Source organism: Triplophysa dalaica, chromosome 3, assembly GCF_015846415.1.
Source record: "Triplophysa dalaica isolate WHDGS20190420 chromosome 3, ASM1584641v1, whole genome shotgun sequence".
NCBI classification, from domain to species: domain Eukaryota; kingdom Metazoa; phylum Chordata; class Actinopteri; order Cypriniformes; family Nemacheilidae; genus Triplophysa; species Triplophysa dalaica.
Genome location: NC_079544.1, coordinates 17,730,088 through 17,801,767, shown reverse-complemented (window position 1 = coordinate 17,801,767; position 71,680 = coordinate 17,730,088). Strand labels below are relative to the sequence as shown.

The 71,680-nt window shown below is 40.2% G+C and overlaps 3 protein-coding genes and 1 long non-coding RNA gene across 12 annotated transcripts; 3 read left to right on the top strand and 1 right to left on the bottom strand.

Moving 5' to 3' along the window:
- The first annotated feature begins 80 nt into the window (after positions 1-80).
- LOC130418313 (uncharacterized) lies at positions 81-7,192 on the top strand. The gene is made up of 3 exons (XR_008906312.1): positions 81-323; positions 634-5,319; positions 5,411-7,192. It is a non-coding gene; the product is annotated as an uncharacterized LOC130418313 (long non-coding RNA).
- An 807-nt stretch (positions 7,193-7,999) lies between these two features.
- si:ch211-122l24.6 (uncharacterized protein LOC557261 homolog) lies at positions 8,000-9,438 on the top strand. 2 transcript variants are annotated; one of them, XM_056744383.1, is made up of 5 exons: positions 8,000-8,252; positions 8,537-8,644; positions 8,728-8,869; positions 9,071-9,185; positions 9,296-9,438. In XM_056744383.1, the coding sequence occupies exons 1-5, from the start codon at positions 8,171-8,173 to the stop codon at positions 9,434-9,436; spliced, it is 588 nt and encodes a 195-aa protein (XP_056600361.1). In that variant the 5' UTR covers positions 8,000-8,170; the 3' UTR covers positions 9,437-9,438. The 2 variants fall into 2 exon arrangements, with proteins under 2 accessions (XP_056600361.1, XP_056600362.1); XM_056744384.1 differs by lacking the exon at positions 8,537-8,644.
- A 90-nt stretch (positions 9,439-9,528) lies between these two features.
- ccl20l (C-C motif chemokine 20-like) lies at positions 9,529-11,973 on the bottom strand. Its single transcript, XM_056744385.1, has 4 exons — positions 10,824-11,973; positions 10,292-10,409; positions 10,010-10,087; positions 9,529-9,810 (listed from the first exon to the last, which is right to left on the bottom strand). Exons 1-4 carry the CDS (start codon positions 10,900-10,902, stop codon positions 9,720-9,722), a joined length of 366 nt encoding a protein of 121 aa, XP_056600363.1. The 5' UTR covers positions 10,903-11,973; the 3' UTR covers positions 9,529-9,719.
- A 12,298-nt stretch (positions 11,974-24,271) lies between these two features.
- On the top strand, positions 24,272-67,947 carry epha4a (eph receptor A4a). 8 transcript variants are annotated; one of them, XM_056741821.1, is made up of 21 exons: positions 24,272-24,396; positions 24,494-24,537; positions 27,119-27,251; positions 29,359-31,766; positions 34,327-34,394; positions 36,287-36,950; positions 50,605-50,760; positions 53,858-54,193; positions 55,506-55,630; positions 56,584-56,743; positions 57,361-57,472; positions 60,091-60,149; positions 60,379-60,492; positions 60,793-60,978; positions 63,702-63,763; positions 63,857-64,066; positions 64,307-64,483; positions 64,556-64,749; positions 65,027-65,185; positions 65,553-66,467; positions 66,833-67,947. In XM_056741821.1, the coding sequence occupies exons 4-20, from the start codon at positions 31,712-31,714 to the stop codon at positions 65,665-65,667; spliced, it is 2,952 nt and encodes a 983-aa protein (XP_056597799.1). In that variant the 5' UTR covers positions 24,272-24,396; positions 24,494-24,537; positions 27,119-27,251; positions 29,359-31,711; the 3' UTR covers positions 65,668-66,467; positions 66,833-67,947. The 8 variants fall into 8 exon arrangements, with proteins under 8 accessions (XP_056597799.1, XP_056597782.1, XP_056597791.1 ...); XM_056741804.1 differs by having other exon boundaries at positions 24,494-27,251; positions 29,359-29,422; positions 31,682-31,766; XM_056741813.1 differs by having other exon boundaries at positions 24,494-27,251; positions 29,359-31,500; positions 31,682-31,766.
- Positions 67,948-71,680: the final 3,733 nt, after the last annotated feature.

Below are 71,680 nucleotides of genomic sequence, written 5' to 3'. Positions count from 1 at the left end.
GCGTCCGGAGCATGTTGCGCAATGCGCATGCGCGACTGAACGAATCACTTCCCAAGATGACTCGTTCTTCCCGAGTCACATTTAAGATTCATCGTTCACGAACGGCCCATCACCACTTTTACGTGGCGTCGATCGGCTGATCGTTTGCTGATCTGCTGAGAGATGTTGCTAACCAGCTTTAAAATAGTACGTTTTATATGTTCGATCAATCAAAAACGAGTAGCTAAACATAGATGTAGTCGAACGTTTTTGTGCAGTTTTGGGTGCCCTAAGCCCGCCAAGTTCAGCTTCTCGGTCACGTGCACCTAGGCCCCCAGTTGACGGTAGGTTTCTGCTAGTTTATGATGCTAACGTTAAATTACAGACTGTGCTACACATTATCTGTAATAAACAATTATGTTGCTCTTAAAGCAAACAATTGCGTTACTACGATCTGTAAATTAACGTAATATACAGAGTTGCCCATAATGTCGCTGTTGTAAGTTACTCAAGCAACGTTGATTTTTACTGTTCTTGCCATTTGATTTTAGCTGATTATAAGACTGTTCGGCCATGGACTTGATCAAATATTGAGCAGCTTAATGACAACTGGTATTCACCGGAAGTATTAATTGAAACGTTAATTTTTTGCAGGTATCGGTGGACTAAGCGCACTAAGTTCAGTTTCTCCATCACATGCACCAGAAGGTACGTTATTAGTAGTGATGGGTCGCACATTAATTTTTAACATGACTCGGGAGTAACGAGCGTCTCAGAGAGTGATTTGTTCATTTTGTGTTGACCGCGCACGTGCAACATTGTATATTGTGCAACAGTATGATGAAGTTTCTCGAGTGATCGGGTCCGAGTCCTTTCGTTCTTTTATACCGGAAAGAGAAATGATAAATTAAGGATTAATTAGGACAAGCTACGCATCAATAAAATAATCTATGCCTTGCATTATCGCATCCATTTTGTTTTCAACAGGATTTAGAGGGAACCGCGGTTAACTGTGCACTAGTGATGGGAAGTTCGGATCATTTTATTGACTCGGACCTTTGAGTCTCGTTCAGCAAAATGAACGAATCTTTTTTTAGAGTCATATCGTTCCTTTCGTTCATTTTAGCAAAGTATAATTAAAATGTTACATGTCACTTTCCTAACAAATCTACTACTTATGCAAACGTTGATCACATTACAACCAATACAAAACTATAATGCTATAATAAACAGAAAAGATGAATTACTTGTTTACCTGGGTATTAAGTCTATGATTAGCTCACATCACCTCTTATCTTGATAAATTTTTGATTTCACTGTCTTTGTCTATCAATAAAGAAACACTAGGGCTAGGCTATGCACCCGTTTGTTAGGAAGGTTGTAAATTAGCTAATTTATCTGTCCAAAGCTGTCACACGTCACATTACAAAAGACCGAACGACTCGAACCCGAAGACTCGGGAGGTGAACTAATCAATTCTCTTTCCGGCTCTGACTGCATGTGTTTAGCGTGCAGGGATGTCACGTGATGAACGAACGACTCGAACCCGAAGACTCGAGAGGTGAACTAATCAATTCTCTTTCCGGCTCTGATTGCATTTGTTAAACGTCCGGAGCATGTTGCGCAATGCGCATTCGCGACTGAACGAACCACGTCCCATGACGACTCGTTCTTCCCGAGTCACATTTAAGATTCGTTCAAAATGAACGAATCGTTCACGAACGACCCATCACTACTGTGCACATGTTTGGGGAACGTAAGACCACTAAAGAACGCATATTGAAAAACAGCCAATATTCCAGTTCCACCTGGCTGCCTTTAATATAAACGATACACAGAAGTCTCTGGGAAAGAAAGCGCAGACATGGGGTGCGTCTCAATCAGCTCCCAAGGTCGTGAATCACAATATCGTGTACACGGGTTCGGGCACTTGTAAGGTCTTACTTCAGCAGAACACTAAAGATGATATTTTGAAGAATGTTGGTAACAGTCATCTATTCACTTGCATTGCTTTTGTGTTCATACAATAGAAGTGAATGGGTGCCACTGCTGTTTGGTTACTTTAAAATATCTTTTTTGTTAAAAGAATGTCAGAAAGGTTTAATAAAAAGAGGGTGAGTACATGACACAATTTAATTTTGGGGTCAACTATCACTTAAAATATAGAAGTATTGAAGCAATTTGTGATCTGTGAACTTATATGCACCGTGGCCGATGATGTAGCTGTGTTCGTAGACTTCTTGAGAAACATTAATTTTAGGCTGTTCTTGCCGCTTCCTTTTAGCTGAGGTTTTAAGACTGTCCGGACCATACACAAACTTGGATGATAAAATTGTGGATTTAGTCCCCACTCTGTGTGCTAAACAGTAGGGGTGAAACAATACAGCTCACCCATAGTCCAATACGGACCTTTGACCATGGCCCACGGTTTTTGGTTCGGTTCGGTTCTGATGGCTTCGGCACATTAAAGTGTTTTTTTTGTTTTTATGTTTGTGACAGGAACAGTAAAAACTTTTTTTTTTACTAAAATTCACTTTATTTTACTTGACTTATTTTATTATTATAAAGCAAAAAACTACTTCTACAAATTACTGGCGTAATTAATAAATTTAAAGATTTACACTTGTAGCTCACAACATTTTGGGTTTACTGTTCATCAACACACCGGTAAAACAAGCTTCTTGAAGAAGTTTTGTGCATCAGAGTAATTAAAATGACGTAATGCAAAACTTGCGATTGCTGTAAAGGTGCGCTCAATGGGAAAGGCTCATTTTTAGTAAAAGCCAAAAATACATTGTATGGGTCAAAATTATAGTTTTTTTTTAATGCCCAAAATCATTAAGTAAATATCATGTTCCATGATGATATTTTGTAAATTGCCTACCGTAAATATATCAAAACTTTATTTTTGTGAGTGGATGACCAGTAACATTGGCTCTTATTACCAACTTCAAAGGCAATTTTCTCTATTTTAATTCCTTTGCACCCTCAGATTCCAGAGATTTAAACGGTTATACTTCCACCAGATAGTATCATATCCTAACAACCAATTACATCAATAGAAATCTTAATTATTCAGCTTTCAAATTATGTAAAAATGTCGATTTCGAAAATTGACCCATAAGACTGGTTTTGTTGTCCAGGGTCACATATATTAACAAGGTGCATCACTGTCATTGAAATAATTAAGAAAAAATGCAACGCTAAATTGCTGCTTGGAGGGGCTTACTAAGAGGTTAATAACTGCCTGAAAGGCCACCGAGTGGCACAACTTTCATTAAACAGACATTGGCATGGGTGCCAGAAGAGACGCTCTTGTTGCATGTGCTGAGAGCAACGCAAACTAGCTGCTTTGGTATGCAGTGTAAAAATTAGGGCTGCAACTAACGATTATTTTAATAATCGATTAATCTATAAATTATTTTTTTCGATTAATCGATGAATCGGATAAAAACAAAACCAAGAAAAGCATTCATTTCCAACCTTTTATTCAAAAACAGAACTTAAATCTTTAGAAACTGCACAAACATGTTGCTCCTTGAACATCCCTGAGCTGTTATAATAATAATAAAATAAAAATGGACTAACAGAAAAAACATACACATGTATGTTTTACATCTGCCAAATATATAGACTTTTTGTAAATAAAGTGCCACCTGAGCTGCCAGAACAATAAATAATTTATAAAAAATAAAAAACAATACAAATCAGAAAATTTAACAGGATTTGTTTGAATGTAAGAACTTGTTCTCTACACTAAACTGCAGACAGACACTCGCAGATGCACACACTCGCAGACGCACACACACTTTTGCAGACGCACACACTCACAATCTCTCACACTGACACACACACACACACACACTCTCTCAAATTCACTTGAAGCTTAGTCATTCAATTATTACCATCATTGTAGTAAGTGCAAGCTTCATTTATACACCACATTTTAACAAAGCTTAAGATGACCGAGTGCTATAAAAGAACTTTAAAATTAAATTAAAAAGTACAACACACACAAATATATTTGTCAATAATAACCTATATGGGACAAAGCACAGAATATACACTGCAAAAATTGCTTTTCTAACTTAGTAGTTTTGTCCTGTTGTCAGTCCAAATATCAAAAAAATCTTAAATCAAGATACATTTACTAGACACATGAAATAGCATAAGAAATTATGTCTTGTTTTCTGAAGAAAAACACCTCAAAATTAAGTGATTGTTTGCTTAAAACAAGCAAAATTATCTGCCAATGGGGTACGAAAAATAATCTTAATGAGATATAATTTCAAACAGAAGTTTTAAGCATCACTTAATTTTCTCATGCCATTTTTCTTGTCTAGTAATCTTGAATTTTTTTGTAGATACTTGGACTGGAAACGAGAAATAAATTACTAAGTAAGAAAAGCTTTTTTTGCAGTGTAGCTATACATGACAACAGATTGATAAATGAATGGTTCAAAAAAGGCTAGTGAATAAAAACGTGTCTTTATTCTTGCAATGCAAAGTGCAAAGTAACTATACCAGCCCTGCTTTACTTCTGTTATTGACGTGCTAATGCTAACTTGTCATGCTTGTCAAGCTGGATAACGAGTAAACATAAGCACCAGGACATTACGTTCTTCACTTCAAAACGGAACAAAAGAAGGATTCTGTAATGACTTAACTCAAGAATCAGCATATTAAAGGTGTGAAGCACTGGGCTTTTTAAATGTTTTATACTGTTGTATGAGGCTTGTTAACGATTTTATACTGTTGTATGAAGTCTACTTATGGCATGTGGTTTTTACGTTCAAAAACATCAAAATCAATAAGTAATAGGCTTTCCACCTGGGTTTTGAGGCCGGCTCAACAAACGTTCGGTTTGAATGGGTGTTCCACCATGAAGACTTGGAAGTAAACGCCCACTGCTATGGCTGGATAGTAGCTTGCGTCTGAGCCTTTTGTGAATTTGGTTGGAGACGTAATGTTAGGTTACACATTCGACCTATTGATTAATGAAACTATGAAGTTGTTTTTAATTGAATGACAACTCAAGCTACTTACGATGTCGAAAAGAATTTTCAGAGCGGTCTGGAGGCCGTCTGCAGGATCTTTTACCTGAAAAGAACAGTAATAAAAGTGGTGTTTTGTGTAAATATATGATATTGACATATACTGACTTGCCAACTTTCAGATTTCAGAATAAACCATTTGTTTGCTAGGAGCTCCGTACCTGAAACCACTTGTGTTCAAAGATCTTTTCCAGACTAATATGTTTATCTGGATCCTCCTGCAGACAGTCTACAATCAAACGGCAACATTCTGTTCATATAGATGGAAGCTTTTATTACCTTAAATGTGAGTTTATCTGAATGTCTCTTAAACTTTACACCTGCTCTAATTCATCAATTATTGTATCAAATCGTTCTTTTTTTTTTCAATCATTCAGAACTTCAGTGGGTCTGATGAAGATCTCACCTTCAGTCAAGCCGTCTTTGTACCAGATCCTTTCATTGATCGAGGACCGCTCATAGCAGTTTGGGAATTTCCCGCACAACATGGCGAATAACAGCACCCCGAGCGAGAACACCATTGCTGGCTTTCAATAGTACTCACCCGTTTGAAAAAATTCAGGGCAGGCGTAGTCTCTCAGGCCTGATGAAAACTGATTCATGACACAGTCTACATTGCCACAGCATTTTGTAGCCACTAAAAGTGAGCCTACCATTGAATCTGAATGCTGTCATCTTATTTATCAAAAGTATTTAGACAAATGGTAATGTGTCTGACATACCTGTAAACGTCTTTTAGGCCAACTTTTGAAGTAGTTCGGCGCACCCAAAGTCAACCAGTTTGAAGTCTAGGGTGTCTGCTGTTATGACGAAGTCTTCCAGCTTAATAGCCCTGTGGAAAACCCCCCGTTTACAGCACATGTAGGCAGCCATGGTTGCCTGCCACGTGATGTCCTTGGCTTACTCCTCATCGAGTTCTCCCCCTTTACTCGCAACAAATTCATTCAAACCCTCGCAGGGAGAAGGGTGCTCCAAGACCATGATGAAGTGGTCTGGATACTCCTGCCTGTCAACGAGCTAGACAATCTCAGGAACGTCATCTCCCTGACAGGCAAGCATGTGAAGAGCCACCTGACGTGGAAGGGGTTCAGGATAACCCGACTAGAAGACAAATTTACATTTAATGTTAAAAGTGATGAAGTCGCATTGACATATTTCACTACCACCTGATCAACAAAACAAAAAAATGATTTTCAGTCAAATCGTGCAGAAAAAATGTCATTCAAAGCATTCATCATAAGCAGACATGTAAGAAATAGATTGAACACTAAATAGTGGACATAAGATACATTGAGAAGGTTTGTAAAGGACAGAGCGAGATTTTAAACAGATGAGCACAAACCAGATGAAAAACTACTTGATGGGTAGTTACTCAAAGTATAAAAACAAACCTTCAAATCATCCTGCACACGGGTCCCTTCATAGATGGCTCCAAAACCGCCTTCCCCCAGTATTTCACCGATCTCATACATGCAGGAGTTTATCTCTATTAAAAGAGATGCAGAAATGTAGTTAACATAAAAACTATTATTACATATGAGCGAAAGTGTGTATGTTGGGATTATGGAAGTTAACTTCCCCTGAATGATCACACTGGGCTTCTCATCATCTTCCAGCTTCTCTTCAGACTGACTAACTGAAGTTTGCTGGATTTCTTCATCCCTGTCTGACTTAATTGCGCCTGGATTTTGAACAGCAACTGTTGGAGTCCAACCCAAAGTGCATGTGGGTGTCAGAAGGGACTGGATTCTGAATACATGCCTGTGAGGATCTCCAGGTCACCGGTGAGAGTTTCCTGATTTTCCAGGAACTCTGGAGTGACACCCTGTCCTGAAGTCTCATCTGTAGAGAGGAACGAGATCATTCACAAAATCAAAAAGAACTGCAAGCAATACCACCAGGGCCAAGCCCACACTTTGCCAACACTTGACCAAGTTTACCCACCACACCCAGCCCACTCTTCCCCCAGTGTACCCACAACATGAAATGAGACAGTAGAGCAAAAGTAGCAGAAATACAGTGTAAAGGTGGAACAGATGTAAGAAGTGACAATGAAAGAATGTCATTTGTACTTACCGTGTTTCTATATATTCACATTAAACACTAAGTTGTAATACATGCATCGCACTTTATTTCATTACTAAAATGACATTACGTTTTGTTTGTTTACATACTTGCAAATCGATATGTATAAATGCACAACCCAAGGTTCGAACCATTAACCATTGTTTACTATAGTTTTTATTAAAAACGTGATTTTCAAATAAAATTTTGTTTTTAAATTTTGACTGTAGTAAAAACATGGTAAATTTTTGTAAGGGAAGTTTCATCATTTTCCTATGTACGCTTCACAGCGCTACCATTGGGGAATAATAATAATACTATAATTATATCAAAGAATAGAGCAGGACATTAAAGAGTGACAGGACAGTCAAACACTACAGATTTAACTCCTTCTCAACAAAAGTATCTGTTTATCCATCATCGTCCTTTCAAACAATACGTTGTAGTCGGACAACATGGCAAACATCATAAATCAAAATAATTCTATACGGTAAAACCTTAACCTTAGCAGTAAATGACAAAAAAAACATTAAAAAAATAAGTCATTTTATCCAGTGAATTAAAAGCATTACATTACATATCAGATCGTTATTTATAAAACATTGAAGTTTGACTCAAATATTTTGAAGCATTTCACGCATATTCATATACCACATATATAACGAACATATTGATTTGTGGTCATAATGCTTCATTACATATTTAGGGTTGTATTATTATTTTGTTAATTCAAACATTATACATCCATATTACATCTCTTATTACAAGTCTTCACATGCCATAGACGGTGTACAATAATAAGATAAATAAAACAATACAAAAATATTTGGTTTGTAGTTTTATAAATTGGCTTATGTCGACGGCAGTGATGTCAGCAATGTGTCACGTGCTTCTGACGTCCGCGCACTTTAAACTACATTATTTTGGCAGGATGTCTCTCGTGGCGCTGCTTCTCGTGTACGCAGCAATTGTCGGTGAATTCCTATTTTGACGGGATCAGACAGAAAATACATCGGATACATTTAAACTAATGAACATTTAACCCCGCGCAATGTCCACACAAATAGCGGAGAATGGGCTTATTTCTGTCTTTTCCGTTGATGACAGCGCCTGACTGTTACGAGCTTCCCTCATATGAAGAGTCGTGTGAGGACGGTTAGTCAATACTACACAATGAACGATTCAAATGGATCTTGTCTATAAAGGTGTAGACTACAACATTTATCAAAGTCGTGTTGTGACAGCCAGTGTCTAGACCCCAAATGTATTTGTTTAGCAGAAGTTTTAACACACTTGATTATTACAGGGGAATAGTATATAAAACAACAGGAAGTGAACATAATATTTGTTCATATATAGTTGTTTTGGTAAATAAGGAGCAGAATATCATGAAGATTAGCTGACGTTCAGGTGAAGTTGTGTTGATTTCTTCGTTACAGAAGATGAAGCAGATCTTCCTTCAGAATTACATAGAGTTAATCAGAGGTTTTGTGAAAGCATTGTCCAGGAGGGGATGCGCTCGAGAAATGAACAGGCCAACTTTGATCGTATGTCCAGAATACCTTGTCAGTAGCCCAGTATGTTTTGATAAAGTTAATGCACATGACGATACATCATACACATGTTTTAGGGTACAGGCATAACTGGAGTGAGGTGGTTGCTGAGATGACAAAGAAATACCCCCAATGGACACCTAGGGACTTTTTTAACCTTAGACATCAGTTTAAAGTTTTTGACAGCAATGATCTCTATCTTCTTCATTTCAATGATTTGTAAGTCATATTCATTTATTTCTCATATTGATACTACAGACAAAAATGCAGACGAATAGTCTCTCTCCATGTCAGATTAATCTCATGCATTTTAGAGTTTGGTCTGTAGGTGGCAGCACTGTCAAATATCATGTCAGTCTTAAATGGGACAGGAGTAATTTATTTTTTAAATGATTTGAAATCCCACAAACTCTGTGACAGCAATAAGGCGCTTGACTACAATAAGGATAACTCTTCTCCTGAGCAGCGCAGAGCGATGTTTGACAGCGTGGACACCCATCACTACAACTCCATCAACTTTGAGGAGTATCTTCAGGTCATTATTTTATAAATTACCTTCTAAATCAACTACTATTTGAATAGGATGATGGTTAGGAGGATATAAATATACTGTAGTACACATGGATGTTCCTTTCTCTCTTTCAGCTGCTGAACAATTTCAACATCTGCACACCAATACTCAGAGCTCCTAAAACTGCGGCTATGAAAGACCCTGTTTGTTTGGATATAATTTCAGACGTAACAAAAGCAGATCCTTTTTTAGGGATGTCCCATAGTTTATTCTGAACTATAATTAATGAATATAATAAGTAATTTAAGTATTGATTGTGCAGTTCTGTTAACTTTCTCTTAGGAGATTTTTAGGTGATTAAGAGAGCTGACTTTAAAGCTATTTTTATTAATTTCAACAACATCTCAAATTACATTACATGATATGCAAAGCTGAAAAATAAAGATAGAAAACAAAGAAGTTTTGCTTAATGTAGTCCGTATTAAGTTATTGAAATTATGACTACAAATGGAGAAAAAATCGGAAATTGAGTGGGCATGCTGTTTAAAACCATAGAAACTATGGGCTGCTGGTGTAAGGCATGTTGTCCATTCTGGCAGTGTTGAGGTGAGGCTGAGATCTGGGATGTGTAATTTTATTTATTCTAGTGCTGTAAAACAATACAAATCCAAGTCAGTAAATGTTATTTGACCACTGTGAAATAACTTCAATAACTTAATATTCATGTCTGTAGTTGTGAACTTTACTGATTTCAGATATTACATTGCTGTGGTTTTAAATGTTTTATTCAAATGTTTTGTTTTTTAATGTAAAATTTTTGAATGTCTTCAAAACACTGTTCACATTACCTGAGACGAGCAAGGGTTGCTCTCACCCACTCGTCTTTAACACTCGCGCACACCTTCTTGTTATGCTTGGTGAAGAAACTTAAAAAATAAGATTGAGTCAAAGCATTGTTTTCTTGTTTTTGTTTGACATTAAAGGCGAATGCCATTTGTACAAATGTGCTTTGTAATAATGCTGTGGGTTTCGTGACAATTATGCGCCTCATATTTAAACATTGGTTTAACCACTTTGTGTGGGAAGATGGGTGAACCCTGACTCACTCCTGTGGTCAGCTGGTTACTCACATAATGGCATCTATACGACACACCTCGCGGGAGCTCTGCTCGATATAGCCTTTGATCAGACCGAAGGGCAAAGGTTTTCGGGTATATTTCACACAGCAGGCATGGTTCAGAGGCCCATCTGATATGACACAAGGAAACACATACACGCAATAAGTTATAATATCAGGCAGAAAATAGCATCAAATATAATTTTTACATGATACAGTACAACTTAATCAGCCCATAAGAAAAAATGACAGATGAGATCTCTTAAATCAATCTGCAATTATTAATCAATACTTTTTAGGAATTCAATATGAAATCAAAAATTTCTTCATATTTATCCAAATCCAGACATATACATTAATACATCCGTTTTACAGTCCAAAACTCTTAATGTATTTCTATGTGTATTGTCTCATTTGTTTCTACTTGGCTATCTACCTAAATCAGAAACGAGAATTCTATCAAATCTATTTGCTATTAAAGAGCAACTCTGAGTAAAAATCTACAGTATTATTCAAAGCAATATTTGTATGCATGATAAACTTACATGCTTGAGTTTGAGGAAGAAAGCTCACAAAAAGGCTGCTGATGAGAGCGACGATGACTACAGACATTATGGTGGACATTTTAGTCAATCAAAAACGTTTCCTTTTACTCGCAGGGCCTTATATACAAGTGAGATACACGGTTATCATAGAACAAATCAGATGCAGGGTCAGAAATGGGGACAGGAAAGCCAAGAATGCATTGCACACGAAGAAAATGCAAACCGCACATTCTGCAGAGTGATATAAGACTTGTTTTGTTTTGAACAAAAAACAATCACACCCCACGTAAGCAGGTCTTTTGCATATTTATAAAAGAGCTTCAGACGCACATTTATTTCTGCATGAAACAGTATGTGTAATGGACTGCATATCATTCTTTTTAGTCTGTTTATGGGGATAGGAAAACATTGATTTAGTCATATATCACACATACAGTATATGAATAACCCATGACCAAGCTTCCAATGATCTTATCAAAGGACAAAACTAAATCCCGTCTTACATTTCTTATCATATAAGAAGCCTCTTTACTCGGATATACGTCACAGTATGGAAATATATGCTAATGCAACTTACATTTCATGACAACTTTAAGCCTGTATTGATTTAGAAAAAGTAAATCACATGTTCATCATCATCTTCTGTAACTCACTGTAGTTTGGTGTTTGAGAATAAAATCTTGGATAGATTACAGATGGTTCAATATGCTCCTGTGAGATTTTTTTTCTGACACTCTAACCACATTCCTCCAATTGTATATTTCCTGCATTGGTAAGCAATACATTTTACAAATTTAAATGGATTTTTAGATTTCAATGTTTTTAAATCTTTTCATGGTACTTGCATACATTGAAAAATTCTCAGAGATCTCTGTGGTCAATTGTGATCATACATTTATCCCATCACTCTAATATCTGATGTACATTTCAAGACTCTTATGCATTTTTATTGTTTTCATTGGTAGTATGACTTCTTTCTACCCTTTTACAGTTTAGGTGCCACTTGGACACGCACGCACGCACACAAACACGGCACAAACAAAAGTAACGATATGACTATGCTGGTTGTCAATGTTTATGCTTATTTGTCATGTTTTTTTGTCCATGTTCGTAATTGTTTGCCTGGAACACTTGTTATTTTGCATTTGCATTATATTAAAAATAAAAATAAACTGTGATCATACATGAGTTATAAAGACTTTAGTATAAGGATTGGTCTAATGAGTATGTCGATGTATTAATTTATAATTTGGGTAACATTAATTTTACACCGCAATTTGATCAAAATTGTTGTTTTAATATGTTTTATGAATAAACTGGAATTGAATTGAAACATTCTTATACCCTTAATGACTAACAACATTTATTTACAATCTATTGTTTAGCTGAGATTTACTATATCAGATCATGTTACACGACAACAAGCATGACTTAAACAATCTGCAATTGATGACATTAATTTACACCTTATCTCATGCCGCCAAATGTGTTTACTGGGGAAGTTGTTTCTTATGCAACGTGAGGATTAGCTCAACCTCTTCTTTACCATGACCCATTTAGTGGTGAGAATGACAATTTTCCCCTCTGAGCAAAAGAACAAATTAACATGCACAGCTTCCATGACCTAGAAAACATTTCAATACTGGAATCTAACTGAGAAGGGAGTTAATGCAAATATCATATATTATATACAGTTAATCTTGTCTCTTTCATATACAGTTAATCTTTGCACATAACACAGTTCATTACAGAGCGTTTCTAATACATGAAAGAGAACAAGTTTGTCCTTCTGTCTAAACACTACGTACCTTTGATGAAGTTGGAGATAAACAATGTATACAATTGGAAAACTTTTCACGCAAGGTGCATGATGTCATCAGTGATTCTGTTACTGTTGATCGATAAATCATTTCTACATGAAAATTGCAACCAGGCTATGTAACGAAGAATTCATTTTTTTCAAGAATTATAGGAGGAGTTGTCTCTTTTTTTTATCAATATTTAAAAAAGTCTGTCACCGACAGTAAGACATAGTTTATTGTGTATGAGCACTGTACAGAAGTGTCCAGACAAAGTCTCTCACTTCCTGTACATAAACTACTTTTGATGTTAATGTAATGAACTTTGACGTGTGCTGCATTAGCAGTAGGGTTGAGTGTTGCTGAGTAAACACATATACAGTATTCACTACCAAATCAGTCTGGCTCCACAGAATAAATGAGCACTGTGACACCTCTCTCGCTTCTCAATATCTCTCTGCTTTGTTTCTTTTTATTGAGACCTTTCTCTGTGCCAGTCTCCTCTCTCCCCCGCACTCTGCTCCGAAACACGTGAATCACATCGTACGCCCCCTCTCGTCTGCGCCAGGCTGAGTGGGACTTCGCTCCATTTCTGTGTGTGCACTTCAGTCTTTTTCACATGTTTGTTCTCAGTCTGAATAATTACCGTATGTGGGTGGATGTAAGCTTCACTCATTTTTATTCCTTTATAATGACCCAGTGGGAGGTTAACAAATTAATACTTCAAATGATGAATCTGCAGGGGGAAGAGAGAGCGAGAGAGACAGACACAAGACTTGTCAGGTCGCCAGGCATCTAATTTATTGCACTCCTGCAATAAATATTTGATTCTGAGATTAACATTCATTGGGTAAATGTTACACCTGGGTCCTAGGAAGGCTGAAGACTGCCTGATATCGCCTGTCAAAGTGATACTCTCAGGCCAGACCTGCATACATCGATTGGAAATGCCTGTTAAATTAGGAGAAGCAATCATTGGCTGACCTTCGCATGTTTTTGACCTGTTTGACCTCGTGGTCAGAGGTGAGACAGCTATATAGAGTGAATGGTCTTAATTTGAGCTATTTATTCTGACTCTGTCGATTTAAAATAGTCGTCCCTCAGCCCTCAGGCCTACAATTGTTTATAAGTGAAAAGCTGACATCAATCACCATTGTAATTCTCTGCACGCACGGGTCTTATTTATATGTTCATGAAACTGAAGAAAGACATTAACTATGACAATAAACATTTTTATTATGCGTACGTTGCAGACGTTTATCATTGGATGCTTGCCCGGATAAGGATATGTATCTCCAAACCATCTTTTTTTACACGCTACAGTAACATACATTTGTTTCTAAGTAGGCTTTGTGCAATCCTGTGATCTTGGCGTTGCTTTCGCCATGCTCTAACCACTGAGCTACAGGGAAAAAAATGATGTTGGTGGCACCGCTGTCTCTATACATTACGACAAACCAAGCATTGCGTCATCATCTATTGTTATATATTTTAATGCAAACAAAACTTGTTTTATGATCCTTACAGGTGACAACAGTGCTCCGACCCGCCCTTTTCTGTTCATCTGCGTACAGAAGAAGGTCCGTAGAGCTTCATGCGCATGCGCAGTGCATTTTCTACCTGTAACGTTCACCTGTTTGCAGGAGCAAAAAATAAAGAACCATTTTTGCTTATTTATTGTCTGCCCGCTCTGGATATTTTATGGCTTCACTTTTTGCATTGTTATTCATTAATATTCATGTCCTCGACGAGGACGTATGAAGGTTGGTGAGGAAAAATAGGTCATTAAAATTAGCTGTAGCCTACTTCAAATCTGTAAACTGACGTTTATTTGTTTGTTTTAATTATAATTAAAATGTTTAAAGTCCTATGTACGGTAGAAACTTTAAAACGAAATGTCACGAGTGAAGAAAGCGCCTTCCATATTAACCGAGAAGGATTTGATTCTTGAACATCCAGATTTGAACACCTGAGGGTGAGTAGTTTTATTGTATTGCGCTGTAGATTGGCTGTAGTTTCTTATTCAATGTGGGATGTTTTGAGATTACTGTTTTAAACTTTATTTAAACTTGAAGTTGACAACAATTGCTCAATATTTTCTGTATTTTGTTTGTGAGTCATTTTTGATATACGTTAATTTGTCAGTTGGATAATATACTCAGAGCATTTTTGAATGATATAAAACGGGACGTTTGTGCGTGGAAATTCATGTATGTTTTGATTCATGTATAATTTTGTGTCGTCGTGCATTTATATATGTTTGCATTTTGTTGCAGGTTGACTTTAGGACAGTGTGTTTGTCCTATTGTTGTGGTAAAAAAAATTGGGGTTGATTTCTGTATCCTAAAGCGAACCCTATAATATTTGCCTGCAGGGGGCGCCAGAGACATGAAGTTTCTTTTTCTTTATGACTACAAATAATTCAAGGGTTGCTAGGCCAAGTAAATCCATCAGTATTCACTTTAAAGTACCACCAGACTGAATAAAACTGTTTTAATCATTTCCTGGTGGCATTTGTTCAGCTTTGTCATCAAAAATGCTTTTAACATTAAAATCACCTCAAAGGCTTTGGCCAAAAGCTTAAGTAGGAGATTTGTTACTGAGAATAGACAGACTGAACGCAGATCCATAAATCTGAGATAGAATATCAAAGCTGGCATTACGTCGTCATGACACCACCAAATCCGCCTCCTTTCTTAAACGTGGGCAATGTACCAACTTTAAAGTAATCAAATATTTCTCATTCCAGAGATGATTTTTTGTAGTTTGTGATAAATTCCGTCCAATAAAGTCTGCTGGATGACAGCTATGAAGGATGTAAAGGACACTAAAAACAATGAATGATTATTTAAGGCCCCAGTTCCTGTAAGAAGGGCCCCGCGCCAGAGTCAGCGCAGTTTTAACTCTATTAAAGTGTCAGTGTAAAAGTTTAGCTTTCAGAGACGTAAGAGACCTGCATTTGCAATGAATAGAGAGATGCACACTGTGTGTGTGTGTGTGTGTGCGCTAGTAGAACTGAAGTAGTAGTGGCAGAAGTACAACTGAAACAAGATCACACAGAATCTCTCTCACTTGCTCTTTTTCCTTTGTTTTAAACTTAATTACTTAATTACTTAATTACTTTAATACTCTGATTAAAAATAAAGTGGCAGTGGTGTGTGTCTTTGTATTGGGGACACTATGCCCCCCCCACACTATGTTGATCAGTTTGACTGGCATTGGATTGATGGTCCTTGTTTGGGAAACAGTGCTGTTTTCGCCTGGAGGCTTACGTATTTGACGGGCTAGCGTGTGAGATTTTATGGAAAAGTGGAAGACTTTCATGCATGAACATTCATGCTGGTCTAAGCTGTTTTTTCAGCAGGGATAGTCTTTCTCTTTTTGTCTCTCTCCCCCTTATTTCTCTCTCTTTTTGTCCCTCTCCCCCTTTCCTCTCCGGCTGTCTTTTCAGAAGCGCATGTCTGTGATAAAGCTAAAGGTGACATGATAAGCTGTGCAATCATCTAGGTCTGAGGTGCCCTAATCCCTGCCTAAACCCTGTCATAAATCCATCTGTTATCTATGTTTCTTATACTCCCAACACCAAAACACAAAGCACCCACACCGCGGAGACTCTTGTCAAGATGCATTCTGCCTGAAGATTCTGTGTCTGTGTGTGTTGGGACTGGCACATTGATTTATGGTGCCACTCTGGCCCGTGCTTCTCTGGGCCAGCGGTGAGTGTTTGTTTTGTGTTGCACAGAGGACAGCGTTGAGCAAATGTTAGCATGCTGCACAGAGCTCTAACGTGTTTGCGTAAGTAAAACTACAGTAGCAGCCACACGCAAAGTGTGTGTGTTGGTGGCCCATTGCCCTTCTCAATGACTCATTGCATATACTTCATTAGAATTCCAAGCGATTAATAATTACATTGCTATATGAGAATTTAATGCACGGATTAAATTGTGTGGTATCTTGTGTGTCTGTGTGGATATTTGGGAGGGTGTGTGTAAGAGCATAACAGTAGATGTTTGTATTTGAGCTTGTCTAATGTTGTGGTTTTTAATGGCCGATGCCGATTTTAAAGGAATATTCCACCCAAAAATGAAAATTTGTTCCAAAACCTGCACAATTTCTTTGTTCTGTTGAACTCAAAAAAACAAGCAAAAAAATTAGCAGCACACCCTATATCAGCGGGCAATCCCATAATTCAATTATTTTACCAAAAATCACTGTATTACTGAGACTGATATATAAGTTACTTGATATCCGCAGATTTGGTTCTGCTTATTTAAAAAGAAGCAGACTCTACAGAGAAGGTTTTTGGATCGGATTTGAAATGATCCAGGCCTGTCTCAAGTAATCAACAGATAAATGATGTTTCCTGAACTCCTCCGCGTTTAGTTTCGTTTTAAACGTTTTATATATTAAATCGTTAGGCCTCAGGCTCAAGAAATCCGTCACAGCAAACAGCGACTTGTAGTAATGCGCTCACGTTGTGTGTGTGTGTGTGTAAACTTGTCAATTACGAACTGGATTGTGCTATTCCACGGCAGTAGGAAACATCTGTAACATGAGTGACCCACGCACTGGCGCGCCGTTAACTATCACTCAAGATAATACAATTTTTCCTACTATGGTAGTCAATGATGTCTCAGAAATGTCAGTTTTATCTTTTTTGTGTTCATCAGAACAGAGACATTTATACAGGTTTGGAACAACTTGAGGGTGAGTAAATGATGACAGATGGGTGGAGTATTCCTTTAAAAAAACATTCAAATGTGTCCGGCAAGAGGTTGACTCAAAGGGCCGGGCCAGGCGCCCACTTCCTCACTAAGAGAGAGTTTTTCCCTGGGTTTTCTTCCTCCACAGCACTCTCAGCTACACGGTGTCTGGGATGGACCGGGCTGCCGATCGCAACCTCCACAGGACGTTGCAGCGGTCAGCACCAAAAAGTAGGTAAGTCACAGATTTGTCAACCTCCCCGGAGTTCCGCCCTGTGCGAGGTGACCGCCCTCAGGGACCTGTGTCAGCTTGTGTAAAAGTATGTGAGATGTTACTGTGACATGTTTGTCCAATCACTCCTATACAGCAGTGTGTATGGCTGTAAACATGCGACGGGTTTGTCCTGTGTAACGTTACTTTCACTTGTCATGTGTACTTTCGCATATAGAAAACGTGACGCAATTGTTTCACGAGTCAGTTCCCTTTAGAAAATAGTGTGTTTTGTGTTCAAAGACGAGACATAGTGTTTCTCATTTGCTTTATGTGACCCTTCTTTCTTGTTTTGTCGTTGGAAGCACAGGCTCACGGACCTGGCAGCGTTTTCTCCTGTAAAGGGGGCAGAGACTAGTAGCTCATTTGCAAATAGCCTGTTAACTCTCACCCGTTCCGTATAAGGGACAAGTTTGTGTCAATATTGTGCATGTAATTTCTAATCGAATCATGACGAACTATATATCATTGGAATGGTCTAAGACTCTAGAATACAAATTTCTTTGGTGTTTTTTTTAAATAATTTATGTAGGGAGAGTAATTGATTGAGAGTGCTTAGATTTTTTCTTATCCTTTTGCCACCCGTATTTTTTTATTGTATTTTTTTATCAAAGAAAACTATAAACTTTTTTATTTATTTTTTACAATAAACCTAAAAACATACCCTTAATTTTTCTTCTTTGTGTGTGTGTGTTTTTTTTTGCAATGATCAGCTACTTTTCTTTTTTTATACGAGACCAACCGTAAATCTATATTCCAAAGAATTCATGAGTTACCACCATTTTAGTTCCAACATGTGTTTTCATGTGTTGGCTCAAAAAGGACTCAGACAAAACAGCACATTTCTCCTCACATGCAAAACTGGGCATTTAGGGCATGGTATAATAAAATATCTCCGGTGTATTTTAGGCTGAAACTTCACAGACATATTCTGTGGACCCCTAAGAGTCATATTATACTTGTGTAGTAAAAGAAGAAACTCTCCCCAAACGCAATTACAGTAAGTGAGCGACATGCAGAAAATTGATGAAACTAAATGATCAATTATTGCACATTACGTGTCTGCTTAGTAGCATGTATCTTTCCAGTTGCTCAGTGGTTAGAGCATGGCGCTAGCCACGCCAAAGTTAAGGGTTCAATCCAAGGGATTGCACATACTCGGATACGAATGTATAATACAATGTATGTCACTTTTGATGAAAAACGTCTACCAAAAGCATAAATTTAATGAAATGTCTTGAAACCGGGAAAAGGTGCACACATGTCATTGGTGTAGTCCCGGGCAGTTCAATGTGGCTAAATATGAATAAACATATAGGGTTTAAATGTTAAAATGTTAAATCTTTATTTGCTTGCCATACAATATTTGTATCTCATCCACCTCACATGACCAATTTTACTGTGGTCATTTTACTACATATAACAGCCGGCGGCCCCTCACGGACGACCGCCTGCGAATAAAACATGAACATAAATATAAATACAAACATAACACAAGTTCGGGCCCGGTCCTCTCTCTTCGACGGTCCGGTCGCTCGTTCCTTTTATATGCTCCCAATCTCCTACGTGATTCGAGCCCGGTGTGCGCACAGCTGGCGCTAATTCACAATTACTCACCGGACTCAAACCACGGTCTCGCCCCGCCTACTCTACTACAGTAACATTTTATAATAACTTTCATTAATAAATCATTAACAAACATTATATGATGCTTAACAAATCATTGGTTAATTATGTTCACATATCTAGAAATATGAGATAATGTGCTTACTAATGGAGTTTTACGAAGCATTATCAAATGATTAAAAAAATCGTTATTTCATGTCAATTGAAATGTTTACAAATATCATAAAACTTTCAATTCATATGATAATGCATATTTAAAAATCTTTAAATGATTTTCACATGGTTTACAATGATTAAAACGTAATTTATAAATGATTAAGAAACAGTATTCTTATATGTGCTATAATGCTTAACAGATCCTTAGTTAATACATATGTCATTAAACTTTCAATTCATATCATGCACTTTAGAAAAATCTTTAACATAAATTATACAATGATTAAGTTTATTTTATATACTTTATATATACTGAAAAAACTTTTACATTCACAAATGTTGTTAAAAACTAGCTTTGTAATTCTAATTTCTTCACAAACTTTTCATTTAACATATTATTCATTAATTCATAATCACAATCCGTAAAGGATTTGTTCATATATTTGTTCGATGTTTGTTGTGTAGACTTCTACTATTTTGACATTTTAGTAAATAATTTAGTATTTATTCGTTCATGTTTTTGCAGTACTCAATCTAAATAGGAAACTATTAATCAATTGTAAATGTTTATAAACATTTACTTATCATAAGTAACTTTATGAGAAGTCATCTTGATTGTAAATATGTTTCCCAAATGACCTGAATTTACCCTATTTACACATCTTTAAAAGTCATCTATTAATAATTTGTTCATGTTATTGCAGTACCCAACCTTAAATGGACAATTCTTAATTTTTGTGAATGTTTATAAAAAATGTGATGCAAAAGGAAGGACTTTCAATTCTTACAGCTGCCATATTGAGTGTTTTGATTTCTCTCTGTGGGAGGAGTGACAGAGGAAGAACATGTTTTATGTAAAGGAGACATCTTGTTCAAATAGCCAAAAAAACAAGCAATAGTTTTGGAGATGGTTAGAGAGGCCAAGCAGCTATGTGATTATACATTATCCTCCTCCGTACGAGTGCAACAGAGGTTAATGTACTTCATCTTTACATCACTCCTCTATCTTCATGGGCAATTATAAAATCCATAAATTAGCCACACTGCCAAGAGGTCGTTCACGTATTTCTCTGCCTGTCTCCGTGTTTTATTACTGGACGCTCTCAGCATACATGTAAAACCACCATAAGTTTATGTTGGATTTAATTTATGGCTGAATTTACAATAACCCACAGAAAACATTGCAAAAAGCTGACCCAGCATGAATCTTAATATTTTTGGTGAGAAATCTGTTTAACATATAATATACTCCTACTGCTAGCTTCAGCGTAATTAAATCATCCAAAATATTTCCTATATGAATACAGGGGTCGGACGAAATGTACAACTTGGTGACTGACGGGCGTGTGAAGTCCACCGAGTTCGGCGGGCTCAGATTCCATGTGGGCTTATTCGTAGAGAGGGTGGGTATACCACATTACAGTGACTTTTTCATTTCCAGCATACATGCTGGAATCTTCTGAGGCTCCTGTCACTCTGTTAGAGTCCACGGGTGTTTGTCATTGTATGTGCATGGCAGAGAAACAAAAAATGCATGCTAAGTGAAAGACACACAGCAGGCATTCCACAGCAAACTGTCACTTCCACCCCCTTTAGCTCACACAGTGTGGGCGGCAGCTTGACATCTGTGTGTATGTGCGGCCGCGAGTGGGTCGCCGTTTGTCTGTATACGTATGTGTGGATGTGTTACTGATGTGTGCAGGAAAGAAGTTTTGTTTGTGTATAAAGGACCATGACAGAATGTATATTCTTTGATGTCACTCTATCATGTGTTTGTGTGTACTGAAGCAGAGAGACAGCGAGACCTGTATAAATGATGTGTGTTAGCAGGCTAAGAATTTCTATAGGCTACAGTATATAAGAGTCATTGAGCTGTGGATGAATGAATGTCACAAAAACATGTCCAGGGGTCCCGGTTTTTCTCCAGAATCAAAAGAACTGTAAGTCATTATATTTAGCATAAAATGGGGGCTGTTTTGGGGGACTAGTAAGAATAAACATCATTGACATTGTTTTCTTAAAAATTTAATCTGCAATTCATAACTTTAGCCTCCATATCTCAACGTGTGTTTGAAACCTAATATTGTAAAAAAATGTGATCGATAAGTGGTCCTTGGCTTGTAATCATAGGGTTACCACCTTAAGTGCTATATAGAACCATATCTTGGTGCTTCAGTATTTCTTCAGAGCTTCTTCATCGGTTCTTCAGAGCTTCTTCCCCGGTTCTTTGGAATGACTGATGTGCTCTATAGAACCACTGAAGAACCATACAGGGGCTTAACAGGATCTTTATACGGAAGCGGTGGTATATAGCCATATAGTCATCTCAAAGAACCGCTGAAGAACCTCTCAAGAACCATTTTTGTGCTGTATAGCACCATTTTGTTTAGAGTGTGTATCTTTATTTGGGATGTCAAATTTCTCTCAAAAATGTACCCGACTTAACGTAAACCATCATCATTATAGGCTTACCGTTGTGAATAGCAGTATAATAATGAAGACATTTATAAAAAGCGTACAACCAAGAATTGAAGGTGCAAGCAGGGGTAAGATATAACCTTTTTCCTGTTTTACCAAGATATGCAAGTGTTTATTAATGTTAACAAATATGTGTGTAAAATTATTAAAATTACAATTTATTATTTGTAATATATTTGTTAAATAACTTTATTTTCTTGTATTCTGGAAATGAGAAATGTGGTAAAACCTGCTAAATTGTCATTACTTTAAATAGACTTCATTTTCTTTAGGCAAAATCTAATTTATATGGTCTTATTGATTTGTGAAATATGACCCAATCCTGTTCTCAGCAGGTTTTGTGAGATTTACCTGACTGTATTTGTCTCCCTTGTGTTGATGGTCAGTAAACACCTTTTATGCACCGACAGGAAATGACATTGAACTGGTGTAGTTGTCATGCAATGTTTGTCTATGGTCATCCTATTAACAAGCACCAAACCACAAACCCTAAAGATACACTGAAGGGTACATGACTGGACTATGCGGTAGCCTGCTACTGATTACTGCGAGATACCGCAGGGCTTGAATAGGGACTGTAATCCGGTCGTAATTCGTGTTTGCTCAGCACAGATGTACAGCCATTGTCATGAATGATGACAGAGCTATAAGACCACCCTGTTTTCAAGGGCGCATGACAATCATCCTAATAAAAAAAAAGAGAGATTACTGTGGATTAATGGTCTGAAGAGAAACGTGCCAATGAGAAGCAGACATATCATAATTGGTTGTGTGCGTGCGTGTATTTGAACAAGCTCAGAGACATGAGAATTTCACTCAGGCTGAGGAAAAGGCCAGATTGAATCCTTGATGACATTCACAGTACAGTAGACAGAACAAAAGTGTTTAACATTACGCCTGGTTTCAGAATGTGTGGGTATAAAATGAGTGTTGTTGTGTAATATGTTAATGGACATAAAGAGCTTTTAGACATTAATAATACGTATAAAAAAGAAAATTCTGTCATGAATTACTTAACCTCAAGTAGTTCCAAACCTGTTTGATTTTCTTTGTTCTGTTGAACACAAAGAAAGATATTTAGAAGAATGATAGGAACTGGCAGTCAATAAATGGCTGTCAATGTTGCCTCAGAAATCTCAGCTGCTAACATTCATCCAAAACAAAGACACAAAGAAATGTATACAGGTTTGGAACAACTTTAGGATGAGTAATTCATGACAGAATTTTCATTTTTGGGTGGACTATCCCTTTAACCAAGCAAGAATATATGCCTGTATAAAAAAGGGAAAACGAGTAGTTGATATGTTTTATATTCGCTGTCCTTCCGAAACCTCAAATGTCCAAATCCAAGTTTTTCAGGAAATATAAAAATCACTGTTCTTTGTTAATGATTAAATACTTCTGTCAAAGTTGACACAGGCACTTTTTAATTCTTTTTATGTGTTAGATATTCCCAAAACCACCAAGTGACAAACAGATTGGGGGACTTAAATTAATAATGGCAACAAAAAAATCATGAAATATGGACATGCAAGTTTTCAGAAGGACAGCATCTAATCTTTAAGGTAAACATTGTTATGTAAGGAAACATGTATATTTCAGTTGCTATATCTAGTCACTATTAATTTCCACAGTAGCACTTTGTAATTTTTTGTTAAAAGCTTTGTGATGTGACAAAAAAATCATGTATTTCCAAATCAAAATCAAATCCATTTATTGTCACCCAACCATATACACAAGTGCAAAAGTAGGTGAAAAACTTGGGTGCAGTTCCGTCAAACATGGCAGTATGACATGTTTACAAGTAACAAAGAATTAAAATACTTTACACTAGACATTTCTTGAACATATTTACACATTCAACATTTCTGTACAAATGTTAGACCATAATATAACAAATGACACATAATTTACATTTATAAACTTACATGTAAACGAAATTAAGCCCCTATTTTGTGCAAATAATAGTTAGTTGACATCAGCTGTGTCTGTGTGTTAGTGTGTGTGTGTAACACATTTGAGTTTATTTTGGATCAGTGCTGCTGTGGTTTGTGTGCTCCCCAAAGACCACATTCCGATTTCTCAACCGCTTGCCAGCTTCAGTTGAGATCGAAGTGTTCTTTGGGCTGACTAGAAATGTGGCACTTAAACCTGGCCTGTTTGTTTGTGCATGTTTTGGCTGAACACACAAAGACTTCTAGTGGCACCAGCGTACACTGCGCTTTTAATTTCGAGTGTGCTTTCTTTATGAGTGCGTATGCTGTGTGTGCGTTCACTTTGTGTGTGAGTGCTGTGTTTGGGCCTCCATATGGAGATATTTACTCAGATGTCATGACACTGCTGTGGAAAATCGGTCTGTAGATCTGAAACCACAAAATCTGTGCTGAGCCGGCCTTTGTATCTTACAGGTACTCCCACGTACTCCGAAGAGAACCGCAGGGGGCGAGGCCGTGCTTTGTGACGCCCCTCCCTTCAGGAAGAGCCGGGACAGAGAGTGGGAGAGCAGCTGAAACCTCTTTCTATCCCCCCTTCTGGGCCGGGTAAGGCTTTAAACACACACTGACTAGAACAAAACAACCCTGCAGTGATCTGTCTCTCTCTCCTTCTTTCTCCTTTTCCTTCTCATTGATTCCGTAGGAGCCTCCGTGCAACTGGAGATCAGACCAGAGTGCGGATTGGAAGTAAGCGCTGGAAAACACGCTGACCCCCAGACCACATTTACCCACACCCATCCGCAGATTACGAGCCCCTCTGTGGCCGGGGCATGCCATCGACATTATTAATGGCTGCTAAATGTGGCTACCTCAAGGTCCAGAATAGAATAAATATCATTCATCACCGTCACAATTCAAACACGGAAGACAGATGAGTATTAAAGTACATTCTTTTAGCCAGTGGGGATAAGTGCAGCTTGTGTGTATACTTGGAAGAGATATGTGTAACAAGAGGGGGAAAGTGAAATATTTTGACTTCAAGAGAGGACGTAGAGGGCAAACACGCTGTTGTACCAAAGAGCATTCAGCGTTCTAACACACGGGTTATAAAAAGCCATCACAACCTGGTTTATTCACACTCGAGGACCCTGAAAAGACACCACTTGTTGACCAAACTTTGATTGATTTACTTAAGGGTGCGCAGTTGTTTTTCTCACATTTAACACGGCCCGCGATCAGCTTGTCTGCTTTTCATCTGCACATGTTCGGTATAGAAACATCTATTCAGTCTGCTGGATGATGTCATTTTAGTGTTTGCTCATCTGCAACAAGTTGCTAAAATGTTGCCTGTTGGATGTTGATGAAGATTTTCTTTGACATTAATGGTTTAGAATGCATGTCTATCTGCTCTTTTTAATATTTATCACATGTTTGTACACAAATATGACACTGCTATACAAATAATGTAATGCGTTCCAGATGAGATTTCTGCAGTGCACATGTGTTTACTCACCAGCATGCTTGTCTCAGTTGTCTCTGTTGTCTCAGTTGTAAGAGACAGCAGTGGTAGTGAAAATTGTATACCTCAAATTTATTAATTGCAATGGTAGCATTGCATTCATTGGCCAGCTGCTTCATCATTTTATTATTACCATTTGCATTCCATAGAATCCCTTATGAAAATAATTGTTAGCCGTTTCTCAATTCCAAGAACACAAAGAACGGATTTGTGTTCTTGAGTAGACCGGTATTGCGAGGCAGCCTCGGAAGAACGAACTTGGATGGACACGCCGCAGTGACTTCTGGGACTTAAAGCGGATACCGTAGGTCACAAGACCTACATATGATGCATCCTTGTATCGAGAACACATCCGGGTACTTACATGCGTTCTGTGTTCTTGCGTATCGGGGCAGGACTTTGACAGTTAATGATGTCACAGAGCGAGAACCTGAGGACACAAGACTGCTGAAGAACGCATATTGCGAAAAGGGCCTATGATTCTACCAACGAAAAACGGGATTCGAATGGGAACCACAAATAAACATATTTTCCTACAGTCAGAAACTATAGTTTTACCATGGTAACTGTCGTGAAACTATGGTTTTACAAATGGTAAACAATTCAGCACAAAAACATGGTTATTTCACCTTTACTATAATAAAACCATGCCTAATTTTTTTCAGAGGGATTTAGGTGCCACTCCAAGGGACAGTAGAGCATACCATGCTATTACCATTATATTTTAGTCTACTGTACCATGGTTTTAGCGTGCCAAAATTTGTTACACTGTTCAGCTCTTTTACTGTTTAAAGTTTAGTTTGAATCAGAAATGTTAGCTGTAACCAACGAAATTGCAGCCAAGCCTTTGACTCCTGAGCACAGTGTTCGAGGACCTTTTGCGGGCAAAGAAAGTCTTTCACTGTGGACTGTTCACCCAAAATTGGTCTAAAGAATTTTAATGGATTCTGGCAAATGGGAGCTAATTGGAGCGGAGTAGCGGTAAGGAAAGGTGGAGGGAAACAAATGGACTGTAGAAAGAGTCAAGTTTCAGAGAGGCACACTGAGGAGGATAGACACCATTGCAATTAAATGGAAAGCGAACTTTAGGAGAGCCTAAGGGAAGGAGGGCATGAGAAACAGTAGAATTTCAAGTCCAAGCAGAAGGCATTGCATTCCTTCAGTAAATTGCTGTGGTGGAGAACAAAGAAGATGCAAAAGACGTCTGTCAGGCTTTGGACTTTGAGATGCTGTAAATCAAAATAAGTTTCCTCTTGAACTTGTGATGCTTATAATATATAATCATCTTTCAGTGCTGTCATTGCTGAGTTGTCTGTTTAGAGGATTTTTTTTCTAATTGTGGTTGGTGTTGTTTATTGTTGGCAGTGTAGCTATGCCGAGTCACTATAAACATAAATAATATTCAAAAACTTGTGATGGAACAGCTTAGGTCTCCAGTGAGCCTTATACTTCGTTTTGACCAGGGAAAAACACAAACTAGTATTTCTATTTATTCGATTTGTTTATTTTTTTTGTGCAGCCCCTCCCACAGCAAATGGTCCAAAATAACACTTGACTGCTGTCTACAGTGTACAATACAATAGATATTTTCTTTCTTGCTTTGTGCATCATTTCAGCATATATTGAAAACTGAAAAATAATTCATGATAAAAAATTATATCACAGGTTCGGACAGTGTAGTTTGGATAAAATCTGATTGCTGGAGACACATGGGGCATTAGGGCTCTGCCGAGCTGTTGAGAGGTATTTTTAGAGGCGGGTCTTATCTTAACTCTCGGAGGCCTGAAACTTGGTCCTTCACCTTGCCAGGTCAGGCGCTGAAAGGGGATCGGCGGGCATCCTGGGAACCGAGCTAGTGGTGGAGCCAGAGGGGTCAGCGGGTGACCTCGCGGTGCGGCGGGGCAGGCCGCTGACAGTTGGACGAAACCAAGACCACCAACAGGTCTATTTTCACCAGTTATGCACACAACAATGTGCTTTGAACTAAAAAATAAACACAATCACATATGGGTATGTTTTTAATATTTTTTTTAATACTGTAGTTTTAACCGTTCATAAAATAATTTCTTGATTTTGTATTAACTTATTAATAATTTATATTTTTGTAAATTTTCTTAATAATGGACACTTTCTTAACTAGTTAAATTAGGCTGAATTCAGTTTTTGCCATTAAACATTGTGAAATTATACCTGATGCCTCAAATTTTAAATCATTATAATAAGCTTTCGGTGTCTTTGCTCAATAACTGATTCATTTACTTTTATTTTATACTAAAAAGTTACACTAAAATTTCCATAACAATTTAAACAAAATATATATGTTAACATAAAAAAATGAATTGTAATAAAGGATATATTATGTTAACACTAAAATAGCTATTGTAATATATATGAAATGTGTTCCATTAAAAAAAATATGTGCATTGACATTTACATTTTATTTTGGTATTTCTAATTAAAAAAATATTATTTTATTTGAATGTTTTGGGATATTTCATTTTATTTCAAGTCTTATCAAGGATCCAAAATTGTTGTTCTGAATCTCTGAAAACCTTTGTCCTGCTCTCTCTTTTTCTCTGATCAAAATTAACTAATTTGCTCTCGATTCAACCAAGGAAAAGCATATAACATGCTCCTCTGAAGGTCACAGTAATACCAAAATAATTTGTTTGTTTATCAGCAAGCATGCCAGCATGATTACCGTACTAATTACTGCAGTCAGTGCGTAAAATATTACCAAGTGTGAGCCATTCACGCTGCAATATTCATATCACAATCATGTTATTACTGTAAACGTGGCTCACTTTGCTACAGCAGTAATTAAAAACTGCTCTGATCACACGTATCTGTGGCAGCTTAGCACCGCCGCACTGTCAGTAATTAACACTGCCGCCCCGTCTCTCGCTTTCTTAATGAAATCACTCAGACAGATCATGGATTTCTCATTCATCTCAGCAGACCCGGCCCAGGGAAGTCACCTCCATAGCTAGTCGACCATGGGAAAACTGTAAGCGCGATTTAAAAATCTCTCCATCTATGTCTTTCTCCCTCCCTACTTATCTAAGAACACCGAAATCGATGCTAAAATTGAAGCTGTACTTTAAGCAAAGCAAAGCTTAAGCAGGATGTTCAAGAGGACGTAAGAAACCATGTAACGTAAAATGATACAGTATATGAATGGTTTTCACAGTGTAGCTATTGCAATATCTGGCGAATTGACTTGGAAAGGAGAGACTTTTCCTTGTTCCAAGCTCTGCTTAAAAAATCTATATGCCAAGATGAACAGATGGTATAGGGCATTGTGAACGGAATTCTGTACGCCGTTATGCGATATTTACATATCTAACTAGGTAGCCCACGCTCCAAGATCCAGTCAGCTGCTGTCTCAAGAACTCAAGCCCCACATCCGATGATTTATTAGGGTCCTGGCGCTGGTGAAACCCGCTACCTGGCTGCTTTCCGCACCGCTCTGCATGTGTGTGTGCTACACACGTGCGTGTCAGTTTGCTATTTGGCATGCGAATGTCTGTTCATTTCCATATGTCTGTGTTTGCTTGTCTGTGTGTGCATAAGTCTGCGTATGTTTATGCCTTTGAGTGCGTGTAACCGAATGCGCTCGTCTGAATGTGACCTCACGCATTGTGCCATTGGCACGGCAACCCTTTTGAGACAATAATATAGCTCACCGTTTTCCAGCACCTGCTGCCGGGTTTCTACGTCAAACTCTTACCTCTCAGTGCCATCGGACGTTGACTCTCGGACAAATGGCACAGGACATTTAAACAAAGAGATGCGAGGCACAGTTTTGAATTCGTTTTTGGTTTGGGTTAACGCTAAACAGTTATGGCAGCTCGCTTGGTTATATGACAGAGTACAGTATTCCATGACAAATCTCATGTCCCGCTGTTTGAGCAGTGGTATACATAAGTCACAGAGAAAGAGGTTATGGAGCTTTCTAGAATATCAGAATATTGTAATGTGTTTTGCAGTCACGGTTGACGCTCTCTTTCCCTTTCATTTCACATTAATGCTGTTTTTTCTCTTTCCAGACGTGAGAGCTGCCCGGTGTGATGGGACTGTAATGCCTTCACCATTCAACTGCTTACTTTTGAGGTGCTGCGCTCTTACAGCTAGATCTGCAGCCATTGTGCCACATCCGAAGCCTGCTTTACTGCTGAGGGGTTGTGGCTGGCACTAGGCTGTTATTTAAATCTCTTAAGAAGTAAAGAATTAGTAAATAGCAGCCACACTACAGCAAACCTTGAAACCCTGTGGCTCACCGTCCACACCATTGTGGGATGTTTGCCAGTGGAGGTCTGGAGAAATAAAGAACTGGTAGTTTCCCTCTTTTAAAAAGCCATCACACTTTGGGATCGTTGATTTTGTGGGAGCTTGTTAACGTCCGTGGGGTTCGAAAGCCCTCCAGTCCTATAAAGCCAATGAAAATTGGTGGACATGTGGGACGGAGTCTTCACAACAGATGCCCTGTTCAGCAGTACTTTGGGACTTTGTGTCAATTTACATAAAAACAGCCCAAACTCAAGTCGAGTGTAAGATACATTGATTGTTGGGTATCTGATGGCGTAGTTGGGAAAACATGAGGGACTGCAGGTGATTAGGAGCTCTTACGCTATCCATTGATTTCTTTTCTGAGAGGGAAAAGAGCGGTTGAGATGGTAGAGAAGGCTGATAGCTTTGTGTTTGATTTGCAGTCTGGAATCCATTCACACACTCGAGGGAAGGGAACGGGACTCTATCTCGAACAAAAAGGTTTTGGGAGAATTGTGCGTAGAGGGAGAGAATAGGAAATGTGATTCATTCCTCATTTTTATTAGAGAGAGGAAGAACGTTCTATGTGAAATGATCACCGAGGTCTTTTGGGTAGAAAGATGGGTGGTTCAAACAAAGAATCTTCTCTCTTGATTTGGTTCCTTTGAATTGCTATAGAAACATCTAGTAACCATACATCTTTATTAAAGATTGAAAACCAATCAATCTCTTATTTTATTACACTAGGTCACATCTCAATCGTGTGAGCTGAGAGTGAAATAAATGCCCATGTTGTATTTTATGGCTCGTGTGAAGATTTGTAGCCGCTTGGAGAAAAACTGCCAAAATCTCTCTTCTTCAGTTTCTTTGTTCCTTTATCACAAACACCCACGCACTTCACCAGACTGCTGAGCCCGTCCTTTTAATTTGGCCCGCCTGCATTCGTATTTTATACATCCTCAACTACATTTTAACAATCCGTCACTCATTAGGTGTTTGCATATGTACAAGATGTGCACATTAGCGCAGAGTGTCGTCTGATATGTGTATACATTGTCTGGAAGATTCCAAGAGGCCGTATCAAAGAAGGGGAGAGTAGATGGCGTCCCATTCGAAGTTGCCAATTACTGACCGCAGTGTCCCTTGGGGGTGCAGGATGCACTCTGTGTGGAGGCCTGTGTTAGCATCGCACAATACAGATGTGTGGGCAGATGCCATCTGGGGCTCGGAGAACAAAACAAAATGTGGGGGCGCCGTTCAGGGAATCCAGGAAGAGAATGGAAAATTATCTGACGGTAATCAATCAAAAAAAAGTGACACAAATGACCAAACACAACGGCCTCGAACAACACACCCGTCTTTTAACGCCGCCTGTGGCGATTCTCCGCCCACTAGCTATAACGCGATCAATAGGCCTTCGTCGATGAGCAGAAGCGATTGGTCGGTAACGCTAAAAGCGGGGCGCCTCCTCGCCTGCTAATTGGGCCTTTATGATTGCGCAGTCTTTCGTGCACATCGAGAAAATAAAACGCCATTCTCTTCGTCAAACTGAGTGACAATCGATGTTGGGCAACGCCAGATGCTCCGCCCGAATTCATTATGTTGGGCGAAATCGTTTCGCCGGAGCAACCGCATGACCACAAAGCGTCTCGATTGTGGCCCTAGAGACGAAGTCTTGAATGTCACCTGCTCCTCAGTCTAATGCTATTACATTCGAGAGGCCCCAAACGCATATGGAAAAGAACAAAAACGTAGCTCTTCTGGCCTATACATAAACAGGAAGTGCTAGCCATGGTCGGACGAAACTTGAATGTTAAAGTCTGAGCAGACTGTGGCCCGATATTCAACTAAGGCGAGGGGAAAATTATACTACAGCCTAACAAACTGACTTTGAGTGGTGGGAAAGCAGCAAAACTTTACATGTAAGCTATACTGAGATCATCACATCAGTCATTAAAAAGATTAAAACAATGCAGCGTTTCCTCATTTATAATAAATGTAATGTGCAGTCTTTTTCTACTTTTCATGGTCACTTCAGCTAAAAGTGTGTGTCTTAGTTAACTAAACATGTAAAATTTATATCCATTGTCCTTTTCATTTCAGAAGTGCTCAACACTGCGCTACACTAAACACATGAGGACACGGACACGGACACATTTATATTATAGGAGAACTGAAGAACTGGCAGGTGGGTGTCCTGGTTATCTAGCAGTAAAAAGTTCACACTACATATACAATGTAGCTTATGTTAACTTAAACATACATGTCTGTTTTATATAGAGATAACAGATTATTTATTTAAGTTTCGGAACAAAAACAGTGCGCTCTGATATCTCTGCGTATCCCAGACATGAGCATTTATCTTCTAGTGACACAACAATGAAGTACTACCCTTGTTAATGTTGAAAGTATAAACATTGACTTGGCTCTTTCAGCTCCGTCAGCCTCAAGGGCGGCACCAAATAACTCAGAGAGTTACTCTCCCTTGCAAACCATCCATATGCAAACACGTTGTTGTCAAAGTTGTCAGCACACTGTCAGCCCCACCACCCGTTACAGGATGTGAATTGGCTCATCAGGTGGGCCACATGCAGTAAGCCATTGCGATCTGCGTGCATTTGCGGCTATTGATGGTTTTCAAGGATGGAGAGGCGCGTTCGGTGCGCAGATCTGGTTGTGGGCGTCATGCATACGGTTGATTGACAGGGGCATGGAAGGTCGTGAAGCGTAGGCGTATATTGTAAAAAGGCATAAAGGTTCACGAACTGACATCAGAAACTTCTTTATGCAGCATGAAATCGCAAAACTTAAGCAGATGCTTTTTACACAAGTCTGGAAACTAAACGTGATGTGAATACATTTTGATGCATTTTTTATGATTTATTATTATCAATTATTAAAACATTTTCTCCTGAATAAATGATTACTTAGCATCGACTTCATACACGACATGGCCGAATTACAGATAAAAATACTTCCACGATTGTGAAGTTGAATTGGAGTTGAATAAAGTGTAAACTCTAGGCGGCGCACTTGTTCTTCATACTATTGGTGTTGTACATTTTAACTTTTACTTGCATGCCCAATACAGCCATTTGTATGACGTACGCAGCAATAATTATTATGACCAGGGTATTTCCCATATATTACAAACCCTGCTCTATATGTTATATAGGCTCTGCATTTAAAACTCTCTCATTCTCTCTTTCCCACATTGCGCATGCAATCTTTAATGGTTTGTCTCTCTCTCTCTCTCTATTTTTTTTTAAGTCTTGGAAAAATACTTTCTAGGCATATAGAATTCTTCAGATAGGCTAGCTGATGAAAAATGGGCTAGCTATTTACCCGAATAGAGAGACTGTTGACTTTTGGCGTCTCGCTGTGACATCGCGTCAGGCAGGCAAGATCCGCCCCTCGGCGGTGATCAGAGCGCTCTGCGCATCACACTCTCAAACGCTTATTCCACTGGGATAGACGCAACTTCGGTCCGTGCGCGGAGCGAAGGAGACGCACACCGAAATGACACCAATGGCTGCGCTTGTGTTCACGGCGACTTTTGCGCTAATAATTTGGATACCGACTTTCGCAATAACCGCACGGGTCTACCCTCCTAACGAAGGTAAGGATTTACCGAAGGAGCGCAATTTATTCAAGTTCTTGTCTTTTGAGGTTACGACTTGGGACGGTGTAGAGTGCCCCATGCTCTATTTCTTATTGCCATCTGTTTTTCCCTGGGACTTTACTAAGTCAACGTAAAGGAATTATAACATTTTACACTAAATCTCGTTGGGCATCTCCAAGTGTCTGTTGTTCTCGTTCCCAAATCCGCAGTACCGATTCCAAGATTGCGCCGTTGTTTTCATCAAACGAAGTTCAACACGGACTCTATAGGACTTGAACACTCACACTGTTTGAACACATTACAAATTTTATTGGAATTAACAGACATCAGCGTCATGAAATGTGTACGGATAGCCACAATGGAAATTATAAGTTACGCGTTGTTGACATCAAAGAACTGAAGGAAATTTTTGCTTTATTTAGGCTATTTATAGTCTTTTTAAGTTGTCGTTTTTAAACGCAATGTAAGAAATTCGCTCATCATAATCGACAAAGACGCGCAAAAGCATTGCGGTCTTATTGGACTAATAGTCTCCCAACTCATGAAACTATCACAACAGACGGAATGCATGCTTTTGTTTTTTAAGGTTACTATTTGGTCCGTTTTTAGAGGACAATATCAAAAAGAGAAAGCACTATTGACTTAAAAGCGCTTTTCAGGGCCGCATTCAAATAATGAAGTGTGTCTAATGAAACTGCGGGCAAATCTTAAACGCTTAAAATAGACAAAATACATACTGTGTTGCAAAAATAAAATTACTAACTTACATTGATATATGATGCGAACTGACTATTTTTAAATTTCTAATGCATTTATTATGCTTAGTCAATAGTCGATTCTGTGCTAATACGTGGTCAAGAAACGCGTATGAAAAAAATGTATTTATTCCAAATGTAAGTGTAAATTATTGAAGTATTAACAGGGCATTTATATAGTTTTGCTAATTATATTATTGTGAATTAATATCAGGCCTAGATGTCCGGGGGCATCGAATGTAAGCCGTTAGTTGTGAACAATTGTGTAGCCATTGAAACAACTTGTGACTTAAAAGTTAGTTTGATGTATGATGGATGCTGGACGCTGATCACCCATCATCAGTGATTGATGCCATGTTGTCTTTCCGCAGTGACGCTGCTGGACTCGAGGACCGTGCAAGGCGAACTGAAGTGGGTTGCGAGTCCGACGGAAGGAGGGGTAAGTTCAGAGAAGGCGAAAGATAATGTTGCTTTTAAATGTTTATTTGCGTGGAAAACAATCGCCTACGTCTCATTATGAGGTTATTGCTTTAAACATAGTCTTGGGAACCATATTCACACCGTTGAAAAAACAGACAAGGAAAGTGAGCCTTTTTGACCACAACGGGGACTGCAGTGTAAAAGGTGGAGAGAGGGCCTCAAGTCGTTTTAAAACCTCACCGAAAAGTGATGGAAAACAGCTTAAGAGGCGACACGGTATGCAATCAGTAGTTTTTGCATTAGCACACGGAGACTAATGAGATATACACAATCCATAATTATAAACCCCGACAGCTGAAATGGCTTCGTTCTGTATAATTTGATGCTTTATAGGCTACAGACTGAGAAACGACTGGAGTTTAAGTGCTTGTACTCAGGATAATTCATTTCTAAATTATATGCATTAAATAATATTCATTTATTTATGTCATTTATGGGTTGCAATCTAAAAATGAGTGCAGATAGAATTATTATGTATGCGATCTAAAATGAAGGACCGCGAATTGTATATTTAATTCGCGCATCGTTTATTAGGAAAGGCCAACAATTAATATTTAATTTAATATTAAATAAAATTACGTTTGTATTGCCTTTTTGTTAATATTTTACATTAGTAAACTACATAAGTATTATTGTTGTTAAAGGGTATTTTTTCCTTTAAAAGTGTCTAAAGGGGTTAGGGTTAGTGCATGCATTTATTAAAAACTGTGCTTGTAAAAAAATCATCTAAATCGATCTATTGAGCACTGTGTGAAGTAATTTATGGGTTTTATTTGATCAGCGTTTTGTTAAATTAGGTACAATTAGGCTTCCTCTCTCTCTCTCTCTCTCTCTCTCTCTCTCAGCCCAGTTTGCTTGGTTTCGGGTTTAATAGTGAACTTGGCATTTGAGGAAATGTAACCTCGCACAACCAAGCAACCCTTTGCGGCTTTATCTCATCAACACGGTTGATTGACAGGGTCCCGACTGAGCCCCCCCTCACGCAATCAGGCCAAATGTACAGCTTTATCTGCATGACAGCTGGGATTTCTACACTTACGACTTACAAAGAGTAAAAAGCAAGAAGAAAAGAAGGCGTCATTGATCCTGACAGGCCTTTTCAAAACTTTTCTTCGTCGCATACATCTCATTTTAAACTCTCACCAGCAGGAAGTATGTAACTCTTAGGCCCGTGTTATTACAATAGCCTAATAGAGGATTGATGGTGACCGTGAAGATAATGTTGTAAATGTTTCTAGGCAGTGCATTTGTTTAGAACGTGTGCACGATTGCTGTGGTCGTATTCAAGAGTGGAGTGTTAAACGCAGACTAACATCTTACACCATTTGCAGCAATCCATCAAGTCAACACCTACCTCCATAAAACATCTGTTTTAGCTGGCTTAAAAGTTAGTCTAAATATTAATGTTCCGAAATGGCCCTCGTCTGGGATGCATTCTTCGAAGCATTTATTTGTATTATGGCTGTTTAACATTGCTTTTAAAATCATACCACTCTGGTTTTGCTAACAATCTTATGTATTTATCTTGTATATTAAATAATACTTCAAGTTTTCAAACAATAGAGTTTATTATGCGCTGTGAAGGTTAAGTGTTTAAAAGTTTACTTGTCTAAAGCTTTGGTGCACCACATGCGAATACTAAGTGAACAGAATTTGGCAGATGTGTGATTAAATTCTCATTATCATACCGTAATCAATTAAATCATTGCGTCTTTGCAGCTGTTTGTTTGTGTCGAATATCTCCAGCCCTGGGCCTTGAATTGTGTGCACCTGCCGAGACAAAAAAGCCTCTCCGGCAGAATCTCTATAGGCTTACTTACCACTCTGTCTTTCTCTCTGTCTCTCTCTCAGTGGGAAGAGGTGAGCATCATGGATGAGAAGAATACGCCAATCAGGACGTACCAGGTATGCAACGTTATGGAACCCAGCCAGAACAACTGGCTTCGAACAGACTGGATCCCTCGTGGTGGAGCCCAGCGCCTCTACATCGAGATCAAGTTCACCCTGCGTGACTGCAACAGCCTGCCTGGAGTCATGGGAACCTGCAAGGAGACCTTTAACCTTTACTACTACGAGTCTAACAATGACAAAGAGAGGTACATCCGGGAGAACCAGTTCTCCAAAATCGACACCATTGCTGCCGATGAGAGCTTCACGCAGGTGGACATAGGAGACCGCATCATGAAGCTGAACACGGAAGTAAGAGATGTAGGAATTTTGACACGGAAGGGCTTCTACCTGGCATTCCAGGATGTCGGGGCGTGCATCGCCCTGGTGTCCGTAAGGATCTTCTATAAGAAATGTCCCCTCACCGTACGCAACCTGGCGCAGTTTCCCGACACCACCACGGGGGCGGACACCTCATCCCTAGTGGAGGTGCGGGGTTCCTGCGTTGACAATTCAGAGGAACGAGAGGTTCCCAAGATGTACTGCGGAGCAGATGGAGAATGGCTGGTGCCTATAGGAAACTGTTTGTGTAACCCTGGCTACGAGGAACATGGAGGAACCTGCCAAGGTAAGAGCTCGAATAACCCGCTGGCTCAATTCGGTTTTACTCTTTGGTTTCTTGCAGCCTTTGTGTGCTGAAATGTGCCTGTTGCGATTAGAGATTTACACACCTCCCATACGGAAAATAAAATAAACAAGCCCAGATCGCCCAGCAGTAATATATTCTATAATTTAAACCTGCAAGGTGAGAGAGCGGTGAGATCATTACAACTGAAGTTGGTCCAGATGCAGTTTTTCCCCTTAGGGATGTGAGAGTTGACTCAGATGTAGACAGCTGGGCACTCGGCAGATCACTGCGAATTAAGCGAGTGTTGCTATTCGAGAGGTCTGGTTATGATTATGAATCGCCTTGTTTGATATCAAAACACCTCCCTGTGGATCTTTGCATGAAAAATGTTACCGCTAATTATTTTGTTGGAGCAACAGCCAAGTGGTTCATGTGCGGAATCCACTTAATTAGATCACGGACGAAGGCTCTCGCACCCTTTGCTTTGTGTCTTTCTCTCGTTCTCTGCGCTATCTCTCGAGGGCATGTGTGATGGTTTTCAGCTCGCATTGAAGGCTGGAAACCTGATTGACAAATGTCTGAAAGAGCAAGGGAGATAAAAGAAGAAAAGGAGAGTATCAGATAGGTTGTCTCTGTCACCAGAGGGCCGTTTCTCTATCGGTGCGTTGGCTATGATTCGCAGCATCCGTCGTCAGGCCATACGGCAGTAAAGCGGTGATCTAGTGTTTGGGGTAATGCTGAGGTCAGTGCAGGCAAAAAAGGAAGAGCCATAGGACATATAGACAGTTCGAACACGCCCCTTCTTTCTTTTTGTATGAGTGTCTGGTCTAGGAGAGGGTCGTTGCAGGGTGATAAACAGCCAACTGGCCAGTCTACGGGCTTTTATTTATGAGCGCTATCTCAGCGGGCTAATTGCATGACAAATACGGGCTGTAATTTAGGGCTGCTGTGGGCTGAGGGGGGCAATCGCTGTTCGCCGCGGGCGGTCTCCCTCAGTAGATTGGTTTGTGTGGGTAGTTGTCGGGGTACGCTGGGAAAGGCCGTTCTCAGAGAACTGGACGCTTTTCTTGGCCACTCTTTTATTATGGGAGCCTGCTGGCAATGACCAGTTTCCTCACTCGCATTCTCCACTTCTCCCCCTGCTCTCATTCAGCAATGTTAGAATAAAGAAAGAGGCTGTAATTTTCTGAGCAAAGAATGCCATTTACATGCAGACATTTAGTGCAACGCTCTACCTAAATCACTTCAGGGCCTGCGACAATGATTTCATTACTCTCAGATATTTGAGAGAGCGCATTTTTAATATTTCTGAAACCTCACGTCTGTGTTGGCAATCGCAATCACCAAAAGTTTACAAATTTAATTTCCCAGCTCTCTGCATCATTTAAAAACCCCACAAAGTCCCAAAAGCTGATATTGCTGAGGATATTGTTTCAGTATTCCAGGGCGCCTATGTGCCGAACAAAGGATCGGCTGTGCTAAAAAATTGAAAGTTTGCAAACACTTGATATTTGATATTGCACACAGTGTGAAGTGACCAAACATCAAATCGCATTATGTGAAGTATGTAGAGCTGAGGGTTAAAAATTGCTTTCATGAATATGGGAAGACCATTTTGATCTGTTTTCTTCTCAAGCGTGGCCTTGTCATCTATGGCTGATTAAGCCATCAAATGCTGTTTTCACTCCGGCAACTGACAGTTGTTGCCTCATTCAAGAGGGTTCAAAAGGTGCCTCTCTCTCCCAGCATGGAGATGAAAGTCACTATCTGTTTAATAAGTCTGTGTGTCGAGGCCAAGCCAAAGGAGCGATGCATAGGTTCACCTTCAATGTGATGGCGTAGGAAAGGGCGAGAACTTCCTCAATGGGGCGTCCACAGAACCTTGTGACAAAACCCATTGAGCCTAAGGGATACAAGCCCTGTACCCCAGGAGGCATCAATGGACCCTATCCCCAATTGTTAGGGTGTTGGAATCAAGGGTGGGGTGAAAAGAGAGGAACACTAGACGAGGGTCAAGGGTGATCTTTGGTTTTATTATTCCCCCTCCCCAAGAGACGGGGGTCATGGCCGTGATTGATTAAGACGTCAAAATTTGACAGCTGCAGCCTAGGCAGATAGGTTCAAAAGCAGAAAGTGAGACAGTGCCTCAAAACACCCGACTTTTTGGCTGGATGAGACAGAAATGTGATTTTGGGGATTTTGTGGCTTTTTTCCTTTGTAAGCGTTTGTTGTTTTCTCACTGCTCATCTGCGGTGTCGAGTAGGAGGTGAGGACAGAAAGGAAATATCCGCTTGTTAGTGGGCGTCCGACGAGCTGGAGAAGTGTAAATGCCCACTGAGCTGCTAGGATGCAGAGAAAGAACAGCACAGTCTCTGTGTTCAAATAGACGTTGTAATCCGTAAACAGTATGTAGTGAAACAGCACATCGGCATGTGGAAAAACCCAGCCAGCGTGAGACAAAAATGTACAGAGGTATTACTTGAGAAATATATCGTAGATTCTACCTACAACACTAAAATGATGGTCATTTTAGGTATTATTTGACATACCTTTAAGCTCCTTTGAAATACGATGGTGTATGAATATCTTGGTTAGGGTGAACACAGGTACAGATACATTTCATTCTTAACAAGTATTTGATGTGAGTGATGTAGCCATTTTGGATCATATTTTAAAAATAACATTAATCAGTTATTGGTGTGGCTCCCTGCATTCATCCTACATAGACTCTTTGTATCAAGGCACCATAGGACTATCTAAATAACATTTGTTTTTAAAGGGCACTAAGATGAAACAGAGCTACATTTAAGTAATTAGAAAGGAAAAAAGGTTTCGAAAAGGGGTTGAAGAACAAGAGCATGATGGGAATTGTGTTAATATGATACACTGAGCTTTGAATCAGAACTGACAACAGCTTGCGTAACCGGAAGAAAAACGATGCTTGACAAAACATTGTTTATGTATGCAAGCCGAGATCTCAAGAGTACGGCGCCTGTATCGACTTTACCAAGCAAAAGTAAATTTTTGTTTGTATCACGCATTAGGCAAATTGCCGTACTTAAGAAGTTTTATTGATTCGTTCTGCTCACGTTTTGTTGTTGTTTAAGTACACAATTATTCTTTAATGCAAACTTTGCACCTCAGCACCTGTGTACGTGCGTGTAATTAGTAAATTTCCCGCGTCATAATCACAGGCAGGTGTATGAGAATCATCATCCTCAGCTGTGAGCCGTTTTTGTGCTTTTCTTCGCCAAACAATAGCCACCGCCTGCCAAAACGTTCTTACCTATGAATATTCATCGCTTCCTTTTTCGCTTTTGATGGCAAGCGCATATGTTGATTTCTGTCACAATTCTCCTCAGTTCTACCCTAGCTCCTGCATCGTCCACTGAATGGACTGTCAGCTGTCCCGGGAAAGAGAAAAACAGGGAGAGAGAGAGAGCAGGAGAGAGGTGCCCTTTGATATCAAACAAATCCGTCATTTGCATATTTTGTGTGTCCGTGAAATGCAAAGCCAGCAAACTTGTCTCTCCGAGACAATGGGCGGCTCGTCCTTTCATTGGGTCCTCTTCTGCATCCTGTGATCATAATAACATGCTGTATATGTTTGAAATCATTTGGATAATACGATTCGGGTGATTAAATCTAGATCTTTCCGGTCCCGATGTGCACATTTCAACAAAGCATGCAGAGATCTTTGCCGCTGTGCGTCTTCGGCCCTGTTTGTCAGTATGTGCGCGATTGCTTGCTCATGTGTGTGTTGTTCTCCTTGACCTCTCGCTGTCCGTCATCATCCTGTGCTCCCAAACGGAAGCTCCCCTGCCAGCTCGCAGCCCTTCACTTGTCATGTTGTGATGGAGGCCGTGGGTGCAAAACGGCCTGAAGGACAAGAGCTGGTGGGAGGGGTGAGAGATGATAGTGAGCAGTCCAACTGTTAGCGGCAATGCTAATGCTATGATACATCACTGTAAAATGCCACCTTGTAGGGCTGGGAGGGGAAAGAAATTGTGTTTGTTAGTCATTATGTTACGGAAGGATATTCTAACGGCAAGAATCAGTTTTTCCACATGAGGAATAAAGAAGGTTCCAGCATTGATCGAAATATTGAGAAAACGAAACTTAATGTTATAGTTCACTCAAGAATAGCAAATATTTTTTCACCCTCATGTGGTATGAAACATGTACATGATTCTTTCATATGGGAAACATAAAATAAGATATTTGGAGAATGTCTCAGTGGGTTTGTGTCCATACAATGGGATTCAATGGGGAGTGTTATTTGGTTACCAAAATATCTTAATTTGCGTTTTGCAGGTTTTGAATGACATGAGGATCACACAGTATTATTGCACTGTGTCCCAGAGATTTTTAAGAAACACATGTGGATAGTTTTACTCTTTTTAGTGTCCTTGATAAATTCATTAAATTTCCCAAGAAAGACTGTTGAAACTACACTCTAAGCATTTTCCACTAATGCGATCTACCCCGCATCCCCTTTTGAGAAATTCTGATACCGCTAGTCTCATCTCTCTGGTGTTTAATTATTTTTTAATTACGCCGTCTGGCGCGCGTTCATTACTGACAGTCTGGATGTGTTAAATCAGAAGAGCTGAGCACAGATCTCCAGTGCAGTGGTACGGACGGCGCTTTCTCAGCGTCCGCTTGCCAGGGCAGATATCTTTTCGAGTGGATGAGGCTTATTGACTCACTGCTCGAGAGTCCCTCCACCCCATTCTCCCTGATTAACCCCGGATCCATTTAGCCGTTGCTCCGCACACATGCTTTATGCCAAAGGGTTTGTGCTTATTTGACGAGATGTCCATCAACGGCATACGTGAGCACCCAACCAGTTTATTTTAACCTCCCCATCATTTAGCACGGTTCGTTTCTCTTCCTGCACCATACATGGAAACTTTAAGTTGGCTTCCTCCCCGAAGAGGTCGTAGGTCAGCCTTGGGTGGTGTCAGCGGGGAGTTGAAGGCAGGGCGGAGATGGAACCAATGGAAGACCCAAGCCATCGCTTTTTCCCCTGAAAGAGTTATTTAAGATCCTGACCTGTTTTATGCAACAGGCCATGCTTAACTTTACAGTCAGAGCGGCTGCTGAGCATCATTGTCTTCGAATTTGATTAGGACCCTGCCAAAATTTTCTTTGTACAAACGCACCAGATGGAGCCTGTGAATGCATTTGTGATTTTTTGTCCTAATGAAGCGTTTATGAAGACATAATATGAATGGTTTGATTCAGGATGATGGATGCCACAAATTAATCTTAGTGTTTCCATTTCAATCTCAATGACAAAACTTCTCTCCAAAGTATGAATGGCAGGAACTGAAATGAGTCTTTGTAAATCTGTTTTCTCTCACTTCGGTAAATATGTGGACGTAAATGGAGATTGTTCGTAAAAGCACACAAAAGCAGTTTTTACAGCTCCGGACTGAGAGAACACTCCATTGCGCAAACATTTTTACTCACCAACATACTTGAGGATTCCTGACTGAAGTGCCCTTTGGAAAACTCTCCACTCGCTTCTAGAAAGAGCTTTGATAGGACGTCAGTTAACAGATGTCAATTAGCCGAGAGTGTGTCTACGAGAACAGGAGCGGGAGGAAAAACAGACTTAGTAATAGGATTATTTAGGGGGTCGGCAGACCTGTTTCCACAAAGCATGGCAACACTAGTGATTAGCCCGGAGGGGTCACGGCGGCAAATTCACAATGCACATTAATACGGGTAATTATTTGGAGGGGTTGAAGCATGGCTGGATGTAATGTCCTCCATTAGACTCAAGGGTTTATTTCTTTTCCGGGGTTTGCTGGAGAGGATTGGTCTCTCAGACCAGCAGCTGTGGAGAAAGCCACTCGGTTTGTCACTGAACACAATTAGTTTTGACTTTATGTCTTTGTTAGCGCTGCAAGAACGACAGAGAAAAGCGGGAGGGGAAAGATGAAAAGCGTTTGCTGAAACACTTCTTTGGACCTAAATCTCACGGAGGAATTTCGTTAGGACATAAAGGAACGAGAGTGTTATATAGCAGCATTAAAATGTAGCTACACGTTGGTTAGCAGTTTTATTCGTACTGAATATCACAGACTTTGCAGAATTTGCATGAGAATAGCTCAGCTGTTTTTAAGATAGTGTACCTTTTATTGTAACAAGCAACTTTTTCGAAAGTAAAGTCTTGCATTGATTTATCTTAGCAAATTGGTTTTATTGGTGTTTTGCGCAGATGTATCTGGTCATGTTTTTTTTTTTGTATGCAAGGTTAATAAGGTTGTAAAATCATCTCCTAGTTATGCATTTCAAACATTTTCCACCTAAAACAACAACATGTTTACCTACATTTAGCTGCGTATTTGTTGCTCCTAGTGGCGTTAATATCTTTTTTTAACAAAAGCTAGCTTGACAACAGTTCAACTACTTGAAATTATGAGTAGCTTAGAAAGTCTCAGTTTCAAAGTAAAAATGTTTATGTTCCCTCATATTCGGAGCATGTGATAGAAGACAAAAACAGTGTATTTTACCAAGTGAAAGAAGACTGTAATCTGAGAGGTTTCTTTTTCATACCCTTAAAGTGGTTTTCCATTTATTCTGGCTATTAACCTTACGCCCACTACATGAAAAGATTTCCTTACAAACTTGCTCCGTATTTCACAACAAGACATACATTTAAACCAATCCGTTTAGTTAGTGTTTAAAAGACCCTTAAAAGATTACAGTGTTATGGTTACGTCTAACACATGTAGCATACAAAACTAAGCCAAGTGTGTTTCTTTTAAGAGAGTCCCATTTGTCTGCTGCATTTGTGTCGCTTCCGCAATGTACACAAACGCGTGCGCTAGATCACACCTTTTCCCTTACTTGTGTTTGCACTCTTTAACCTTCAAAATCACATGTGACCCAAAGAAAGCAGACTTTTGAAAAAAGATAGCATTGCGAAGTGCAGTTCAGTCATCGGTGCTGTAGTGTTGACAAGTTTACCCTTTAATGGCCCTGCTGGATGTTAATCTGAGATCGTAGAAGTCTTTCTGCTCGCTCACCACCTCATTCACACACACACACCTCCGTTCTGAGGCACGAGCTTGTGGCGACAGCGAAACACACACAGCCACACGGTCTCCGACGTTTACCAAACCCCTCACAGTAACCACAACCCATAATCTTTTGCATGCATATTCTGTATCTCGAAGGAATTCCCTCTCTGTGTCAAATATTGGCCCGCTGCTACGTCACAGACCAGAAACGTCCGCCAACACATTCCTCGTATTAAAATCTTTCTTTTGCTTGTTTTTACAGTAAGTTGTTACTGCTCGCTTTGGCTCTAAAGTTGATTTGTCTAATCATAACGTAAGATTTTATCTCTTCAGTTTGAGATTTTTCATTCCCTTTTCTCCCCAGCACAGTGGTCTCCATGTCATGAGCTGGTCTTGGAGGGTTTTTTTAAAGCACAGATTGCTCGCTAAGCGAGAGCGTCTATTCAGCGGGCAGCGCAGTGCATTCTCCGTGTCTTTGTGTGGCAGCCTCCCTTTGAAGGCCCTTGGCTGAGAGGAGGTGGGGGGACCAAAGCCGACAGCGAGAACATTAGCATCTGAAAGCTTCCTGAATCAATAAGGGCCTTTTCTATCTCTCTTTTTCCCTCTCATTCGAGATCTCCCTCTCTCTCGCTCTGTATCCCCATCGAGGGGCCGTGACCCTCCCTGGCATCAGCCAGCACTGTACAGACCATCGCATTTGTCAGTGTTCACCGTGTTCCTTACTGAGCGACTGTGGCTTAGGTGCTGCCTTAATAAGATCATTGTGCGAGAGGAAGAGAACTCAAAAACTGATGCTTTAACTTATAGACCTAATTCATTCTTAAACAGAACACAAATACATGAACGCGTCAGGATCGATGTTTGCAGGAGAGCAAGTTTGTTATGAACAGCAGGTTGATCGGAACTTATAGGTTGTTTTTGGTAGGAAAGCAAGAAAAGGAAATTATGGGAGAAAGATAAAAAAAGTTCATAAAAAGCTCTCAGTAAATGTATAGCTTTGTTTTACAATATGTCCACAATTTTCTCTTTTGAAAATACATAAGAAACATTTGACCTGATCTCGAAGAGTAAAAAAAATGTACACAGTTTTTCAGAATCAGTTCTGATCTTCAAGCTTAAGGGTTTCTCTTCCATTTTGTCTTCACCATGAGCTGTCTGAGCACGTCCCACTGTTTCTGGCTTCTGCCCAGCCCAGAGTAGCCCTTTGCAGTCTCTGCGGGCCGTCCATTGAGCAATACAAGTGGATCAGACTCGACCCGTCCTCGCCAGTGTCAGCTTTTCAAGAGAGCTCAACCTAGGCAGGGTTCACACCGAACACACCCGCTCTGACCCCGCTGCAGAACTTAATATAGTATTCCTGTGTCGGCCCGAGGTTCCTGCTGCCAAGCCTTCTCGGCGCGAGTGCTATTTGTTAATGATTGTAAAAGTAATCCTGCCTTTGGGTCTCGGTGATGTGTTGAAAGAGACAGACAGGGCCGAGGGGGGAAAGGTTTATGAAGTGCCAGAAGTGATTGTGGGGCAGAGCTTTTGGAATGAGGGCGAACAGTTGGCTTTGCAGTGAGGCGACAATGATTTTCTGCCTTTTGGAGTGAGGTTATTATGATCACAAGTGAGAGAGGAGAAAGAGAAAAAGATGAGGGAAGAAAATAGATTTGAAAAAAATCTTATTTTTTTATTCAGTTACTATTGGTGTACTGTTAGATATCATAAGAAAACACATCTTTGGCTAAACTGTACCTAACATTTACACTCGTTGAATAGCAGCTCCTCCTTGTTTACTATGCAGGAATTGTAAGGAATGTGAGACGTTTGGCCCCCGCTTCTCTCAGCTGGCCCTCCGCTCTGAGGATACCAGACAAGACAATACGCTGCATTTCTAAGACACTTTACCTCCACATCCCTGCTGCTATCTCATCCCTACCCCCACAGCGGACAGAGAGAGAGAGAGAATTTTCTTGTCACCTGCCTAAGCAAACCCTGCTTAAAGAACTTCCTGAAATGCTGTGTGTAGGTGGAGTCGCTGTCTATCAGATGGGAACCTCTGGCTGGGATCTTGATATGAAAGACCTACCCCAGAGTTGTTGTCTATGCTGCTTCAGGCCCTCTTTCTTTCCTTTATGCGGTTCCTTATATAAAACACACACACACACAGTTTGTACAGCAGATGGCCATGTAATGGTGTAGATCTCTCGCACGTAAAGGTTAACACGCGTCCTTTCCGTACGTTCGCCTCTAGCTGTATTGGTATGCTTTACTTCAGTAAGACCTTGGGATTGTCTTCAGAAAAGACTTAGGAAAGTTTTGACAGGTAGGTGGATCAGAGAGTGAGAGAGGGCAGTGGAAGGGTACATAGAAAAAAGAAGAGGATAGAGAGAGAAAAATACAACCAGGGTGAATATAAAGATTAAGGAAAGGGAAGCTTTGGACCTTTACTGACATACAAGCTTCTCTGGTTTTGACACACACACACACCCAGAGACACTGCGGCAATGACCGATGTTTGCATGCAGCAAGAGGCTCATGGTACAGTATATCAGGCACTGCAGATATAATTAATAAGCAGAAGGCGGAAACCGATCAATGAGGGAATTGGTGTGTTCGTGCTGGTGGGAAGGGGTGATAATGATCTTTCGGTTACTGTGTGTTCTTCACTTCTTTTGAGGTTCATTCAGCCATAGCATCAGATTAGTGTGAAAGCAACATAAGAAAAAAGTTTTGAGTTTGGGAAATGTTATTGTCACTGCAGAGTATACTGTTTTCCATTCACTTGCATTGGTTACAATAGAAGTGAATGGGGGGCCGTGCTGTTCTGTTACTGACATTTTTCAAAATATCTTCTTTTGTGTTTTGCGGAAGAAAGAAATTCATACAGGTTTTTATTGACAAGAGGGTAAATGATTACAGAATAAACACCCTTTAATGTTGATGCCCACAATCTATTTATGACTTTTTTGATACTGCTGTAGGTTACACATGTCTGAGACCACATTGAAAAAATTTGAAAATTAAATCTCAATTTAATTTGTATTTGAATGAGGTTTAAATATTCAATATTGAAAAGTTTGCATTGAAAATGTTAACTGCTATGTATAGAATTAAATAACTGTAAAAATGTAATAAGTTAATTGTATTTATAAATTTAAAAAATGCAAAATGAAAGTATTTTCGTTATTTGTCTGATTTAGATTTTTAGATTTTTTCTAAGTTTTTGGCATTTTACCAAGTGTAGAATGATAAGTGCAAAACGAAACTTTCACAAGTGAACAGTTTTACGTCATTCTTTATCACTTATAAGGGTTAAACCCTTAGTAAGGATCCAGTAAACAGTAAGGAAGCGCATTAATGCGAAAACATGTACTGCATGTCAAGGAAAATCCCTGAAATTCCAATGTGAACCTGGTAGCTCGCGGGATGATGTGCGCGTGTGTGTGTGTTGGATTAAGCCGCAGTTGATCCTCCCATGCAGGGCTACAGAGATAAGCCAGCGCCATAAAGGTGTCATAAATATGTAAGCCATTAGGTCATGTCAGCCCACGGTTCTTCACTTTGACTGCCTTCGAGCATGTATGCTTGTGTGGTTCTTTTATCCTTCGTTGTTAATTTGAAGAGCAGCCAATTTATGTTCAAATTTTACCCCAGACTTCCAACGTGGGAAATTGTGAATCAATTAAAACCGTGAGTTTCTCAGCTGCATAATTATTGTGATGCATTGTGGGAATATGACGTCTCGTCGCACACCGCTGATATGCTCAGGGTCTGAGGGGAACCGACATGTGGTGGCAGAGAATAAGATGGACAGATATGGAAAGAGTAGAAGAGCGTTCGTCTCACTCCTGTGTGTGTGAGAGAGAGAAATATAACCTGGCAAAGTCAGTGTAGAATTTCCACTCGGACACACACACACACACGCTGAAGACCACCCAGTGCCGAAAGCTCCTCTTATTTTCCTGTCCCTTTCTTCTCATTCTTTCCACGTTTCCTCACATTTCTATTTATTTTTCCTACAATTTTACCTCTTTGTCCACTGTTTATTTATTTGCGCTTGTCTCAATGGAAACCACTGGCCTCTATTTACACGAGTATCATCAAAGTTCTTCCCATCCGAACATCCTCGAATTACATGCATCTAATTTAGGCTCTTTTGTCCAGGCTAGGACGTCTCTCAATACTTTGTTGAATTCCATAACGCATTCATTTCTAGCACAATGTCTCGCTTTTGTCCGTCAGCTCCACCCTTCGTTTTTATCTCTGTGGAGGACAACAGGTGACTGTTTTAAAATCCGAGGCTCATAAAACGCATTCAGAGCTCAGTCTGAGATGATGTCCTCATTGAGGAGAACATAGTCCTCATGCTGAACGCTAGAACGAGAGCGCTGACCCAGAATATTAGGGCATGGGCCGGTAATTACGACGCTATTATGTGATAGCCACTAAGCTCATCTCTTCAATCATCCACCGGAGTGGACAATGAGACAGTGATTGTCTTACTATTGTCCAGCTCAGTGGTCATAGGCTCCATGGAGAGGGAGTGGGGAGGTCAGATCGGTAGGGGGGCGCTGGAGATGTATGTGGAATGGAAACTGGGAGCTGTTAGGGGTCTTCGGGGACCTACAGTAGGCTGGAGGACTTAGAGAGGGAGGGGACAGCTGGTCGTCCTCCATGGGTCCCTGTCTGAGAAAACACTTGGGCACTTAAGCAGGTGGAGGGTGTTAGATATCTTAAGTGCTTGAGAAAAGTGCCATACGTCAATGAGTGCGATCGCTTATAAACAAGACTGAAGCGCTTTGGTCGAAAGTCTCCTGAACACACCTCCAAACCCCCACTCAGTTTTAAGCTTCCCAAGAATCTTTTTCAATTAACTCCGTCCTCCAGCCGGCATTAGGATAAACCAAAGCTGATCAGATCTAGCCTCCATCACTAATTCCCATCCTTCCTCCTCAACGCACGGTAATAAAGCTGGATCTCCTCCAGAGGTCACAACCCAGGGCTTCATCTTCTCCCCCCACTGTTGTTTTATGGACCCTGTTTAGAGAATGACAAAATTGCCTTAAACTCCTTTCTGGAGATCCACGGTAACTCTGTCTTGATCAAGCGTGCTATTGCGGCTGATTGCGAGTGATTGGCCCCTGGGTAGACTGTGATGGAGAGAGGGACCTGGAGAGATAGAGGTAAATGAAACGGAGAAAAGGAGGAGAGCGGAAGGTTGCGAGTCCCCAGGGCGAGCACTAATGCGGCCCCAGGGTTCCTGTCACTTAGGTGAAATTAAAGAATTGGCCAGGAAACAGAGAAAACGAGTGAAGAACATAGAAAATGGGGAGAGTCTGATGAGGACACACTTGTTTGAAGTATTGTGGGTTTTAAAGTATCTCTTGACCCTCCAGACTTTTGTCCGTCCTTCATATTTTTTCAAGAAGCACAGTATGAGGTTACAAAATCACATCCAATCAAAACACATTCAAGTTTTAATATAAATCTATTATATGGACCTATGAGATTTCAGTGTGGGCGGAGCTACTGGACAGATTTACTCCTGTTGTCACAAGTGTCAGATTTTGAGTATGCAAAATTATTTCACTCCCTGCAGCAGTGGCGTTCAATAGGATGTCACGTTCCAGAGCTTCCAGCACCCGCACATGTTTGCAAACCCACATGCTCGCATATCATATACATATGAATGAAAGTGAATGGAACGAGTTAAGTGTGACTGACATTGAAGGCTTGCCACCGTCTTTCTGTGGAATGAGGGCGTTTATGTTCTCTCTATACAGTATAGCTTATTTGTCTTAGTTGCCTTTTGTTCCTTTCCCATTATGCTTTGCTAACAGCATGTATGATTATCGCTAAGAGCATTATTATGATTTGTTACTCCTTGACGTGCATTTATATTGATGGGGCCTTTTAGGGAAACACATCTGTAAACTATAGAAATCGATAAAGTCTTAGATAAATGTCCTAAGTAGCATCACATCATTGTTGTTCAAATCTGTATTTATACGGGTATTGATGGCCTTGTAGGGGAAGAATGTCAATAAAAGACCTCAAAGCACGCTTTGTCTCTGTCACCATACTTGGGAAAATATGTTGTGTGTGTGTGTGGCATTTAAGAGGGAGGAACAGCACAAGAAGGAAGTTGATAGACAAACAAACAAAGGAAGAAAAGAATGAAGAAGGTGGAGACGGGACTAAAATGGTCGAGATATAAAAGAAAGCTGACTAACTTGAAAAAAGAGATTGAAAGGAAAAATAGAGCTGGGCAAATGCGTTCTGCAGAGAGTTTAGAAACAGAGAGAGGGGGGAGTGGCTTGTGTGTTTGGATTAATGACAGTGCATTCCTCCGGTATCACTTCCTCTCATTAGACTGTCATAAAGCCGTACGCTCCGGTCTTTCATTCAGACATTCCACACCACTCTCATACAGTGTCCCATACTTTGACCTGCCAGCCGCGCACACATGTTTACACACACATTGCGTTTATGAGAGCTGGAGCTTAATCGAAGCAAAGCCCTAAAACAAGCCAAGCATTTTTGTCACATGCAAATTATGAGATTAGTGTACCGGGAAATGTTGAAAAGTTCATGATCATTAACATCTCAATTCGTTTTTCTTTATTCTCTTGCAGCTTGTAAGATTGGTTCCTACAGAGCGTTAGCTACGGACGACAGCTGCTCCAAATGTCCGCTGCACAGTTACTCCGTGAGGGAGGGATCCACTTCCTGTGCCTGTGACAAAGGATTTTTCCGGGCTGAGACGGATCCGGCATCGATGCCTTGCACACGTAAGTGTATTTGACACTAAACATTAGTGCTGTGTATGTGTGGGCACAGATCTACTTAAAGCAATATTCACCTCAACATTTTATTTACTAACACTCTTGTCATTTCAAACCTGTTTGACTTCATTTCTTCTGCACAAAAGATGACATTTTGAAGAATGTTGTTAACCGGCACCCATTCACTTGCACTCGTTTTGGTGTCCATAAAGTAGAAGTGAATGGGCGCCAGTGCTGTTCGGTTACCAACTTTCTTCAAAATATCTTTGTGTTCTGCAGAAGAAAGAAATTCATGCAGGTTTGAAATGACAAAAGATGACATAATTTTCATTTTTGGGTGAACGATCACTTTAAGGGCCATTCACAACGAGAAACCAAAATTTTGCTGATAACGCTATATCAGCATGCGATGTAAGTAAGCTTGCACACTGCATTTTCACATTGTAAATTAAAATGAAATTTGTTTATTTGTTTTTTTAATAAAAATTGTCTTTATAGTTTATAATTTTTTTCTTGGTGTGAACCATGTTTGTGATGGTTTGATTATTGTATGTTTGTTACACACAAAAAAGTTAGATGTAAGGCACAATTTCTGGGCTGCTGCTGTCTTTTTGTGCGTGTGCACGTGTGGTTACGCACAATTATTAAAACTCGCACACCCACGTAATAATCAAAAGTTTGGCTGTGTGAAAAAAAACCCTAGACGAATGAGTCCGCCCTGGACATGAGTAATCATTAGACCAGGTCAGGGCGTATAGAAACACATATCACTTAGGAGAAGTGGTACTGTCAGGACTTGTATCACGCTACATCTGTTCATTTCACACACTAGTGTGGAGCTCTTATTCTGAAGGCCAGAATCACAGTTCAGAACAAAAACACGCTTGACAGTGACAAATTATTGAAGCCCAACCGCACCTCTTCAGCAGCGCACGTTTTCCGTGCGAGCGTTGCGCTCATTCTTTTATTCCTGAGCTCTTTTCTTTCCCGATCAAAATGTCTTTGTGTTGTATCGCTTTGACACTCACTGTGAGCGCGTGTGTGCGTGCCGTGTGTTGGGAGGAGTCCTTTCACGATCAGTAAAGATAGATGTGTGTCAGAGCCCGAGGTGACTCATGGACTTGATAACAGTCTTCAGCTTGTTAAATAGAGACTTGCAGCAGAACACCGGCAGTCGACGCGCCACGGCTCTGAGCCGAGACGACAGGGTTAATCATAAAACAGAACACACACATCAAATCACACTTGATTTTACACACCAAGGCTTGTACAAATCATTCACAGTTTGTCAGAATCGCTCGTTCGTACGAGCGCTTGATATAAAAAGCTTTATGTGATGAATGTATTAAGGTTTCTACAGAAAGCCTTGGCCAGATGTGTTATGCTGTCAGATTTGATGGGTTGTACACATCTGCAGGGGGGAGGGGCTCACAGATATCGGGCAACGTCGCCCTGGGAACGCCGGGTGTGAATTAGCGAGCCTGGGTTTCTTCCATTTTATGTATCAGGTCGTCTTTCTCGCTCCACCATCTGTCTATTTTCCAACTTCTCCTCTTTCTTTTCATCTTCCTTGAAACTGTCTTTACTGCTCATATTTCCGCTCGGCGTTAACCCAGAAACACCTCGATACACTCTCGACATTCAATACGCTTAAAAACGAGATAAGGCACAAAGTAGCAAGGGAGAAAAATAAGAGAAACGGTGAGATAGAGAGTGGAGAGCCGAGAGAGAATCGACCCCATTACGATTGCCAGGCTGAACCTCTCTCTCACCTTATCGTACTAAAATGCAGTGAAGCCAGTCGACTTAATCAGCTCTTGTCAATCACAACGCGTGGCACAGAGCCACCGTGGGAGCGCGCTCGGTTCACCCCCCGTCTGCCTGTGGGTACGGCAGTCACATACTTAATACAGGTTAAAGAGAGTTTAAAGACCATTTACACTTAAAGCTTAGCCAAGAGGAATTCAGCGTAATCCAGACCCGAGTCAAATATGTGTTTGATGTGTTGAAATGATTCGGAGGATATGGAGATGTTTGAAAATGGCTTTGGCCGTATGGGGAAACCTCAAGCGTGGATAATGTGACGCATCCTGTTCAACTGTGTTTGTGTTTATAGCACTGAAGAGTTATTTTACCTTGATAGGAAACAAATATATATAAATGAGGTTTCATTGATCGCAATTGTTTATTATTTTCTGTAGACAGCAGTGAGCTTAAATGGAGACCAAATGGAGACTTTTGCCCCATCTTTATCTTATTCCCTGAGAAAAAAAGGTCCCCTGAGCACTGCAGAAATAAATCGTATATTTCAATTTGAGCTAAAAAAGATCATTTTTAGCCATCACTTTTTAAATTATGAATAGCTCTCTTCACTTCATGTCAACAACATTCTCATTTTTAGTCTTAGACAAAGTTGATACTCTACATAAGTGAGTGCATTATGAAATCTCCTGAGCTAAGAAAAAATGAACTCTAAGCAATAAAAGTTTTCTCTGGCAGGTTTGGGATCGCTGATTCAGAAAAGCATATTTACGATGAAAACATCACTGCTTTGCAGTACCAAAAGTGGCAATGAGGGCAACCAAATTTGCATTTATGAGATCCCTATCAGCAAGTTGCTCAATTATGGAGATGTAATCATTGGCCTACCTATGTTTCTCTCTCGCTCTCATGGGTTTAGTGTAGTTCCTTTTTGCACAGCAAGAGCTGTGAGTTGCCTGTGGTGCTGGTTTGCTGTAAATGTAATTATCTTTAAATTCAGCAGCGCCTGGTTTACAAAAACACTTCAGAGAAGAACACAAATACACACAAGCGTACAAACAGACACGGAAACGTCACGGCCCGTAACATCATGTGCCTGCAGTGGCAATAAAAGGGTGTGTGTGTGTTTGTTGGTCGGTTCAGCATCATTTAAATTTTCTTTGCCAGCGGTGTATTTGGAACACGCAATCTCTGCTAAACTCATAATCCAGTTTTGTTTGTTCCAAACTTTTAGACTTCACTGTTGCAAAAATGAAGCATAAATCACGCGCAAATTTGTCATAATATCTCTTTAGATGTCATATTTTCTTTTTAAATCTTACAAAATGATCTTTCTTTTCAGAACCCCCTTCTGCTCCTCAACACTTGATCTCCAATGTGAACGAGACTTCGGTGAATCTGGAGTGGACGACTCCGCCGTCCAGCGGTGGCAGACAGGACCTGGCTTATAACGTCATATGCAAGCGCTGCAGCACGGACGGTCAGCGCTGTCAGCCCTGCGGCAACGGCATCCATTTCTCCCCCCAGCAGCTGGGCCTGCGCACAACCCGGGTGTCCATAAATGACCTTCAGGCTCATACCAACTACACCTTTGAAATCTGGGCTGTGAATGGGGTCTCCAAGCAGAGTCCTGGACCGGAACAGGCAGTCTCAGTGACTGTAACCACTAACCAAGCAGGTGAGCATTTTTCACATTTTGCGAATCGAACCTGTGACTTTGATACTGGCGTTAAGCACCACCAACTGAGCTACAGGAACATATTTAATTCTATGATGAAGTCAACCTGATGTAATCTGAAATAAAGCTGATGCGTCACTTGTCACCACAGTCTGAACTAAACTCAACTTCCTCTCCGTGTTACATCACCACAAAAATATTTCTAATTAATTCAGTTTTGCATGTGGAATTTCATTTTATGACATTAAAGCATGTGTTGGGGGAAACTGTCCATATGCACATTTGTTAGCGCATGGAGGACTGTTAAGTTTTACTAGGTGTTTAATTTCAGCTTCATGAGAGAGTGTGAGACAGGAAGTGACTAGGTCTGCTTTTGGGGTCTGCGTGTGTAAGACCCAAAGGAACAATCTCACTGGACCTTCAAATAATGCCCTCTCACCATCATTGTCTCGTCGAACTTTGAATGTTACAGCCGTCACACCTGTCTGTACAAACTTCAAACAGACATTTACTCTCTGACTGTCTGTTCTCAGTCTTTATGACCTTTTATGTTTGAGAAGACCTTGTGCTACAGCACTGATCAGACTTTTGCCTGGTAAATGATGAAGCTCCTTTAGACCCAAGAAATATTGCATCTAGGGACCAGAATGTGATGGAGACTTTGGGTGGGCTCTTTTTACTTGGGTCAGTAAGCACCCTAGCAACCAACCACATTGAAACCCCCAAAGAACCCTCTGAAGTAAACTGAAGAGTTGTGCAAGTTTCATGTTACAATGGAGATAATATGAGACTGTATTAAACACGGATCTGGTTCTAATCATAATTTTTCTCAGTGCTGAGGAATCGGGCCAGAATCATCTCGAGGCCTGGCTTAAATTCCCTTTGGCAGGAGCAGAGTGCTATTGATAACATTTTTAAGATTACTGATAAGCACGTCCGACATCAGTGGACCTTTTGTATTAACACAGTGTTTTTATGGGAAGACATAAAGAATCAGAGACACTGGGCTGATTCACTCAATCCAGAATAGTGATATAATGGACACAACATAAAAAAAAAATCTGTGAAGGATGGCAGCAGCGGTTAACTGCAATTACCGCATTTTTTAAATACTAACCTGCATGGCTACTAAACTGTACTTGTTATTCTGGTTTTCTCAGCGTGAAACTGCAAATATCTCCGCTCTCATAGCTCCTTATTGCTTTACGGTGCTAACTTGTTTATGTTTCCCAGAAACAGCTGGGTCGGCCGGTCGGGGTCCTCACAGCAACACTAAACTCTTTCTGTTATTCCCTATGCTGTTTTTCGCCAGCTCCGTCTCCAGTTACCACCATCCAGGCCAAGGACATCACCAGACACGCTGTGTCTTTGGCATGGCAGCAGCCGGAGAGACCCAACGGAGTCATCCTCGAGTACGAGGTCAAGTACTACGAGAAGGTGAGATGATTTATGAGAATTTTGAATCATTTTGTACCAGACAAAGCATCTTATTGTAAGGCATAGTATGTGGATTTACATAGTAAACAAATGACGGGAGGACACATGAACCTATTCCGTGTGGGTCGCATTCGTGGTATTTTCAGCAGGATGTTTAAATGGGCACGATGGGGTCAGGTTAAAAATGGTATGATAAACGGTCGGGATGCACTTAGCTAGGTGACGTCACTGAACAGTATGAGGTCAGGTGTCAGGAATATAAAGATCCATAAGATGTAGCAGTCTGTGCTTTAGTCCTTACACGAGCAGTAAGATGTAAGGTACATTTCAGTTCATGGTCAGAGCAGATTCGCTCAGTCGCAAGTAGGAGTCAGGTGAACGTGCAGGTCTAAACAGCAGGAGGTGGATGAACAGGGTCAGGGTGGAGCGTGCTGGTCCGGAGAGGATAACCGCCTTCTTCTATCTCTTCTCCCGCTGTGTCTTCCTCTGACTGACTGATTACAGATTGCACTCGTGGACAGATTCCTTTCCCTCATACTCTGAGGTTTTCCATTTCACACATGCACTTGCATGCCTTCTCATACACAAACCAGATCACAAAAGTTCATGTTGTGTGATCCAACAATTACAAGACAAACAGTAGGAGGGAAATGAAAAGAAAATAATTAAACATTGCTCCTCTGCTTGTTTTGGTTCAGTTTCGATGTCATTTAAGTGGTTTGGATGTAGCAATGAAACTGGGAATTTGAACAAGCAAATTCAGGTTACACCCAAGGGAGAGAGAGAAAACAATGATGGCTACCTCGTTTTTGAACAATGTAGCTGCAGTTTTTCCTACAAAAGCCTGGCTGTGTCGGACCTTAAACAAATCGCTTTGTTTTACTTTATCAAGTCAAATGAAACAAACCCGACGACCAATCCCTGAATGTTTCCTGTTTCTCTCGCCCAATCAGGATCAAAACGAGAGGAGCTATCGCATAATGAAGACCTCGTCCCGCAGCGCTGAGATCAAAGGACTGAGCCCACTCACTTCCTACGTGTTTCATGTGCGAGCTCGAACAGCTGCTGGCTACGGGGACTTCAGCGCCCCCTTCGAGTTCATGACCAACTCAGGTAAGTTCACTTGCGTGTGCGTTACTGATATGAACATTGACAATGGCAAGCGTTCGTTCCCACAATAAGAGACTCAAGAGTTTTAGGGTGGTTTAGTCACTCATCCGGAAACTATTTCTTTAAAGTTGCATAATTATAGCCTTCCTGTGCGTTTTTCTTTTTTATGATAGTTTCTTTGTTTGCACAGAACAAAGTCTCTGGAAGTTTTAAAAGCACTTTAAAGCGATGGAATGTTTAGGCGCTTTGATATTCGAGTGTTTCAAAACAGTTACGTGAAAGAGGTTTGCTCTTTATTGATGAATCTGTTACTTTAGTAAAACGTTTGAGGAAATAAGTCTCTGGCTTCAAAATTCTGTATTTTTCAATATATTACAATGAATGGCTGGTGGTTTTAAACCAAAAGTAATAGCTTACTCAAAATTGAAAATATATGACCCCGTTCGTCTCATTCGATATAGATTTTTGGAGAATTTTTTACTAAAATTCTGAAATTCTTTCTTCGTATTCCACTAACCAAAAAATCAATATGTGGGTTACAATGTAATGTAATGAATTATCATTTGTTAAGAACAACATGTGGATAGCACACATATTTATTTGATATTTTTTGCTCACAGTTCCCTCTCCTATCATCGGCGACGGTGCCAACTCCACCGTCCTCCTGGTGTCTGTTATCGGCAGCGTCATTCTGTTACTCATCTTCATCGGAGTCTTCATCATCAGTCGCAGGTAAGCCACCAGTCTCGACCGCATGTCAATCGTCTCCCAGACACCCCAAAACAGAAAACAATCCTGCATCCCGCGGGCATCTCCGTCACCTCTCCCTCACCTCGTCTGTCAGTCCGTATCAGTGTCTCTCTATCTCTCTCTCTATCTGTCATGCCCTGCTGTCTTTCACTCTCTCTACCCGTCCATCAATCTGTCTCTGACGGTTCTCACGGCTCTTCCTCTTGCGCTTTTCCTCTTTTTCCCTGTGGTGTCGCTGGTGGTATTGTGACAGCTCCGCCTGATTAGTGTCTGCTGTGCCGTGTGTGTCGGAATCCATAGGGAACATGTCCTGTTCTTTCCCTCCTGTTGGAGTCAGGGACGCACGGGAACGTGGAGGTTGCGTGCACGTGCTCATGTACCGCTCTCAATCGGAGCAGCTGTCATACTCCCACAGGCCAAATGTCACGGTTGCTTTGCCGTAATCAGACAACTTTTTCTGTTGGCACTCTTTGGCGGCAGCACTTCACCATGGTTATTATCGGCTTACGGTGGCAAATATATGTTGTGTTTTGGATGTTGGTTTGTCCATCAGCTTGTTTGACATGAACATAGACCAAACCCCTAACCAAGCTAGTCTTTTAAGAAAGGAACTCTTTTCCTATGTAAGCTCCTTTTAGACTCATCGCCGTTTTCCCAGACGGAGGCGAGAGCTTTTATTCTTGCCGGGGTTGACATTGTATCATTATCTGCTGTGATAATCATCTTCCTATTCTCAAAGTCTCTGAAGAGTTGCATTGGCTTCATTCACAGTGAAAATAACAATCAAAGCTAAAGAATGGGCCTTTTGTTTTGGCCAAGCAACCATTAAGCACTTCCTCACTAGAGCCCTTCAGAGGGAGACCAGACCGAACCTCCTCACAAGCTCTCACCTTTGGCCCGCTCCTCTCTACCTTGAGGGGACACCAACCCATTCAGAGAGAGAACGAGGGGGGGTCAGCCTCACACAAAGCCGCGGGTTCAGTACTTGGATAGCACACCTGATAATCTCCTTGTTCCTAAAATAACGTGTACCGGCCGCTCAGGCTGATGGCAGGGTCTCCTCCCAGGAAGGCATGCTCCCCTGCAGGCAGAACTATTTCCAGATTCAACTGTGCGCTGAGGCGTTCAAATCTGCTCTTCTCCTCCTGTTCTACCTGTGGATATGCCCTTCTCCCTCCCTCCTTTTATCCTTTCGTACTTCACTAGCCCCAAACGTTGGAGGCCTTTGTCAGAGCCAGAACGCAGTAGAAAAACAATAACAGCAGTTGTGCATTCCTGGAAGTTTTCTATGCGTGTGTGAACCCAGTCCCCTGCTCTATATGCAGCAGGTGACCCCCCTACCCAGCAGGGAGTCTTGGACGTCCCGGGTAGGGTTGTGTGTGTTCCTCTCATTCTGTTTTGCCCTCTGTGCCCATGGGAGGGGTAAGCAGTTTGGCCCGAAGGGGGTCAAGAGGTGATTGGGTGAAATGTCAACTTTGAAGATGGGGAGAATAACTCATTCGTGGACAGGTGGAGAGTGATGTATTTTTTTGGGGGGGGGGGGGGTTGTGGTTGGGTGGTTTCAAATGGGATTTTGTTGATGTTTGGGAACCTAATGAGTTCTCATGTTATTTACAATTTGTTTGAAAATGTTCTCATGTTATTTACTTTCTGTTCAGTCTGATTAGTGCTTAATGTATAGTGTTTTTTATTCTTTTTTTATTCTTATAAATTGAATAGTTAGCCCAGAAATAAAAATGATTTCTCATTTACTCACCCCCATGTCAATCCAAACCTGTATGACTTTATTTCTTCTGCTGAACATAGAAAGAAGGTTTTTGGAAGGATGTTGGTAACCGAACAACACTGGACCCCGTTGACTTCCATTGTATAGACACAAAACCATTTCTCAAAATTTCTTTGTTTGTGTTCCACAGAATTAAGAGTCATAGGTTTGAAAACATGATGGTGAATAAATAATGACATAATCTTTATTTTTTGCTGTACTATCCCTTTAAGGTTGTCCATATGTTCTCTTCAATCCCAGACATTTGGCTACATCCTTGTATTGCCCCGGTTTGATTGCTACACTCTTGATTTTAGATGAAAGACCTGATGAACAAACCTTCTCTCTGCTTTGATGGTCTATTCTGCTTTATTAGCTCACTAATTTTATTGCTCCTAAAAAGGTCATTCAGAAGAGTTATAACAGTTTATTCCTGTGTCCTACCCATGTGCCAGTTCATCTGCCTGTGTGTTCTATAGAAGATTAGCTGAATTTCTCAGAGAATTGTGTCATTTTGCATGTTGTTGCTCTTTTATGGATCAGAAGACCACAGAGTGTTTAGGAATAACATAGAATCAAATTGGACAATTGTTGATAATAGAAAATTGATAAGAAATATTAAAAACTAGGTTTGATAAGATCTGATGCTCTAGAGGAGAATAGTGAGATTATTAGTGTCCTAAAAAATCTGATAAACAGGACAAATCTCTCCATTTAATCTCATTGCTGTCTAGGCAAAAAAATGAAAAAAGGGTATTAAAGAGATCAGATTGGATCTAAATTGTGATTTTTCTTCTTCCTGCGAGTTAAAGGTGTCTCATCTCTGTGTTAACAGGAGAAGCAAATACAGCAAAGCCAAACAAGACTCTGATGAGGAGAGACATTTACATCCAGGTAATGCAGGAACACACAAGCATGGTCTGTAAATTGTATATATCATTTCGACAAAAGAATGAGTGTATAAGAGACGAGAATTTGGAATGCTCTCAGCGTGGCAGAGGGCATACATAAGCTAAGCAGAATGAGTAATGAAAAACAGATGTTTTACACAATGTTGTATATCACATTTTCTTCTTTCAGCTTCTAATGTGTACTCAACTCTCTCCCCTCTGTCTCTCCACAGGTGTCCGGATCTATGTGGACCCCTTCACCTACGAGGACCCCAACCAAGCCGTCCGTGAGTTTGCTAAAGAAATCGACGCCTCCTGCATCAAGATCGAAAAGGTCATCGGCATCGGTGAGCAAACTGCCTGCTGTTTTCTTTTCCACGGTTTTGTCTGAATGTAGCTTGACCGTAACTGTTCAGGCTGATTCACACTGTCCTAACAAACACAGAATTCCAGCGGTTTTGTCGAATCAGTGTGTTAATGTTTATTGAAACACTGCAATGATTCTGAATCATTCTGAATCCATTAGACCTCACAATGTTTGAAACGTTCCCGTTTGTGTGAAGCTCGTTTACAGTGAAATGTAAACTCGAGATACCTCATGAGTCAGTACCACATTTTTGATCCGAACTTGATTTTTCCATCTAAAGGAGAATTCGGGGAGGTGTGCAGTGGACGTCTTAAGATGCCTGGAAAGCGAGAGATCTGTGTGGCCATAAAAACCCTCAAAGCGGGATACACTGACAAACAGAGGCGGGACTTTCTGAGCGAGGCCAGCATCATGGGCCAGTTTGACCACCCCAACATTATCAGACTGGAGGGAGTCGTCACTAAATGTGAGTCTTTTTTAATCGTTTATAAGTGTCGGTGTCAGCAAAGCATGTGTACTATGGCCATAGCTTTAAACCTTATATTTTGCATATTTTTTGTAATCCATGGTATTGTTAAATTTACAATTCAAATTAGAAGGAGTGCTTCAACATCTACTATCATCTCAAGTCTTTCTTAAAATATGGTGCAGCTCATTTTGTTCTGGATTAAGTACAAACTTGAAAATAGATGAATAAATCAGTAAAATAATAATAATATAAAAAAAACAATATGAATATTTGTAAAATGTTTGTTTGCATTTATTTGTAATGAAAAGATAGCAAGGTTTATCTTTTTTAGTTTTTTGCACATTTAAATTTACACAATATTATTTCAAAATGATTTTATATTAAAAAAATATGCTTCGGTTTTTTTCATGCATAAACCTAACTTATTTAACATTTTTGTTCATTTTATTTAAAAAAAGTATTTCCAAAAATACTTAATGTCTAATGCTTCCTTATTTTAAGGATGTCACAGTTAGCCACCTGTTAAAGCTCCCCCGTTGAGCTGATAGTTTTCGACGTTTCGAATTGTGCTTTGAGTTTTCGGCATCAAAAGCTCTTGCTAGAGAATTGGGCCACTTTGCTCTTAAATCTTTTACTGATTCCTTCCTTCTGTCTGCATTTTAAATGCTTTCTGGAACCATGCTAAAGGCATGACGCATTGCCCGTTATTCCGTTTTGATAAAAATCAAACCTGTCTTTTGTAATGCAGTCTTTCCTTCACCAGACCGGAGTCTTGGCTAGCTGGCAGAGCTGACATCAAACCTTTTAATATCCCTGTATTGATTGAAAGCTGACTCTCTTTTATATGTATGCAACAAGCCTCAGGGGTGCAGTTGTGGCCAGCCTTCACCCGGCAGAACAACTTATTTATAATATGCAGAGAAGTTGGTATGTGTGTGTGTTAGTGAGGCGTGATTTGCATTAGATGGGTTTGAATTTGACAGCAGCACTGAAGAACACCCTTAGTGTCTTCTCACAGTGATGGCTTTATGATGGCTACTCGGCAGCCTGGGAGAAGCACAAAGATGATGTTTTTTAAGGTTCTTTCAGTGGACTGTGATGGGTGAGGGTTGCATTCATGGTTTCTGCAGACATGTAACAATCCCACTGAGTCACATCTTTCCTCCAGACAGCCCTGGCAAATCCCTGTCCGCTCTATGATGTATTAGTGAAGACAATGCCAACAGATGGGTTACAGAGAGAGAAGGCAAAAGAGAGAGGTAGAGAATGTAAAAAGTGTGAAATAAGACACAATCCTCTGCAGATCTTGAGTGTATGTTTTACAGCAATTGTTTGTATATATTTGGGTGCAGTTGACAGACTAATATGCAAATGTGTCCTACAGTGTGACGGCCAAAATTTAGAAAAAAATGACAATGAAGATAAATCTCTCAAGTTGTTTTATATTATGCATATTAATATTATAAAACAAAGTGATGTTACTACCCATTTATATTTATGTATATATTTCAAAAAGAAAACACAAAAATACATTCCCAGCAAATGTATTTATTTTATCACTGTTTTTAATTGGATACAAAATGAAATACTAGAGACTGAATAACATTTACTTTCATTGAAAGTAATACAGATACAATGAAAGTGAATGGTGACTGAGACTGACAGTCCTATGAATATTGAATATTCTGTGATCCAGTTTGGCCAAACAGCCATATTTTTTCTAAACAAGCTTTTATTGCATATAATGGCATACCTCTTCAAAAAATGTCCCACTTGTTCCTTTAAACATATCAAGGTAAATGAAAGTGATCTATATAATCCACACGAATGCAGTGACATGCTAAGCAGTCTCTTTTAACAAGTCTGCCGTCTCAGAACGCGATGTTAGAGAGCTGTTTATTATTAGCAGCCCGTCTCCCATAATCCTCAGCACAGCTGAAGTAGCGTCTTCAAAAGAACTGTTATTACAAACAGACAATGGCAGCCCTTCTCCTCACAACCTACGCCTCCAACAGGGCCAATTAAACCTGTTAAATTAATTACTAATGATGTCGGAATTGTCCCAAATAAATAAAGAGAAAATGCTCCTAAGCCTCGAAGAGAGAGAGAAAAACGCGATGCCAGCCCGTCCTCACGAAGTGCATTCACAGACCGGCATGGTGGGCACAGTCTTTTATGCTCTGGCATTTGCATAATGAAGGTACCGCTCGAACATTGAAATGATTCCTCAGAGGTGAACCACGTATGCATGGATCCGGCCTCGCGTGGGTGTGTGTTCGTGTGCCATTGTCCTTTTTTGTAAAGCCCCTGCGCTCTTTCCTTTCGGCTCTTGGAGAGGGCCCTGCGTTGCCATAGAGTTGCCATCTCTCGGTAATGACTGGCAGGTAGTGTGGGAATCCAGCCCTGATAGCCTCCAGCAACGGCTGCATTCGGTAAACAAACCCACACAGAAATCCCACTCGCAAACAGTGGCGGGAAGAAGAGGGAGGGGGTGAGAAAATAGGAGGGGCTAGACGGACACACCGGTTTGATTGGGAAGTGTCATTGAAAGATGCTGAATGTGATGCAAATAGCATAGAGAATGAATCATTTCACAACATTTGTTTTGCTGGATTTTTGTGTTTTTCACTATATAAATATCCTATTACAACTTTGAATGCAATATAGATATCTGTACGCTAATAGAATCTCATTCTTAACCTTTTTATTTCTTTGCGCAGGTAAGCCGGTGATGATCATCACTGAGTACATGGAGAATGGGTCCCTTGATGCTTTTCTAAGGGTGAGTCTAACCGCATCATATTGAACATACTGACCGTTGCAGCACTCCGGTGTAGTTTAACACATCATTTAATCTCCGCCGCTCTCTCTGTAGAAGAACGACGGGCGTTTCACAGTAATTCAGCTGGTTGGAATCCTCCGTGGCATCGCGTCAGGAATGAAGTATCTGTCCGACATGAGCTACGTCCACCGTGACCTGGCGGCACGCAACATCCTGGTCAACAGCAACCTGGTGTGCAAAGTGTCTGACTTTGGGATGTCTCGAGTGTTGGAGGAAGACCCAGACGCTGCTTATACCACCAGGGTATGTCTTATATGCGTTTGTGATGTCATGCTTCCGCTTGCAGCCCTAACACAAGCTTTCAGATTAGTCTGAGGATTTAACCTGCATGTATGTGCATGTCTCACTTGCATCTTTTCCATTAGTTTAGAAATGAGCAAACTAACCCTGAAGTTGTGGTTGTATGTGCATGCGTGCCTGCGTGTGTGTGTGCGCGTGTGTGTGATTAACCTCCACGCATGTGTTTGCTATCTCTTTCGGAAGGAAATAACTGGAACCTATCAATCACAGGGAGGCAAGATACCGATTCGCTGGACCGCCCCCGAAGCCATCACATACAGGAAGTTCACATCCGCGTCCGACGTGTGGAGTTACGGCATCGTCATGTGGGAGGTGATGTCATACGGAGAGCGACCGTATTGGGATATGAGTAACCAGGATGTAAGTGTTGCATTCACAACGTCAGTGTTTGTATATTTTCCTTGTTTATAACTTCCTGTTTGTATGACTCAGGTGATAAAGGCTATCGAGGAAGGCTACAGGCTGCCTCCGCCTATGGACTGCCCCGTTTCCCTGCATCAGTTGATGCTGGACTGCTGGCAGAAAGAGCGAGCCGAGAGGCCAAAGTTTAGCCAAATCGTCAACATGCTGGATAAACTGATCCGCAACCCCAACAGCTTGAAAAGGACGGGGGGAGAGATAGCCAGGTAATGCGAACCATCCCGTTCTGTATAAGAACGTATGCCATAAAAGCCATTTTCCTGTATTTAAAGTTAGTTGATTGCTGTTAATACGCTTTAAGCCCTGGCACGTAAGTGCATGTTAGACGCATGACTGGCAATGTTATATAAATGTGTTCCAATGAAGTGATGCGTTCAGCTATAAAACCTTTTATAGTTTTTTTACAAGTTATTAAAATTAGGCAGAGCCAACCCATTCTCCCGAGTCTCCTAAATAAGTCTCTCGCTCTTTTCTTTTTTCTAGACCCAACACCACCCTCCTGGAGCCCAGCAGCCCAGAATTCACATCCACCTTGGGATCAGTCACCGACTGGCTGCAGGCCATCAACATGGAGCGTTACAGAGACAACTTCACCGCTGCAGGCTACACGACTCCGGAGGCCGTTGTCCAGATGACACAAGAGTGAGTCACGTGACCAAATGCTGAGCACTTTTATGGGCGTTAGGAAGCGTTTGATGTGTGTGTATTGGACACGGAGAGCTTCCAGTATGCTTTTGATTAATGCAAGAAAAAGAAAGGCAGCTTTTAAATCAGCACCCGGGGATACGTGCCCCTGACATATGGCTTCGGTAGTCACAGTTCCGTGCAAAGCCCCTATAGATCTCAGTGAAGCATTTCCTAACTTTGCCATGCAAATGTTCAGCCAGGATTGAGTTCTTAGATTTCGTGTAAGACGCAAATGAGGAAAGAGGGAAAAAAACGTTCTGTTGGCTTGGAGCAGATTAAAAGGCCGTTTTCATCACCTCTGTCTTGTGTTTCTTTCAAACAGGGACATGGGGAGGATAGGTATCTCTTTGGCGGCACATCAGGACAAGATCCTCAGCAGCGCGCAGGGAATGTTGTCTCACATGCAACAAATACAAGACAGGATGGTTCCTGTCTGAACCCATGGGATAGAAACTCGAAACATGCTTTGGACTTTTTTATTTTGGTTTTTAAGAAAATCCATTTACCTCATCCATGCACTTTAAATTAATTTTTGGAAATGAACGAAAAACAAACAAACAAACAGAAAAAAAAGATTTCAGAGGAACGACACAGCACTTTTTTCTCCGTAACATCATCCCCGCCCGCCGAGAGTCAAACAGGATTGTCCCATGCTGTACTGATGCTCTGGAAATGTTTCAAGGAAGCTTTTGATCGGTTCCTTCATTTCAATGACACTATGAAGGAGTTTCTCTGTTCCTTTTTAATTGTTTTATTTTGTGTCTGTAAGTAAATGTATAAATAGTACTGGATTTTCCGTCCGCTCCTGCCATTTCAGGGTCGCTCGGATTGTTATGCTCAAAATGGAGGCATCAACGCTAAAGATTTAACGCGCTCTTTAACGCTCCTGTCCCGGGGATTTCTAAGAGGCATTCGTCTTCTCTCCGTCTCCAACGCAATGGAGGACGTCTCCGGGCTAGTTCTGGAAGACTTCCACATCTTCAGAATGGAATATGTCTCTCCACTCAACGATTCTCCACCCCGCTCCGCTTGGCTGGGAACTCACCGGTCGGAATAGAAAAGACTGCACTCCGTTTAAATCCCTCTCTCTCCACCTTGGTCTCCACGGTCCCCTCTTACTTTTCCTCACTCTCTCGCTCCATCTACGTCTCTCCCTTCTCGTCTCCGGAGACCTGCAGCGGGCCATGAAATCAACACATGTCTCCCTTACTGGATGTTCCATCAGAGCTGAGCTAAGGTAAGCACGATGTAACAAGTCTGACTGCGTGTTTATGAGATCTGCTCTACTTCCTCCCTGTCCCCTGCAGTTATTTATCCACTCATTAGGTGGGATTAGAACCAGCGCTGATGAATATGGGGCGATATACTGGCAAAGCTCAAAGCCGTTTGATGGGATGAGCTTGAAAATAAAAGCGAGCCAAAAATCTGAAATGTGTTTTTTTCCCATGATCCCCAGAAAGAGCACAAACAGTAATTTTAGTTTCCATACTCTGTGGATTGCTTCAATTAATACTTTGTGCGTGTGTGTGTGTCTGTTTACGGCTTTGAATGCCCAAATCATTTTCTCATTTCTCACTTTTCTCTCTCGCTCTCTCTCTACAGAATCATCTTCATACATCTGCTTCTCAGTCAAACCCAGTGTGGGCGCACATCCGTTGCCGTTTCAATAACTCCATTTACCTGATGCTGGGACAAAGGACTTCAATTCCCATGATTCCCAGAATGGTTCCACTACAGGAGACGGAAAACAAATGACAAACAACCCGAGAAACGGCGTAGGGCCCTCAGAGATTCAATGAGAGATTGTAATGAAAAATTTCATTTCCTCTCACTGTTGCCCTTATTCCTGACAGAGTATCTTCAAACGCTTTGTTCTCAGTGCATTCTCGGTGAAGAATGACAGTTTGTTTTGAGATGCGCACATAAAGGACAAAAACAGATGATGGGAGCTAAACCTACAAAACTCTTGAGTCGTGGCTACTCGCTGGAGACCTGGAGTTGTTTGCAATGTACGCTAAGACACTGCTGGTTTCTTTTTGTTGTTTTTTTTGCGGCAAGACTGGAGATTGTAACAAAAATACGGCAGATTTATTTGGACTGCTCGACTCAAACGGGAACTATTTCGAGAAGATTTGACGTTGATTCGAAAGTGACCCGTAAGAGGAACGTGATTTGTACCCAAAATAAACGTATTACAAGAATGTTTATAGAAACGGGAAAAAAGGCTTTTCAGCATTTCAAGTGTGCTCTGTTACATGTCAGCTAGATTCATTCCGTCCTTTTTAAGACTTTATTCTGAGGTGGGAGGGGGGGGTTCTTGTTGAGGCAGTAGAATATGAAATGCCTCTGACCTTGAAATACGTTTCATTCTTCCTCTTTGTTTTATCTTTTATGTTCCCTCCTCACTGTTTGGTGTCAACCTTATAGGGTCTGTCCGGAATATGCAATGAATGTGAGAGGAGAGAAACGTAATGTGTGCCATGTCTCCTAATGTAGTTTATTCTGGAGAAATCCAACTAACAAATCGCTTTTCTCCGCCGTTCTAGCCATTTAAGTTTAACGTTGTGTATAATTGTCCATACTGTCATCATCTACATTTTTTATTTTATGAATTTAGGTACATGAAAAATGTCATTTATTTATGGTCTTTTTTATCTAGTTTGTAAATTGTAAAATAGAGCTATGAGAGAAATAAATGATTGCCACGTGCATTGTAATTAACGTCTGACGTGATTCATGCCACTAATTTTGTTGAACGATCGCTCGCTAATTCTCCGAAGCCAATTGCTGGAAAGGTTAGCCGTCTGCCTCACCGACCGGTTATTTGGATGGGGCGTTCGATGAGGTATTCTCACATGTAGAGAAACGAACCCAGTGTTTAAATCCACACAAAGTGCCAGGCGAGGGTGAGAGAGGACATTTGGCTCCGTGCGATGCTGGTCACATAGTTCTATTACATTCTGGCCGGTGTTGAAACGAAACGGTGGCTGGAGTCGAATCTCATGGTATAAACAGGTTTGTCGGTCGTGCCAGCAGCGTTCAGATCGTTTCGGTTTTCTCCCCAAGCTTTTTGCTTCTCTCATCTCTCAGCCCGAGCTTGAAGTAAGTGTTTGTGTAAACGCTTTCTCTGATTGTGGTTAAGAGCGCCTTGGCAGGGATAACCAACACATTAAAAGCGTATCAAAACTAAAAGAAAAAATGAGAAAATTCTCCCCCGTAGAACAACTTCAACAATCAAACGGTATTATGATGAAGAGGGGGCGGCTCACGAGCGCCTGCATTTCGTCTGCCTTTCTTTTTTCCTTCCTTTTTCTCCAAACTTTTTTCCTGTCCTTTCTGCACTTTGAATGGGCCGTAATACAGCCGCTTTGGCATGCTGCGCCTGCTTAATCAGTAAACATCTGTTTCCCACAGCCGTCCCAATCGCGATGAGGTCTGATTGTGGAAAGCCTTTGATAAATAAAGGAGAGCTGAAAAACGGGGAGAACGCGTAATTTTAGAATCCAAGAAAACCAAGCAATGTTGTTCCTCTTACAATCATTCTAATGAGAGACGCATTCATTATGCATGTATTTAGACGCCTGTCACCCTTGAAAGAAAAAAGCGCTTAGTGGAATTAAACTCTGCGCAGGAAAGACTCACCAGGCTGAATTTGCTTGATATCTAATGAGCACGAGAAGCGGCATTCCTGCAGGATGAGAACAGGAACTGGAGTGTTTTGATAGCTCTCAATGAGGTTTAACGGGGATGGTGTGGTCCGGTGTTTAGAAACTAAGAGGGTGGTGAGGGACAGAGCGTGGCTGAGGACCCAGAAACAGCTTACAGCTGCAGTCTCAGAGAGTTAGGCTACTCCACCGGCTCTGGAAATCCTAGTTTAATCCGCAATCATAACCCTGAAATAGCATAATCATCCTCAGGAGCCATCGGGATATAAGCCAGGTCTTATATTTGTACGGATATGTTCTGCTGTGCTATCTCTGTTTATTGTAGTACTGCCGTCTTTTAGCGCTTTGATTTCAGTCTTGAAGAGTTGTTTTGTCAGTTCTTTCAGCAATTTCCAACACGTGGATTTAAAAAGCGAGGTACAAAAATGTCAAACAAGGAAAGATGCTGTTAACTTCCTTTAAAAGTTATAAAGAATTTACAGTAACTACAATATGGTTGTATTGTTAGCATTAGTAGATGCATTAACTAACATGAACTAACAATGAGTGATAGAGCTTTTCAGCGTTTATTAATTCTTGATAAATTAGTAACAGTCTATATAATTGCTCATGTTCGTTCACGGACCATTAACTAATGTAAACAGTGACAATGTTTGATTTTATTAGTGTATAAGTAAATGGTGAAATTGATGTGAACTAAGATTAATGAATGCTTTAGAAGTATTCTTCATTGTTAGTTCATGTTAGCTACTGCATTAACTATTTGTTAACAAATACCACCTTATTGTTAAATTTTATTGAATTTGCTACTTCCTGTAATATAGCGAGTAAATTGGGGGTTAACAGGGTTTCTGAAGAAAGATGTGAGATGACAAAACAAAAAGAAAGAAAGAAAGGGAATTTGCAAATGGCAAAACCATTCAAAGGTCAGTCGTTTGTCAATTTTTATTTTTTACTTTTTGCTCAAGCATAAATCATACAACATTTTGTTTTAAAGTTTACATCTTAATGACAAGAACTACAAATTTATTTTAATGAGTTCTCATAAAGTAAAAGAAAACACTGGATTTCTGCCTCTAGCGCTTTTAACATGAAAAGTGTCATGAAAGTGTGCCCTATATGTGTAAAGTGGGGAACCCTGAATGTTAAATAAGTGATCATAGCGGCGGTCTCTCAGGTCTTGATGGTGGCTGCTGGGGACTTAAGCATTTCCATAATCAGCCTTAAGCTGTGTGAGACCTCTGGTTTATTAATCCTTATACAAACAACCTTCTGGTTGTGTGTGTGTGTCGTTGTCATGACCTCCTCTTGAACTGTCTCTACATCATGAGCTTTCATGGCATTTAAACTGTATATATATATATATATATATATATTAAATGTTCTTAGGAATGAAGATACTGAGGATGCAATATTAAATATTGTATATAAATACAATTACTCCACATAATGTAGAAAACAGTAAATCACAAAAATGACTTTGGCTGGGGTTTCACAGACTGGGTCACATACAATCAAATAACCGAGTAGCAAATCAAGTTTTATATCTAATGTACCAATTTTAAAGACATTTGCCTACCTACATTTCCTGTTTCAATTGACGACAGAAAAAAAATCTTCCTCATCACAGGAATTCATAACTATTTACAAAACATCTACATAAATGTATGAAAAAAGCCATCCTATAGCCCCTACACTAACTGCACCCCTAAACCTAACATCAGTTGCGCCGAAGCAAATCATACTCAAATGATTGAATGAGATCCCATTAATTCATACAAATTAGTCGCCTCCTAAAATAATTACAAATTGTTGTGAGATTGTGTTAAAATATCTCAGTTCAAGATGGAAAAACACATTTCTCAAGCTGTTTTGAAAATCAAGGTAAATTCTTTACCAGTAAACAAGTCTAAAATCTTAGTTAAGAAAAGGTCTTGCAGGTAATTTAGTTGTGTTCTTTGACCCTCACATTCTCAATGTGTGGCACTGATTTCAATTTAATTTGATTCTGGATTATGTTCACTACATTATCAACATTTCATGCCTATTAATATGTAAGGTGTATAAGTTTGAGTGATTGACTATGGCTGTGTGCACATGCTGTGGTGAGCTCCAAACAGCCCTGCATGATTAATGAGAAAGAGATGACAAAGGTAATGAGGTTTGCTTAACAGTGTCATACTCACCCACAGGCTTTTACCGCTATCACATAGACAGAGAAAGCAGAGGGGGTTCAATGCAATTAAAATATTTCATTTATTTCCTTTCCATCTGTCTCGTCACTACTGTCATGGAATTCTGTTTAGTCGATGAGTCCAAACTTTGGCCAGTCTTCCGTTATTTGTTCATTTTTACAGAGCTTTTACCAGATGTAAAGCTGTAAAAAATCTAATTATTTTATTTTTTACTTCCCTTGATGTTGTAAAAAAACTGTTTCTTTATTTGTATGTGGAGAGAATTGTTCAAAGTGATCACATGGCTTTTAAGATTCAAAAGACTAAAGTACCAACATAATGCCTTTTTAAAATGTATCTGTGTTTAAAACTAAGTTATTATTATTCAAATATTATATATATAGTTAATAACATTATGGTGACAATGTTTGTTAATTTCGCATGAAATAAGTTTTTAACAGACGTACCGTACACACCCTGTCTAGAATGTTCAGCCCATATAGAAGTGATGAATCAGTTGAGGGGTAAACAGGACCGCCCCTCTTCTACCACGGATATGAAGTTCACTACACAAATAGCATCGGGGACTCAGCAATGCTGTTTTCGTCGTC

Bases quoted from the DNA above. Each gene is read 5' to 3' on its own strand.
- si:ch211-122l24.6 (XM_056744383.1), top strand. From the start codon at position 8,171: ATGGGCTTATTTCTGTCTTTTCCGTTGATGACAGCGCCTGACTGTTAC. The intron at 8,253-8,536 runs GTTAGTCAATAC...TCTTCGTTACAG, and splicing joins TGAAGAGTCGTGTGAGGACG to AAGATGAAGCAGATCTTCCT. The intron at 8,870-9,070 runs GTAAGTCATATT...ACTCTGTGACAG, and splicing joins CTTCTTCATTTCAATGATTT to CAATAAGGCGCTTGACTACA.
- ccl20l (XM_056744385.1), bottom strand. From the start codon at position 10,902: ATGTCCACCATAATGTCTGTAGTCATCGTCGCTCTCATCAGCAGCCTT. The intron at 10,410-10,823 runs GTAAGTTTATCA...GTGTCATATCAG, and splicing joins TCTTCCTCAAACTCAAGCAT to ATGGGCCTCTGAACCATGCC. The intron at 9,811-10,009 runs GTAATGTGAACA...ATTGTTTTACAG, and splicing joins GCAACCCTTGCTCGTCTCAG to CACTAGAATAAATAAAATTA.
- epha4a (XM_056741781.1), top strand. From the start codon at position 33,098: ATGACACCAATGGCTGCGCTTGTGTTCACGGCGACTTTTGCGCTAATA. The intron at 34,395-36,286 runs GTAAGTTCAGAG...TCTCTCTCTCAG, and splicing joins CGAGTCCGACGGAAGGAGGG to TGGGAAGAGGTGAGCATCAT. The intron at 65,186-65,552 runs GTGAGTCACGTG...TCTTTCAAACAG, and splicing joins GTTGTCCAGATGACACAAGA to GGACATGGGGAGGATAGGTA.